The following is a 72,089-nucleotide window of genomic DNA, read 5'->3' as shown; positions in this document are numbered from 1 at the left end:
TCCAAACAGATGATGTCATCAGTTTGCATCTGACTATGGAAACACAGCTATGTTATCGAAAAGTGGGTCCCAAAAGGATGAACCCCCGAGTCCATGGCTCCATGAGGACTAACATGGAGCACACGTTGACCTTCTCTCTAGATTGAAGCCACCTTTCATTAAATTTCCCTAAAATGTTGCACAAGCATTATACAGACTTCAGACCTAAGGGAATTAACATTAGTTAATATAATCCCTTCACAATACCCTGAGAAGACACACAGAACATATAATGAGCTTTAGGAAGGGCCACACAGTTTTACCTGATATGATCTGATTTTATTCCTGGGAACATTTACTCACATCTGTTACTAAATTAGACCCCCCCCCCCCCCCCCGGGATCTCCATTGGATTTGCTAACATCCTGAGATACTTTTTGTCTACCTGGCTGGCACCCATTGTATTGACTCAAACAGAAACATTAAACCCCATTTCAACTTATCGTTTGCACCACCACATTCCTTTTCATTTGCACCCTTCTCCTGAGTGGATTAATAAACAGAAACAAGCCTTCAAAAATGCCAATGGCAATTTATTAAATTTCCCTCCAAACCGGAGACCAATCAGCACCAATGGCAGACAGCGCATCCCAGCCAATCAGCCTACAGATCCTAGCCTGGCACAAACTGGATCAGTTGACACTCAGGGCAGCAGAAGTCCTTTGTTTCAAACTGCTGTTAAGTTCTTATACAAATTTCTCTATGTTTGGATTGAGGTATGTCAGTCTTTGGAGCACAGACTCTGCTGACATCCACTTTGGCCAAGGTGAAGGAGACACAACCTCCAACCTAGCTGTGTCTCATTCAATCCTTTGGGAGCTTGACACTCTGGGTCCCGAACCTGCAGTAAATGAAATCACTCAATAGTTACACAGTTCTCAGATCCATTTCATTCTCCACTAGCAATCAAATGGCTGTTGAAGTCTTTGGACAGTGGAGAGGCTTTGGATGTTACAGAGAGAGAAATTACATTGCAATTTCTGCAATGACCAAAGAATTACACAAATGAGTGTAGAATGGACTAATGCTTGCATACGTCACTAAAAGCATGCTGGCTAAACAGAATATACCTTGGCTAAGTTGCTCCTTTTGTAACATAACTCTGCCTTTATGTTACTTTTGCCGTTATTTTTGTTTTCTTTTATTTTCTAAATTGTTGGTCTCAAAGTGCAGTGGAGCAGGAATATTGACAGGTCCAGGTACTGACCCATGTTGTGTTTGTGTTGGTTTGTTTGTTTGTCGTGTCAGGTCAACCAGCCAAATTATTTATTTATTTATTTATTTATTATTTGAACTTATATGCCGCCACTCCCCTGGGGCTCGGAGCGGCTTACAAGAATGGCTAAAATCTAACAAAATTTAAAAGCAATTTAAAACAATTTAAAAACAGCAGTATCAAACATTAAAAGCCTGTCGAAACAGGTATGTCTTACATGCCCTGCAGAAAGCTGGTAAGTCCCTCAAGGCACAGACTTCAGGTGGCAGAGTATTCCAGAGTGATGGTGCCACTGCTGTGAAGGCTCTGCGTCTGGTTGCTGTTAGATGCAAGGTCTTGACACTGGGAATTTCCAATAGATCTTGGTCCTCAGAACAGAGGGATCTCTGGGGTTGGTAGGGGGTGAGGCGGTCCCTCAGATACATCGGCCCCAGACTATGCAAAGCCTTAAAGGTGAGTACCATCACTTTGAAAGTGATCTGGTGCTCAATTGGTAACCAATGCAGCTGTAGTAAGATTGGTGTTATGTGGCATCTCATCGGAATTCCCGCAAGAAGCTGAGCAGCTGCATTTTGTACCAACTTGAGCTTCCGGATCACCGACAGAGGAAGGCCAATGTAGAGGGTGTTACAGTAGTCCAGTCTTGAGATGACCGTGGCCTGGATCACCATAGCTAGGTCGTCCCTGGATAGATAGGGGGCCAGCCGTCTAGCCTGCTGCAGATGAAACAAGGCGGTTCTGCTAATGGCGGAGACCTGGGCCTCCATCGTCAGCAGAGGGTCCAAAAGGACTCCCAGACTCTTTAGCAATGATGACGGGCGTAACGCCTCGCCATCCAGGGTAGGCAGCTGGATATCCACACTGCCCGGTCGACCCAGCCATAGGATCTCCATCTTTGCTGGATTCACCCTCAACCTGCTGGCACATCCAGTAACGGCCTCGAGGCACTGATGGAAACAATCGGGTACAGAGTCCGGTCGGCCTTCCATCTTCAGCACCAGCTGAGTGTCATCAGCGTACTGATAACACTCAAGCCCAAAACCTTGAACCAGCTGAGCAAGTGGTTGCATATAGATGTTAAACAACAGAGGGGAGAGAATGGCCCCCTGAGGAACCCCACAAGATAGAGGGGACCTCTCAGAGAACAGGCCTCCCCTTTCCACTTGCTGTCCACGGTTGTGAAGAAAGGAGGACAGCCAGTTTAAAGCTGTCCCCCTGACTCCAGCAACAGCAAGGCGGTGGGTCAAAAGATTATGGTCGACTGTGTCAAATGCTGCTGTGAGATCCAATAACACAAGCAGTGCTGACCCGCCCTGGTCAAGCTGGCATTGAAGGTGATCCGTGATGGAGACCAGCACAGTCTCTGTCCCATGCCCCACACAGAAGCTGGACTGGAAGGGATCTAGTCCGGCTGTGGCGTCTAGGAATTGCTGCAACTGCTCCGCTGCTGCCCTCTCAATCACCTTGCTCAGGAACGAGAGATTCGAAACTGGGTGGTAACTGGAGGGAACCAAACAATCTAAGTCTGGTTTCTTCAGCAGGGGAGAGACCACCCCCTCTTTTAATTATATTACATTTCTAACAGAACAAAGCAAACAAACAGACAAAATCCAAAATACAAAATTTGTTAGTTTGGTAGTTGATTAAATGACCTTTGACCAGTATCTGGCCACTTGGAGTGCTTCTGGTGTTGCTGCAATAAGGTCCTCCATTGTGCATGTGGCAGGGCTCAGGTTGCATTGCAACAGGTGGTCAGTGATTTTCTCCTCTCCACACTCACATGTCATGGATTCTATTTTGTAGCCCCATTTCTGAAGGTTGGCTCTGCATCTTGTGGTGCCAGAGTGCAGTCTGTTCAGTGCCTTCCAAGTCGCCCAGTCCTCTGTGTGCCCAGGGGGGAGTCTCACATTTGTTATCAGCCATTGGTTGAGGTTCTGGGTTTGAGCCTGCCACTTTTGAACTCTCGCTTGCTGATGTGTTCCAGCGAGTGTCTCTGTAGATCTTAGAAAACTATTTCTAGATTTAAGTTGTTGACGTGCTGGCTGATACCCAAACAGGGGATGAGGTGGAGATGTCTCTGCCTTGGTCCTTTCACTATTGGCTGCTACTTCCCGGCGGATGTCAGGTGGTGCAATACCTGCTAAGCATTGTAATTTCTCCAGTGGTGTAGGGCGCAGACACATGGTGATAATGCGGCATGTCTCATTAAGAGCCACATCCACTGTTTTAGTGTGGTGAGATGTGTTCCACACTGGGCATGCATACTCAGCAGCAGAGCAGCACAGCGTAAGGGCAGATGTCTTCGCTGTATCTGGTTGTGATCCCCAGGTTGTGCCAGTCAGCTTTCATATGATATTGTTTCTAGCACTCATTTTTGCTTGATGTTCAGGCAGTGCTTCTTGTAGGTAAGAGCACGGTCCAGAGTGACTCCCAGGTATTTGGGTGTACTGCAATGCTCCAGTGGGATTCCTTCCCAGGTGATCCTCAGCGCTCGGGGTGCTTGTCTGTTCTTGAGATGAAAGGCACATGTCTGTGTTTTGGATGGGTTGGGGATCAGCTGGTTTTCCCTGTAATAGGCAGTAAGAGCACCTAGAGCTTCGGAAAGCTTCTGTTCTACATCTCAAAGCTCCCTGCTTGAGCAGTAATGGTACGATCATCCGCATAGATGAAACTCTCTGTCCTTCTGGCAGTGGCTGGTCATTTATGTAGATGTTGAACATGGATGGAGCAAGTACGCTCCCCTGAGGCCGGCCGTTCTTCTGTTTCCACCATCTGCTTCTCTGGCCCTGGAACTCAACAAAAAAGGTCCTGTTTTGTAGCAGGTTTCCTATGAGGCGGGTGAGGTGGTAGTCCTTTGTGATATTATAAATTTTTCTCAGGAGGAGGCGGTGGTTCACAGTATCATAGGCTGCTGACAGGTCTATGAAGACAGTTCCTGTGATCTGCTGCCTTTTGTGTTGGTGTATCAGGCTGAATGGAAAAGGATTAGTAGTTAGTAGCTGACATGTCAGTGAATCTGTTCTGGGCTTTGCTCCAAACTGTAAATTGACTGTCCAAGGCACTGAACATTTTGAGGATAGAGATCAGTGCCTTGGGTAAGACCTTTAAAATTCAGGCAAAACCTGGGACTGATGTTGACAAGATGATGGGGCAAGTGGAGCATAAAAAATAGAAGTAACTAAAATAAATATTTAGTTATTTTAAAGGAAAGAACAATAAAACTAATTGTAAAAATTGAAACTATAATTGATAACCACCTCCCATGGCTTTGTAAATATCACACTTTTACTATGAGCAATTAACTATGTCTTAAAATGCAATTTATTGGGCTGCTTATAAATCAGTGGTTCAAATTATTGTTGAATATATTTGTCATTTTTGTGTGTAGAGGGGATTTTTTAAATCTATTTTTACCAATCCCATTTGCAAATTGTGAGTAATTATTTTCAAACCAAAAGAAAATTGACCCAACTGTATACAAGCCAAATTCAACAGGTACAACTCTTCTCAGGAAGGAATAGATCATGCTTTACCTTAGTATAGATATTAAAGGGGAAAAGAGGTGTCAATTTAAACTGAGAATTAAAATGATTGAATGCTAAGGACTCAGATTCAGCTTTTTAAAAGCTGTTTATTCAAAATATGCACCTCAATACATACATATTCCATTTTTAAAATATCAAGCATTCTCTGTCGCAAATAAGGAGGAAAAGTAATAAATTCTAATCAAAAACAAATTGAAACCACATTTTTATCACTATCAACATTTGGCTCAACAGCTTTCCATGGACATTTATTCCAAACACCCATTTAGAGTGTTTCCAGAGGTGGATTATACATCTATATATGTGTTTCCTCTTTAATAAGGGAACTTGCTGCATTATGTTATATCTAGCCCTTGCCTTGCCTGATTTCTATACTGAATTCTTGTCAGTATTTCAGTTGTATCTGTCAGTACACATCCCAAGTGCTTCCAGTTGCATTATCCACTTCCTTTATAGTCATCCTCTGCTCTTCTTCAAATCATCTGGTACTGTTACTTCTTGATGGGATCATATAGGTCATTTTTCATTCATTCAGCTGAAGTCCTGCTCTCCCCATTCCTTCCCGCAGTTGGTGAAACATATGTTTGATATCTCTTTCTCATTTGCCAGGGAGAGAAAATGGCTTGACGTGAGTGTTAACAAATATATTGCCAGGAAATGGAAAGTGTAGAAAATATCTTTGAGGTACCACAACATTTATTATAGTTGCTCCTGAAACGGTCATGATGGAACATATCTCATTAACATGCTTTTTTTTTGTTAACAATTGCAACAAGGTTGAAAAACATTATCTTTGGGACAACTTGACCCAAGTGAGGTTGTTTCTAAAGGGCCATTTTTATATTTGATGTTTTATTTTTCAGATCTACCTTTCTCCCCTGTCCCATCCCACCCACATTTTGTATTTTGTGTTGGCAGTTTAGAGCCATGCATATATGTAAAGCAATTTATCTTTTTCCAAAATGAACATATTATTTTGATAGTTCCAAATTTGCTTCATGCATTTATATTTCCAGGAAAGTATGATGCCCAGGATCGCTACTTGCAATTTTATCTACCCAAATCCTAGAAAATATGTCATTTCTGTGGATGTTCTAGATCATCAAAGTGATTCTGTGCTATGCTTCCACCAGAAGTTACCATAGGGTTCTAATAAAGGATCTAGCAAGCTCAAGAGAAGATAGCTCCCTAGGCATTTTCAGGTTTTCCAGAGTAACTGTATGGTAATTCCCAGAAGAAATTGTTCATTTCAGTTAGAGTTTGCTGTTATTTGCTGTTTCCAGTGGAGCCCCCAGTGAAGCAATGGGTGAAACCCTTGTGCCAGCAGGACTGAAGATCAACAGGTCAGAGGTTCAAATCTGGGGAGAGCGTGGATGAGCTGCCTATGTCAGCTCCAGCTCCCCATGCGGGGACATGACAGAAGCCTCCCACAAAGATGGTAAAAACATCAAAACATCCAGGCATCCCTTGGACTATTGCAGACAGTCAGTTCTCTCACACCAGAAGCAAGTTGCAGTTTCTCAAGTTGCTCTTGACACGAATAATAATAATAGTGTAAGTTCAGAGAATATTCCCTGTGGATATAACTTGTTATCATACCTCATATTTGCTGATGGTCCCACATCCAAGTACCAAACAAGGCTGACCTTGCTGTTTTCTTCTGTCCTAGCTTAACTTTTGACTAATGCCCAGTTAGCTCTTGGGATAAATTGGATATAGGGGATAAACTAAATGCCATATTAATTTTGTGAATGTGTAATTTTGTGAACGTGTTGAACTCTAAAAAGACAAATCAAGGCCTGAATTCTTACAAGAAACCAAGATAATAAGATGAAGCTATCATATGTGTGATGTACCATGAGATGATGGCTGGAATCCAGTTGGAGTATTATGAATGCATATTATACACTCAAACCGGCTGGATCAAACCTAAGATCAACTGTTTCATCTTCTCCCACCTGTTGTAGCAAATCTAGCTTTCATTTCCCAACAAAGGTACATTTACTAAATATTTGAGCCAGGAACAAAAGCATCACATACCTCCTATTCATCATAAATGTCAATACGAAGAAGTATATTTCAGTGGTCAATGGTGTCTCTGAGGTCAGTGGATTGGTGAACCTAATGTGAGTTTCAGTACAGATTTTAAAGGTACTATTCCAGATGCTGAATCTATTTGGGGAATGGGGTCTAGAAGTTTAGATAGCTCTTTTAAAATCCAGAATAAACTCCAGGAAGCATTTGATTGCCCTATTGCCACAGAAGCAGTATGTGGTGATCAACAGCTATGGCCATTATATTTAAAATGGTGCTTCCCTAAAAGAAAGAAACCAGATTTTTAAAAATGCTTCCTAGCTGGTCGCATTGCTGTGTGGCTTACCAACAACTGTGCTACTGTCGCAATAAGCCATAGGATTGGGCCACCTGTACTACGATATGATGTGGAAACAGCATTAAAACCTTATTCCTATTAAACCCTTGGCAAGGAGTGCTACATTCAGGGAGTCACGTACATCTTGAGAACGGATCCCTTTAATGAGTTTTAGTTACTAAACAGAATCGCCTGCTATTCCTTGCTGTAAATCTTCCTTCGAGTACAAAAGCCTGCTTGTGATGTTGGTGGGGGAGGTTGTAAGGTAACAAGACTAATCAGGACTTCACTGTGAAAGCAAATATATCCAATTAACAGCTATTAAAGAAGAATTTTATGGCACCATGCACAGTGAAGGCCATTATATCTAGTGGAAATTAATCTTAATTATTTGTACCCGTGTACATACATGCAGAGGGAAGCAACTCACATTAATCTACATTAAATGTAATACACCGTTGGTGTATTATCTATTCAGAGTCAGAATTGACTGCTGGGCCCTGCGTACGTATCGACGGTGCTAAGCCAAGTAATTGAAGTGCAGCATGTTCCAAAGACACAATTTGTTCCATGCGTAATAAATCAACGGGCAGAATCTTTTACATAATTAAAAACAAAGGCAAAAACAATAAAATACAACCCTCTCTTTTCAGAAAGCTGAGAGGAGAAACAGATGTTATAAAGGTTTGCGATGCACTTTTAAGGAGGCCCTAAGCACATATAAATCTGTGTTTCTCGGTAGTTTTTAATAGCAGCAATTAGGAAGGGGCAAACATTGCAGCACTGTACCATGTGGTTAATATTGCTCATTCATGATAGCCAGGATTATAGGATTATCAGCTCAGCAGTTCCAGGGGGTTAGTTATGTTGTCGAAAAGCTATGGCACCAGACACAATGAAGGAGGTGTTTCCTGCTTTGGATTCTCACCTAATGATCAGACACATGCACAAACAGATGTTCAAGATTTCAGGAGCTTGGATAAATAGGGGATGCAATAAGCTCCAGCTGTTTGGCTCTTCTGTTGCAATGTTCAAGGACATTCTTCTTACCAGGAAGTAATCTTGGTATTTACAGAAAACAAAAAGCTAAAATCCAATTTAATTGATTAATTCTTTGGGGGAATAGATTGTGATACCACTGATGTAATGCCACAAGATGCTTGGCTCAACAACAGTACATGTAAAAAAGATTTTAGAGTCTTTGTGGACAACAAGATGAACATGAGCCAACAGTGTGATGCAGCAGCTAGAAAGCCAATAGGATTTTGGACTGCATCAAAAGGAGTATAGTGTCTAGATCGAGGGAAGCCATGGTGTCTTTGTATTCTGCTTTGGTTAGACTTCACCTGGAATACTATGTCCAATTCTGTGGTGCTCAGAGAAATTGACAAGCTGATAAGGTGCCTAGAGGAGGGCAACTAAAATGATCAAAGGTCTGGAGATCATGTCCTATGAGGAACATCTTCAAGAACTGGGTATGTTTAGCCTGCAGAAGAGAAGGTTGAGAGGAGACATGATAGCCATATATAAGTATGTAAAAGGATGTCTTAAGGAAGAGGAAGCAGGCTTGGAAACTAGGACTTGGAGCAATGGGTTCAAATTACAGGAGAGGAGATTCTACCTGAACATTAGGAAGAACTTCCTGATTGTAAGAGCTGTTCAGCAGTGGAACTCTCTGCCTCAAAAGTGAATGGAGGCTCCTTCCTTGGATGCTTTTAAACAAAGGCTGGATGGCCATCTGTCAGGGGCACTTTGTACTTTTCCTGCATAGCATGGGGTTAGACTAGATGGCCCATGTGGTCTCTTCCAAGTCTATGATTCTATGATTCTATGTTTCCCACATTGATCAGCACACACATCATGATCATTATCATCATCATCAGAAATGCATATACATATATTTTCACACAGATGTACTTGTGTGCATGCACATACACTTTTTAACACCATGTTTAAGATAATATCTATTTTATCGATTAAATAGCTGTGTGGTGAATATCTAGTTTGTGACCAACAATTTTAAATCCTATTGAATAAATCCATGCAGTCTCCTAGGGCCCTTCCACACAGCCCTATATCTCAGAATATCAATGTAGAAAATCCCACATTATCTGAGTGTGGACTTTGATAACTCAGTTCAAAGCAGATATTGTGGGATTTTCGGCCTTGATATTCTGGGATATAGGGTTGTGTGGAAGGATCCCTATTCTATTTCCAGAAGTGATAGTCTTTGAGATTACAAGAAAATTAGGTTGCCAGCAACAGACCCTCACTCTTTGTTTTCATAGAAGGACTGTAGGCTTTGATTTTGAACATCTAATTTAACTCACAATTCCCATCCTGCAGATGTTCTCGACCAGTTTCCATAATCCACTATTATTGGCCAGGTTAGCCCCACAATCAGCTGTTGGAGAGTAGAAGTGGTTGGTAGCCCAGTGACCAGCTGCATTACTATTCCTGGATGCAAAGGAATGACATCATCATCTGTGATGTCTAGATGACCCTTGAAACATCCCAAATTATGCTTGTGGCTGTGCATCTATTTGGGAACATAGGTGGATGCAGTTATACCTCCTGATCCCCTCTTTCACCATCTAGTAAATGGTTGCATAGGGGGAGATACAACAGCTCTCCCCCTATGCAACATTTCCACAGGTGTGAGGGAAATGCAGGTTAGTTACACCTCTATGGGACTTTAATATATGATTTTGAATCCAGAATCTCAACCAATATGTATTTAAGCAACCATTTTTGAAATATATTTTTTCTTTATAAAACTCAAGACTGATTGGAAAATATTTATGTGCACATGAGAAAGTGAATTGATTAGATATAGATTAAGTAGACTGCATATTACATGTAAGAAGGGTATAAGGATTTCATGCTTGCTTACTCATATTGCTTGCGTTTATGTTCAATTGTTAGGCAGGTAGGTCTACATCATTGGTGAATGTGATGCATTACAAGTAGGAATAGAAGGATCAGTTTGTATTCAGCCCAAGTCACTGTGGCATGCGATCCTTTGTTACCCTGTTTTGTTTCTCCCATTTCTTCATTAAACTCCTTCTATAAGACGGAACATCTATGCAAAAATTCACACAGAAATGCACATTTTGAAGATATTATCCAACAACGTACTCATTTATAAACATGCTTCTCTCAAAACTTTATTTCTAAAGGTATGTGTATCCTCTTGGGGGCCCAGATAAGCACTGCAAAATGCAGAACAAATGTGAAATCCAAAAGATAACTGCATTTTGATCTTCATATTAGGTATGGATTAGGGCAGTCTGTATTGGAATTCACAAAGATCAAATTCCATGTTTTAGGAGCAGGCCTATAAAACAGTGGCAGATTAAATCCTTCCCTGTGCAGGTAATTTTAGGAAATCTTGAAGTGACAGAGCAGTCTCTGCATGGATGCTGAAGTCCCCTAGTACAACAAACCAAGGGAACTCCAACACCACCAACAAAACCAACTCAGTCGGCTCAGGAAGTGAGATTGCTCAGTGGCAGGGTAGTGAATAATTAGAAATATCACTTAATTTTAATTTTGAGTTTCAGGGACTTATGTAAAAGTAGCAAAATATGTTAAAACATACTATAAATAATGACTTAGATCTCATTGCTAGTTTCAACAAGAGCAGATCCATTAGAACAAAGTAATTAACATAGGTATTTACTTAAACTATACAACAATTGATCTGTACTGATGAACACTGGCAATTGGACTTAGGCCAATGGATTTATTAGAGTTTTGCATAAAAGAGGGTAAAACACTTCCCACTTCCCCTATGTGCTGTTTTTTTCTTAGCCAAAACATCCACTAAGCTAGTTTTTTTTTCCCAAAAGAGAAAAAATGCACCTTAATCCACCTTTTCTAGTCATGGGTTGAAAAGCAGCTTGGAGAGAGTGGTTGTAAAAGCCACGCCAGATCTCCAGTACTTTCATAGCATCATAGAGCAATAGAGTTGAAAGAGACTACGTGGGTCATCTAGTCCAAACCCCTGCAAAGAAAGAATATTTAGACTTTCCTGTGACTGTGTCCTAGACTGTGTGTCTGTCCTGAAGAAAGTCTTACTGAATTCACTGGTCTTACTCCCATGCTAAGGTGTGAATCATTAGTCTCATTGCACCAATAGGCCAAGTTGTGACTAGTGGCACCTATGAAAGCATCGAGATTAGGTTTATCCGCTGGTGAGAACAAATCTCTTCTTGCAAGAGGATTACTTTATTTTTTTTCCATTTCTTTATTACATTTATATCCCATCTTTATGCAATATTCAGTGGCTTGCATGTGATGTTTCAGGTGACTCCCCCATACAAGCACTGATGAGAACCAGACTGCTTAGCTTCTGTAAAATGGCTGCATTATATGTTTTCATTCCATGCTCTCCTTTTGATTACCCATGCACTGCTGCCTAGGGAGTTATTGCCATATAAAAATGCATTTATTTATGTAATGGTGTCATTACAGTTGCTATGTTTCTCACCAAGCATGCTGATATATTCAATCTACTCAGGAAGCAGGGACACTGAAGTTGTGTGGGATAACAATATGGATCATATTAAGTCGGTCCAGGGCTAAGATGTATTATTAAGACGACTAGGCCTCATTGAATAAAGCAAAGGGAGCATGCTGAACTCCCTGAAGTAAGTGAGGTACACATGTGTAAAATGCAATTATCTCCCATTTTTCACAAGCATATATGGTATGGCGGATATGCCTGCTCATGCAAAAAGGAGCAATAAAGCTGGGTTATTTTGCTTTTGTTGAAAAAATAACTATGGTTGTGTGAGCAAGGAAAAACAAACTACAGCTGGATTCAGCTGAAAATATCTCAATCCAGTCAGATTAGTTTCAATGGAAATATCACTGCAAACAGCTTTGTGCACTTTCAGCACACTTGTTTTGTTTTGATTTTCAGTCTGAGTTTTTGGAAAAAAATATTAAATGTATTGAATTTTAGCAAAAACTAAACAATGACATCATCATTCTTCAAGTCATAAAACTAAACTACATAGGATATACACTGAACTTGAATGGACCAGATTGGACCAGTTACTTATGTAGGTCCAGATATATCTTTATGGATGTCTATGAACCTATGAAATGAATTGGCTTTGCTCAGGAACTTTGAAAATTGAATTCACCAGGTAGCATTTTAGAGAAAGGACTTTGAGTAAGATGAAGAGCACTGATATTTTAAAAAAAAGAAATGCAACAAGTTCCTGTTTTGTAGATTCGAAATGTTGAAAAATAAGGGTTCAATTTCCTAGCCAGTGTGAAGATATGTGGAGTTCTTCGTTGTATAATTCCTACTGAAAGGTCAAATTTTCATTGTCAGAAGAGGTGACTCTGCCCATAAGGATGTCACAACAGCATAATACCAACCTTCAGTGTTCAGTAGAGCCATCATTGTTTAAAGCAGCTGTTTTAACAATTCCCTGTGACAATTGCCCCAAGTAGATCCAAATTGAAAAGTACCTGAGCAAAGTCAATTGTGCCATTACTTGGGGTGGTTGTAATAGTTTGCAGACACCACTAAATGCAGTTGAAGCAGGGACATTTGAAATCAAGATTGCTTGAGAAGTATGACTAGTGGTTGAAGCCCATAAAGCAATAGGTTGTAATCAATCATAGAAGAGGGAAGATGGAATGAATTAAAGAGGGAGAGACAATATAATTGTTCAAAGCTCAATTTATCAGCATAATCTGTCAACTTCCCACGCCTCCTTATCATCCACTTGCTCTTAGCCTGATGTAACACATGCAAATATGTACTGCTGTAAAACGTTCTCCATAAAACTGTTAATTGCTACACTACATGGTCTTGATTGAGCCTGGTGAACATATGGCCCTCAGGAAGTTGTTGGACTCAAACTCCCACAAGATTTGCCTATAGCTAGGCATGATGTGATCTGTAGTTTCATGTCTTGTTCCTCACAATACTCAAAAACCAGGCCCTTAAACTCAGAATCATAACTTTTAAACAAGCCTAAACTAAAACTGGAACATAAAAAAGAAAGAATGTTTATTCAAAAAGGAGCTTGCTGGTGACTAGATTTTTTGGACTACAGATCCCAAAGATCCCATGGCCAGTGTAATTAATGATTATGGAAATTGTGCCAAACAGCTATGGGAGTGGTTCTCATATTTTGGAGTTAGTATCCCAACCAAGCCATGTTGCTTGGCCAATAGTGAAGCATTTTGGGAGCTGGAATCTAAAATATATGAAGGGTCAAAGACTAAGAACTACTGAGTTGTTGAAGAAATGACCATGAGCAAGGACTGTGAGTGGAGAATTATCTGGTGGGTAGAACCACCAAGAAGGATCACAGACTGAGAACCACTGAGAACCACAGTATTATTGAAGATAGTCTACACACCAGTTAATTTTAAGGATGCTTCATACTTTCAGTAGCTCAATGCATTCCTGGTCCTCCATTAGAATGATATTTTCAGTAGAGTGAAATTGCATTCATGCCCTGATTGTAGACTTTCCTCAACTACCAAAGATCTACCTCTAGTTCAGCAATCTGATTCCAGCATGGCTCTTACATCTTAGAACAGTATTGTTTGCATGTAAAAGAAAAGGAGGCAATTTTGTAGGGTGATTGCATCAATTGATTCCTAGTTTTGTTTGTGATGGATGGATGGATGCTGAAACAAACAAACAAACAATATCCCCTCCAACATTTCACAGATGATAACTGCATTATATGTGCCCAATCAATATCAGATTATTGTCAAGATGGCAACAGTTTATTTATCAAGAACTTTTGACAGGTTGCAGCAGTTTGGTTTTGCCTGAGCCTACTAGAAAGGGTAGGATTTGCCTTCTCCATTCCTCTCCCCCTCCCACTGAGTTAATTGGGTGCAAAGTATTTTTGCACATAAAATTCAGTTTATAGCAACTAAAGTAAGTGGAAGACAAAGGGAAAAGTGGGAGGAGGAGAGAATAATAGGGACATTTTAAAAGCAGCTGAAAAGTGGGATGAAAGTGGGACATTTTAAAAGCAGCTGAAGAGGTGGGATTCATTTGGGACTATCTCTGCCAAATTGGAACAGTCGAAATGTATTGGACTACTGCCACTACTGAGACCCATTATATGTCTGTTGCATTTTATTTAAAGGGAATTTAACATTCTTTCTATTTTGTAATATTGTTCCATTTTGATTTTAACTAGCTGAAGGAGAGAGAACTTGACCAAAAAGAGAAGAAAAAACTCTTTCCCAGACTCTAGAAACTTGTCACTGCAAGCCAATCATCAAACCACTAAAGTTACTGACACAGAGTGTTCAAGTCTTTGTAATTCATTACATTCTACAGAGTCACTGAAAGCTGGTCAGAAAGCTCTAAAGTGCTGATAGCCAGAGTTAAAGCCTTTCATAATTCATTTTATTATACAGACAGTCTGTATTAGTGAGGCCATTTTTCATTTTAAAGTCATGTAAAACCTTGAAGAACTTCCCAAAACTAAAAAGATCTCTACAAGAGGAAGCTTATGTAGAGAGGCAGTAGGAGCAAATCTTGCTGGGGCATGCATATAGAAACATCAATCTGTGGTGACAGAAAGACCTCTCTTGAGTCTTACTCCTGGATTACTTTGGTTATCAGTTCCCTTGGATGTTAGGCCAAGCTAGACCCAAGTGCATAGGCAAAGGGCCAATACACTCCTCCCATATCCTTCTCACTTAGTTGTCATAGCAGGCATAAGCATAAAAATGGGATCATAGCTAGATGCCTTTCCTTGGCATGGGAGAGAAGCTGCAGGAAGCATGTGGGTTTCTGGCTGTTTCCTGTCATCCATCTTAAGCAAAGTTTAACTTTTGGGTGAAGATAATACTTTTTGAATCTGTAAAACCAGTGATGTGTAGAAGTCCAAAGGAGTCTCTCTAGGCCACAATATAGGACAAACATGTTAGAGTACATGCAGGAGGTATAAAAAGGTACCATGACCACATTTAATGGCATCAGGGTGTGAAGAGAGATCTATAGGTTCTTTCAAACTGATCTAATAAAACATGGATACTCATATTGTAATTTCTTGGGTTCATTTAGTTCAACCATCTTTTGTTCCATTCTTTTGGGGGATGTTTGTAGCAATTCCATGGATCTACGTAAGGTCTTCTAGAGGAAGTATGGCTGTGGTTTGCTCAGGTGGTTCCATGGTGTCAATGTTTCTCCATTCTGAATTGTTTTATTCATAGCTATAGCTCTATGGGCCCACTTTTCTCATTTCTGAAATGTTTTATTCGTATTTATAGCACTAAAGTTCTTCTTTTCAGATAAGCGCAACACAAATATTTTCCTTCATTTAAAATTACTGCTTCTGTGTTACTTTAGACATCTTCTACCTCCTTGTTAACACTTTTAGAAACATCGCTTAAACATCTCAGCCTGAGTTTTTTTCAGGAATAGCATTCTATTTCAATCCTATGGTGTGCTCTACCATATTTAATCAATCAGAATGATTGACAAGAACAATAGTTGGATCTCCCAGCAGTTGCTCTGACTCATTCTTTCTTATTCCAGTTTCATTGCTCAATCAAATCCATATGTCCAGAGTTTTGTGTTTTGTGTGTGTATGTATGTAAGTGGGGGCTGCAAAGCTTTGGCGATGTAATATAATAACACTTCAGCAGAATCAGACACCATCAAATTGCAAAGGAGACGACAATGCTGGCTTTAAGTAGAGGGAGAAATCATGCAAGGCATGCAGCAAACAATAAAGTTTTATGGACTATCCAAGATGGCCTTAAGTACAAAATAAGAACATTTGTGGTTTAGCACTGGAAACAGAGTGGGAGTAGTGAATCACAGAAGAGTGAAACTGAGCAGTTCTGAATGCCTTATGAAGAAGGAATTGTCTCGGTAGAACAACATTGTACTTTGTATAGTTGAAATCCCAGGTTCATCCCTGGTATTTGCATGAGAAGAAGTTTGAGTAAAGATACAAAAAGTAATACCCTATCTGTTCCTCCAGAAATCTGCTTCCAGCAAGGCACAAAGTATTCATACAATCAGAAAATCATAATATTGAGACAGATGGATTCAAACTGTTAGACATGATCAGCTATGAAGCCAATACAATGCACAGAGTTGTAGACAGTTCTTACTATCAGGAAGTTCTTCCGAAAGTGGAGGTGGGATCTCTTTTCCTGTAGTTTGAATCCATCTCCTAGTCTCTGAAGCAGGTCACAACTTCATTAAAACACTCTTTCAAATATTTAAACATGCACTTCCCTCAGCTTTCTACTCTCCGAGCAAAACCTACCCAACTTTCCCATAGGAATTGACTTCCAGGCCTTTGATAATTTTGTTCACCTTTCCCTGGACACATTCCTACTTTTCAATATCCTTCTTGAATTCTGGTGACCAGAACCGGACACAGTATTCCAACTAGAGTGGTACTATTTCTTCCCTTGACTTAGATTCTATACTTCCTTGATGTAGACTCTGTACTTCCCTTGGTCTAGACTCTGCTCTGGTTTGGCCGAAGATCACACTGGTTTCTTTACAAATAAACTTGTCAATGACACTGGAATTATGATGGAGGTGGCTTCTAAAGCTACAAGACTTTAAGGTTAAGTGGGCGCATTAGTTCCCCAGGAGACCTTGGGGATGCACTCTTGATGCACTCTTTTTTTTGGGGGGGGGGGATGTTTCTGTATGTTTTGTAGGTTTTATTCCTGCATTGGGCTGCTCTGTGCCTAGGAAGGACATATAACAAAAAAGTGACCCAGCCAGAAAAACTATTGATTCACTACCTGATTTTTAAACCTCTCCTAGGCCTAAAGCAGCTCAAAGGGCTCTGCAACACAGCAAAATTGTCTCTCCCCACCTCCCCACATAGGGTGTTCGGGAGGATTTTATGGCACACACAATAAATGAAATGTTTTTTAAAAATATTTTATTTTATCCCTGAAGGTCACAAAAAGCAGCCCTGATACCATTTTCAGCCCACTGCTGGCACACTGCCTACCCTTACACCCTGAGGCTAAAGCTATATCTAAGGCTCAGGGTACAAACCACTTTTTGAAAAGCCCAACTGAACTGATGGACTTCCATAACCATATGTTTGGCCACTAAGGACCAATAGACCTTGAGATTGATTCAATAGGGCTCATTTTATGACCTCAACATGAATGTAGCCATGGAAAGGATTTCACTAATGAGATGCTAAAAGGATCTATCACATCGACTCATCTAAATGTCAAAACCATGTGTTGAAGAACTGGGAAAGAGAGATGCAAGTAAGACATGACAACAATACTACATGCTTACAGCATATAGCAGAAAATTCACTATGCAAAGTATCTCATTAGTTGTGAAGGTTGTCTGCAACATGAATTGAATATGACACCTATAGGACTCCCCAAATTGGTACACACTAGATAGACTGCAATCACCATAATCCCAACCTAGCAACAGAGACTGAATACAATCATATATATAGTCCAATATATCTAGATGGCACCTGCTCAGAAAAGCATAAGATATGGTCCAAGAAGCACTACACACACACACACACACACACACATACACAATAATGGCCAGTAGCTTCATTTTAAAACCGAACAAGTTTCCTCAGCAATACCATTGCCTTGGCACCATGACTTTTTTCTTTCATTCTTTCTTTTTGGTGCCCTGGGCAGTTTTGAGGATTTTGGTTGCTATCATTATATGAGCCTTTAATAAGATAGTTTTTCTCCTGCAACTTGAGCTGATCTTTGTTCCCACAACCTCCTGGCGATTTTCACAGATGATAGATGATGCTGTAAATGAAGTGTGCAGAAAAGAGCAACCTTCCTGTTGCAGACAAATTACTTTCTCGCTTCCATAGGTTGTATGCTTGTTATTCTCCCCTCCCTGCACCGCTTCCAACCTCCCTTTGCAATCTGTATTGGGGCAAAATGTTACATAATAAGTGATTAAAGATCAATGATGACTAAGAAGGTAAGTGATCAAATATTTCACTGGATAGACACGTTCACATCATTTATCTCACTTTTCTCAGGGAAGAATTTATTCCAAATTTCTCAGCTATTAGTCTAAAGTAAATACAGTCTCAGATTCAATTACTGATTTCCCTTTTTTTAGGGACTTATCTGAGGTCAGATTAACCTGAGATTTGCAAAGCCTCAGAGCATATGTCTAATGTTAAGATTGCTTCAACAGATCCAATATCTTAGAGAGCATCATCACACATATGTAGTCTCCTTTCTTGCTCTGTTTAATATCCACTATGTGTCTCCACCTGTTTAAGATTATGTAACAAAGATTTGGGTGTAAACAGCAAAGCACTTGTCTCTTCTATCTAAATTAGATGTAATATGGCCTTCATATCTGTAGGGGATACATTCCCAGACTTTGTGTGGATACATGAAACTATGGATAATAGTGAACCTTCTTGAAATGAAGAACATATTTTGTCAGATATGAATAGGTGAACTGTAGATACCAGTCAAATACACATGGAATTATGATGTATTAGCTCTTATTTGGAGGAGAAGCTGAATTAAACCAGATTACAAGTGCACAGGAAATCGTAATACTATATACATCTACTGGTAGATCTCTAAGGAGAAGTTTCTACGTGTTTTATTGTTCTTGTGTATCTTCATCTCCGGTGGACATGTAGGGAAGCCCAGAAATATTGGAAAGGGGTCCATGAAGAATGTCAACTAATTTTCAAAAATACGTTTTTAAGAAAACCGGAATATTACTTATTAGGAATTACCAATGGGGATTTAAAACTGGACAAGAATTTTATTTTATTCATATACATGACAACTGCCATTAGAATAAGCTATGCAAAATATTGGAAGCAGAAGGAAGAACCGGAGAAGGACCAATGGATAAAAAAGTTAAATGAAATGAAAGACATGGACACATTAACTTTTTTTATTAAAGAGAAATACAGGAAATCCGGTTAACCAAACAAACTGGTTACAAGTGGATGAATATATAGAAAAGAGACATAAAGAACTGTAACTGGGAATATTACATAACTATGAATTATAAAAGTGGTTAATTAGATATTAGGAAGATTATATAGACAATACAGAAGAAACCCATGCAGAATTAGAAGGAAGTCACAGGACTTTTTTTCCCTCAGCTATAACAATTTTTTGGACATGTACATCTTTTTTCTACATATTGGGTTATTTTCTCTTCTTCTCCTTTTTTAGATAAACATTTCTATCTCTCTATTTTCCTACTTTTCTTGAAAACACAATGTTCCCCCTCTTTACTTGGTTACTATATTATTTACTCTATACTAATAAAAATATTTTTTTTAAAGTTGTTTTACCATTTAATGGTGATCTTATGCCGTGTGGTTTTCTTGGCAAAGTTTATTCAGTGGGGTTGCCCTTACTTTCTTGGGAAAACAGGAAGAATATGACTTGCCCAAGGTCATCTAGTGGTTTCAGGGCTTGAGCAGAGATTTAACCCCTGGTCTCCAGAGTCATAGTCCATTGCTCAAACTACTACACCACATTACTTTCACATCTCCTCATTTTGTTAAGTTTAAATATATGCCAGTAAATTATACTGGACCCCACAGATATGCAAGTGATTGGGCCACAGTCACCACAGCCATGAGCTCATCCGTTGTGCAAAGGTTGATAAACTTCTCACTAGATAAGTCAAAAGTGTGAGAGGGGGCTGTTGAGATGACTTCAATCTCAGGAAAAGCATCACCACCTCTGCAACTCTTTTTACAGTTTGTGCTCCCTCTTCTACTAATCAGTTTCTGACTCACAGGATTTGCACAATTTATTTCTATTGTTAATCAATAGTAGTCACAGCAAAAACCACCATGTTTTTATTAATTAGGAGCTTTAAAAAGCAAGCTGAATTTGGAAGTGAACCTTGTAGTCTTTATTTATTTATTATTATTATTATTATTATTATTATTATTTCGGTTTCTTCTACCCCGCCCTTCTCACCCCGAAGGGGACTCAGGGCGGCTTACAAAGGCACAATTCGATGCCAACATCACATAACAGTAGTAACACAAAATAATATCAATTAAACAGTTGAAACAGTTAAACAACAATTCCTGCATTACAGCCCTAAAACCAATAAAACCAATAAAACAATACAAACCTAATTACTCCTCATAGACGGTCAGCATTCGCTATCTCATAGTCCAAATCCCAATTCCATATTGTCAGTCCTGTCAGTTCTAGTCGTTTGATTGTCCTTATCTAGTTGTCAGATTGCCCAAAGGCCTGGTCCCAAAACCACGTCTTTACTTTCCTCCTGAAGGAGAGGAGGGATGTTGATGCCCTAATCTCTCCCGGGAGTGAGTTCCACAGGTGAGGGGCCACCACCGAGAAGGCCCTGTTTCTCGTCCCCTCCAACCTCACTTGTGATAGTGGTGGGGTCGAGAGCAGGGCCTCCCCAGATGATCTCAGACTCCGGGGTGGGATATTGAGAGTCTTCATACCACTAAACTAAGTAACATTGCAAGAAGTTGGGAGACTGAACTCCTGTGCTTTGAAGAAGGAGAAAGAGAAGGAGGAGAAGAGGAGGAGGAAGGAATTTTATTTGTTGCCCGTCTCTCTTCGTGGCTCAAGGCAGATTACAACACTGCTAAAAACACAAAATCATGTAAAATATTCTACAAAATAATATATTCAAACGTATTTCTACAAAACACATATTTAAATACATAGAACAAAAATTAAGCATGAGAACCAAGTTTAAAATTTGTGATTAAAACTGTCTGGTTAATCATTATGTGGTGGTGGGAATTTTAGTATGTCTGCTTCCTCTTTTTCTTTACAGTACTCTGGGCTAGCAGAACTTCTCTCAAAGACATATTTTCCAGCCTCCCTCCAGAATGACCTTGTTTCCATTGTTGAAAAGCACTCTTCTTCCTCTGTCTCAGTTTTGAAATATAATAGTTAATAAAAGGCTACCTTAGGCAAGGGAGACTTCACAGGCTGTTTCTCAGCATGAGCAGGCATTTCACAACACTGTACAAAAATACTGGAGTGTGAAAGGACTGTGCTTTCCCTCAGGCTCACGGGATATTACAACACCTACTGACCATCAGATTCAAGACTACCATATGCCCCCACCCTTTGCCATGAACTTATTAGAAAGGGCTGCTCTCTACACCTGAAAGAGCCATTTTTGGGTTATAATGCAATATCTGGTGTTATAGTGTAAGCTCAGTAGTGTATTGTGGCATGCAGGCCAGCTTAAATTTGCTCTTCCTTTCTTTTTGAGGTTTATGACCCACTGTTAGCATTTTCTGTGACAGATAGAGAAACTTAGCACTTAGATGAAGTTGGTCATTACACTTGATACTTCGTGACTAAGAAACTGTGGATTGTGGCACTGAATCCAGTGTCAATATTAAGATAAGTGTAAAATAAAATACAACCTCCATATCCATGGAATCGATATACTCTGTTTCATTTATCCATTGTTTTACATATTCACTGAGGACCTCCTGAGCATGCTACACTCTGTCATTGTTTGCTGTATTGAAAATAATAGTGTTTGTCATTATCCATGGTTTCATGTATCCATGTGAAGTCTTGGAGCATGTCCCCCATGGACATGAACGTCATACTGTAAAGTATCTCAACTTCCTCCAAAAATCAGACAGCCTGGGGGAAGGGAAAAGCTGGACAAACTACAATACGTTTGTACATTCTCTCACTCTCTGCAATTTTCATAGTTAGAACAGCAGAGTTGAACAGCTGAAAGAAAACAATTCTATACTCCTTGTACCCCTTGTCCCATGCCTAGAGCTCAATGACCCATTCCTGCTTGCATAGGCTGGGAACTAAGGATATAGAACTGAGCTTTGTTTCATTAAGAGAACACACTTAGGATAGAGACTTTAGCTCCATGGTAGAGCATGGAGACCATTGTAGTCTGGGTCCTTGACATTTCTAGCTAAATAACAAGTAGCTGGAAATGGAAAGGATTTTATTGGAGAAATGTACCCAGTTGGAATAGACAATTGTTGTTGTGTGCCTTTACGTCATTTCCAACATATGGTGATACTATAATGGAGTTTTCTAGGGTGAGAGTGTGTGACTTGCCTAAAGTCACCCCAATGGGTTTCCATGACAGCATTTTGAATAAGGAATACTCAACTTGTATTTCAATAGTCCTGTTGCTCTCACATTCGCAAATGCCTTGTTCCACTAACTAGGGTTGATGGGACATGTGCATGCACATATACGGTGCTGCATCTACAGAAGTATAAAAGAAATCAATATCAATTTCTCATGTTTTTATAGTCAAAACCAATGAATGAATCAAGATAAAATACATAAAACCACAATAGCATTGAAAAGTCAACTTCCTTATTAAGCATTTCAATCCTTAGTCACTTTGTTAATGTAAACAGTTTGGTTACTATTTCAGCTTAGGAACTAAATGTGGTATAACACCTTATTTAAGACAGTTTCCAAGAGAAGTCATAAAGCTTTTTGTCACATACATTTGTACAAGAAATATGTAGATACACTGTACTATCTGGCTGAGATCATTTCTAATTGTAATGTTGTTAAACATCTCAAGCAAAGATGGGGAATGTCCAGTTCTCCACGATTTCCTTCTCACTTTTGGCTGTGTGGGTTGGGCTGATGGTCATTGCAGTTCAGGCTCACCTGGAATGCCATGTGCTCCCTTTGCCTGATTTAAAGTTTGTTTTGAATGAGAACAATGTTTAACATAGGATCATAAGAAAATACCTTGTCAATTTGACCAAAACCACAATGGACAGTCAATGGGAAACCTGTACACAAAACAGTTTAACTGCACCCTCTATCTTTAGAGTTAATTCATCACTATCATCATTATCATCACAGTAATTTTGCTATAGATCTTTGCAACTCTATAAATATTGATATCTGTGGTAGGTGAACAATGTGAAAGAGAAGTTGCGTTTATATCCAAGTCAAATTTATATTGCATGTTTGCATCACAAGCAGGGTTCACCACAGATCAATTAAACAATGTACAGTAGAGTCTCACTTATCCAGCCTCCATTCGTCCAATGTTCTGTATTACCCAACACAGCATTTTCTATTGATTTGTTGTAAAACATGATGTTTTTGGTGCTTAATTTGTAGAATCATAGCATAATCATAATGTAATTTGACGTTTAATAGGCTTTTCCCGAATCCCTCCTTATTATCCAACATTTTTGTTTATCCAATTTTCTGCTGGCCTGCTTATATCGGATAAGCAAGACTCTACTGTATCTGAAACTGCCTGAAGGTGAGCACTGATTTATAATTTGCTTGTTCTCTGCTGGTGTTAACAATACATAATGCCCAAATAAGTGCATTCATTCAACTTCTGATTCAACCTTGTTACTAGAAAAGTTTATGATGTGACATTATTAGAAAAGGGCCATTGTAAATAGAAAAGGGGGTTAATCTTTTTCTTTGTCATTTTCTGCTTCTAGTCACCCCTAAGCAGCCCCCACCCCACCCTACAGCACATTAAATTTGAAAGAAGGCAAGGGCATCATTGTGTGCTGTTATCTAGTAACTTTTTTTAGCATCTTTGAGAATTAAGACTGAACAAAAATGGGATCTCCATTTTTTGTTTTGTAGAATTTTGTCTCCTAACCAATTGTTCCTAATCAATATATCTGGAATTCTACTAGTCAATCCATCTAGAGTTCTACCTCCTAATATTTGTTTGCACTGAGAAAGTACAAAGAGGGGAAAGGAGGAAGCAAATTATTCAGACTTCTGTCAAGATTATTGTCCATTTCTGACAATTTGTGAGGTGGGGAAAATAAAGGGAACATAAAACAGGTGGATCCTCCCATTTTCAGAATGCAGGCTATAACAGATCACTCTTTGAGGGAGTGTGGCCCTAGATACAGGGCTGGGAGAGGGAAAGGGCACCATTCATAAACCAGTGGCAGATTTGCACTTTCCCATTCATTTTACATTCCCGCTGGATGGTGTTTCTTCTGCCTGAAGGCAGCAGAAGTCCTCATGCAATAAAAACAGGATATTCCAAAAACGTATATCTATATATATAAAAATGAAAGTGGCGTCGAACGGAGACGCAAAACTCAAAAAAACCCCAACGAAACTTAACCAAAATTTCCATGCCCATAACACAACCCACTAGGTACAAACAATCCGAATCAAAATGAAAAACAACAAAACAACACACTCACAAAATGGCAAAATGACTGAGCATGCGCAATGGCACCCAGCCACAAGTTCCCCCGCGTGCGCACATGGCCTGCTGGCCAACGTTCCCTCCGTGGAAGCCACGCCCACTCCAAGCCCCGCCGCGCCCTTTCCCGCCCTGTCAAAACCATCCCTCCTCCCCCTCCTTCATCTTACCCTGGTCACGCCACCTCCACACATACACACACAACGCACCTTCACTCCTCCCCCCGCCGCCCACACACACCTTCCGGCACACACACACACACTCACACCGGTAAGACACGCCCCCTTCCTTCCGGCACACACGCACACACACACACACGCCCCCTGACCCCCCGTGCGGCACACACACACACACGCCCCCTCACACACCCCCCTCTTGGCACACACACACACACACACACACACACATGGCCCCTCACTCCCTGTTGGGAAAGCAGCAGCAATGGCAGCAGCAACGGAGCATCCACGCAAGGAAGAAGGGGAGGAGGAGGGGGGAGGGGGAGGAGGAAGGTCCACGGTGCTTGAATGAAGGACCTTCCTTCTCTCCCTCCCTTCCCTTCTTTCCTCCCTTTCCTTCCTTCCTTCCTTTCCTTTTCTTCCTTCCTTCTCCTTCCTTTCCTTCTTTTCCTCCCTCCCTCCCTTTCCTCCTTCTTTCCCTTGCTTCATTTCCTTCCCTCCCTCCTTTCTTCCCCTCCTTCCTTCTTCCATCCTTCCTTCTCCTCCCTCCCTCCCCTTTTCCTTCCTTCCTGTCCCTCCTTCCTTCTTCCTTTCCTTCTTTTCCTCCCTCCTTTTCCTCCTTTCCCTTTCTTCATTTCCTTCCCCTTCATTTCCTTCCCTCCCTCCTTTCTTCATCCCCCTCTTTTCTTTCCCTCCTTCCTTCCTCCCTTCCTGTCCCTCCTTTTTTTTCTTCCTTCCCTTCTTTCCCTCCCTTCCTTTTTCCTTCCTTCCTGTCCCTCCTTCCTTCTTCATTTCCTTCTTTTCCTCCCTCCCTTTCCTCCTTCTTTCCCTTTCATTTCCTTCCCTCCCTCCTTTCTTCATCCCCCTCTTTACTTTCCCTCCTTCCTTCCTCCCTTCCTGTCCCTCCTTTTTTCTTCCTTCCCTTCTTTCCCTCCCTTCCTTTTTCCTCCCTTCCTGTCCCTCCTTCCTTTCCTCCTTCTTTCCCATTCTACATTTCCTTCCCCTTCATTTCCTTCCCTCCCTCCTTTCTGTCTATGCATTCTGCCTCTCCTTTCTTTTCCTTCCTTCCTGTCCCTCCTTCCTTCCTCCTTCCTTTCCTTCTTTCTAAGAGATAAATACAATATTAAATGGAAGGGACAGTCAAGAAGTAACGAGAGGAGGAAAAAAGGGAAGGAAGGAAGGAAGGAGAGAAGCAGGGAGGGAAAGAAGGAAAGAAAGAAAGAAAGAAAGAAAGAAAGAGAAGCAAGAAAGGAGAGAGAAAAAATAAAAATGGAAAGGAAAAAGAGAGGGAAGGGAGAGAAGGAACAAAAGATAGGGAAGGAAGGAAGGAAGGATGTAACCAAAGAGCAAAGAAAGGGAGGAAAGAAACAGGTAGAGATGGAAGAAAGATGAGAGATAGGGAAAGAAAAAGAAGAAAGGAAGGAAAGAGGGAAAGAAGGAGAGAAAGAGGGAGGGAAGGTTGGCCACAGCAACGCGTGGCAGGGCACAGCTAGTAGCTTATAATTCTGGATGTATTTACTTATTTTGCAGCATGTTTTGAATAAATGTACACACCTTTTACAAGATTAAAGATCCTAGTAGTGGAGAAGTGTTGTGAAATTACATAAGAAACTTTGGAGGCCTTTCCACACAGCCATATAACCCAGAATATCAAGGCAGAAAATCCCACAATATCTGCTTTGAACTGGGTTCACACTGCCAGATATTCCAGATCAAAGATGAAAATGTGGGAATTTTTTTTCAGCAGTGTGGAAGGGGCCTAGGTGAAGTTGGCAACTACTCTGTGCTTCAAAAATACAAGGAGCACATTGCTGCACCTTGCATAAACTGTAATTTAAGATGGAAGTCATAAATCATTATTGCAACATGTATTCTTCAATCTAAATCAGAGGTTCTCAATCTGTGGGTCCCCAGGTGTTTTGGCCTATGATTCCCAAAAATCCCAGCCAATTTACCAGCTGTTAGGATTTCTGGGAGATGAAGGCCAAAACATCTGGGGACCCACATCCTGAGAATCACTGATCTAAATGTATTTACTTAGGCTTCAAATAATCACTATAGCACTATCAGCTGTTAAAGGGTAACACACCCTGTACGGATTTGGCAAAAGTCTCCTTTACAGCAAAGAAAGTGCCTAGAAGCAGACTGGGGACCACTACTAGTTTGTTGGCCAATATGTGTAACTTACCCACATCCTAAACATTTCTCTGAACCCTTAGATTTTACTAAAGCAGATGCCATCAGTATCCATAGATTCTGCATATCTGGATTCCACCATCCACGACTTGAAAATTTCTCCTCTCTAAAAAATTTCAAAAGGCAAACCTTGAGTTTGCCATTTTACATAAGGGACACAATTTGACTACACTATTGTATACAATGGGACTTGAGCATCCATGGATTTTGGTATCCATGGGATTCCTGGAACCAAACCCTAGCAGTTACCAAGAACACATTGAATAACAAGAAAATGGCATTTGATCTCTACTTTTGCAGCTCTGAAAAATCCTAGAATTTATTCCTTTCACATATGCATCCCTACTTTCATCCAACAAATCTGCAGATTTAACCCAGAGATCTTGGTTGTGAAGGTACAGCAATTGCTTAAAGGAGCTATCAGTGTACTGTCTATGCTACTATTGCCAATGTGCAAATATTTTGCCAGAATAATGCACAACATTTAGAACCTTCTGGGTGCATGTCAGCAATAAAATTAAAATCTGCACAAACAAGCAGTAGCAGACTATTTTCCAGATGCTTCACATACTTGACTATTGCCTGCAATTATTGCAACAGTTCAAATAATCGCTAAGATTTGGTCTGGAGGATTTGGTAGCAGAGGGTCGGGGGAATGGAAAAGAAGAAAAGTACATGTTGATTTAAAGCATTGCAAATAAACATTCTGATATAGTGTTTTCCATATTATTTTCCCCGAAGCCCTCTTCATATGAAAAATTAATAACTCTTTCATGTTATTATAGCACCTGAAATTTCATTATTATAAGTGACACAACAGCAGGTGTTAACAGCTGGAAAGAACAAGAGCTAGGGGGTCTGAAAGGAACCAGATGTGGTGCTCACTTGGGTTTTGATATTTATTTGAATATGCCTTCAATGCATGTATTCAATATTAATGGCTCTCATATCAACTTTTGTTGGCTCCCTAATGCAGGGCATCAAATTATATCCTTCCCAGCTAACTCTTTTTATTGGATTTCCTCTCGTAAAAATAAAGCATATTTGTTAACTTCTTGGGAAATAGCATATCGTAGATAGTCAAAGCATGGTGACTTTGGAAACAAGAAATACTACATGATCTGATACAACAGAGACTGGTACAATATGAGAAACTGTGAACCACAACCACATTTTCCCTTCCATTAAAATGTGGGTAACCCACTTGGGAGAGGAGAAACCATGATGTTGTCATCTGTAGAAACTGTAAAAACTCATACAAGTTTATATATGAAGAAGAAATTGTTGATGCATGTGAAACATCCTCCCAGACTTGGAAAGCAAACATAAAAAGCAAATGACATAGTAGTTTGTGCATATGTATTTGTAGTGCTCCCGTCATGTCAGTATATTTTCATGCTGTGTATGTTTCAAGGTACACAATTCTAGTGACCTTATCACACAGGGGAGCCTCCACCCACACTCATTCCATGCCGTTTTACCAGCAAGTGTGGCAACTCTATAGTCCTGCAAGCCACTCCAGTGTAGTGATGCTTCCCTCATTAAACCAGTGGGGGAGATGTATTGCCAAAACAGGAAAGAAGTATGCTGGATCAATTGGAGTCAGCACAACATGGGAAGGCTCCCGTGTTTGGGTGGAAGCGTCCAAGGATGCTTTCACCCCAGATGGGGGTGAGGCCTCTGCTGGAATAAGCTTCATGACATTGTGTGATAGCTGGCATGGGGCTCAGTCCCCAAAGAAGGTTCAAAGCATCCCAGGACACTTGTTTTGGTAAGTATGATGAGGTTGTTAGTGATCTTGGCATCTGTGATCAATAACATGAGGAATGTACTAAATGCCTGTTAACTTCTTCAGGGCTGTTTGTATAGAGTATGTACTTTCCAAGCTTGTATCACATGCTATGTCCATGCTTTGGCATTTCTAGTAAATAAGTCTCAGCAAGCCTGAAAATGCCATGCTACTTAGGGACCTCATCCTATTGAGGCTGAGACATAAGCCATTTGGTGGGGACACTTAACAAATTTTCTGATTCAGAAAAGGTGAGACACAGAGTATCCCAGAGATAAATAGTGGCATGGACTCAAGCAATACTAGATAGATATGATAACAGCAGAGTGTGAGTATGAACAATATATGATGACATGAATTATGGTTTCTCAAATTTAAACATGCTAAAATTTAGGAAAGAGGACACTTCTTATATGCAATGATGTAGTAAGGTTTTTGTCCCTTATATATAATATATAAGGGACTGTATATAACCAGTTTGGGAGATTAAGATAGGTTATATGGCACACAGAGATGTGCCCAGAAGCTAAGGAAGAACAGTTGGACAATTTTTGCTCCCCAGCTTCTGTTGTAGTAGACAATCTTAGACAGTCAAGGCATGCTGCCTCATTCAAGCGCCTCATTCTGTCCAATACTATAGTCAGTCCTGGATATTGTAGTCCTTAAAGCTTACCTTTTACTACCTTATCACATACAAAGCAGGAAATGCCCTGCCAGTAGGCAACCTGTGGCTTTTGAAGACAGGATACATAGTGCATACATACCAACCAGATCACACTTGTGGATCTCTCCCTCCCATAGCTTATAAAATAAGTTGTTATGACTGATTGCACAGCTGATGGATTACTCCTCCCAATCTGTCTGTTTTTCTCCTGCATCACAGTTTATGGTTGGTCAGGGATTCTGGTTAGTTTCTGCTTTCTTTGTCTTCTGCTCTGTTGCTTCATAAGCTATGTGCCAACAACAAGTTCTCTCTGGTCATTTTCAGGTGATTGTGCTTAAGTTTAATTTTTGAAATTCTAGTTACATAGTCCTCATCTTCCTATGCCCTTTAGAAGCACAGTTAGTCAAGCACACAAAGATGTACGAACTCTAATTTAAAGCCATTTTGTGTACCTTTCAGTTGTACACTGACTCAATGGAAGCTCTTATTTGGCCATGTCCAGATTGAGACAAAGACCCACCCCACATTCTCCTTTTTCCACAGACTTGAATAAAGATAGGTAAATTTGATTTATTGGCTTCCATTCCTCTCAAAAACAAGCCAGCTAGCAGATGGTGTGCAGTCATGCCACATGTGACTAAATTCCAGTTATTTGGCTTTCTAGGTTTTTAAATTAGTTCAAAATTCACAGAAGGTCTCAAAACTTTGTGTGCACGTGACCCTAAACCCAAATTTATGATGGGTTTACGATGAATATATTTGAGCATGATATTAATACTGCAGGTCCTTTAGAAAAGAAAGCGGTGAGGCACAATATGTAGGGTTTCTGTTGTTCGGTTAATTTCCATGTGAAAGTCTTGCTCATAAAGGGAAGATTTTCTCCAGGACAGATGGTGCTTGCTTCTCGATATTACTGCTCAAGAGTGCAATTATCTTTGGTAGTGCCGCAATAAAAATGGTTTCTTTATAGTTAGCAGAGTAACTAAAATTCTTATTTACAAAATCAATCAAGGCTTATTAAGGTTAAAGACAGCCCCTGAACCTCGGTGTTGTGAACGTGGCAGCTATTTCACTGATGATTCATCTTGCCAATTATATATTGCAGCTTGAGCAGGTCCCACTCTAACTGCATTCCGCCTTCACCAAATGGGTCTGAAGTGACTTCTCCTAAATTAAGAGACATAATAGAAGCTTGGGGATCCTGTGTCTTCTGTAATGTATTTCATATTTGTTTTCTTAAATGACAGAGTCACCAACTTCCTTGCAGACTCTGCTTCCACATGCTGAAATTAAACTGCTGGTGCATTTCCAAGCATCAATTCGTCAGTATCAAGAAATACAGCTTTTCAACTATCTGATAACACCTTCTATCCATATCTATAGCACTTGCTATGTTTGAGTGCAGAACTAATTTTAAAGTAAGAGCATCCTCAGAGAATACATTACCAGACTTCACGTGGATGATGCATGAAACTACAGTTAATAGTGAATCCTATTGAAGGACTAGCAGCCCAAGAATACTATAAAGTCACACTGAAGGACCTAGAAAATGCCTACCGAGGGCATGTTTTGTTAGACATGAATAACTTAACCTGTGGATACCAGTCCTGCAGATATGGGAGTCAAAATGTTTATAATATCTATAATATCAACCATTATATCAAGTTGTTGATGGCTAAGATGAACATAATAATTATAACATTACCAAGAAAATAAAGGTATATTCAATCAAATTGTTTATGATTCAATTTTCTGGAACTATAAACAAAGTTTGAGAACAAAAGCTTAAGTTGGTTCGTCTAGAATACAATGGAATTAATCCTGAGTGCTAGTGCCTGGCATCTGGTACCACCTACTTGAGCTCTTGAATGTAGTAGATAGCAAAGAAATATTTCCTCCTCCTCTTCCTCTTTTTTCTCTCCTCCTTCTCCTCTTCCTTCTTATTTTCCATTCTCTCTCTTGTTTTGTTTATTACAGAGGGTATTCTAGCTATGGCTTAAATGAAAAACATGTCACACTGCTATGCTACAGATTAAAAGTGCCATGTTCTGTCAACTGCTTATTTACCAAAAATAGTTTTGAAAAATAACAATAAAAATTCTTTAAAAAAACAAACAAACACTGTAGACAAAAAAAATCTTTGTCAAGCATGGAATTTTCTTTCTCTGCATTATGGATAGAGACAATGCAAACAAACTTGTTTTCAAGTAAATGTTGGCTGTAATAGTACATTTTAAGAGAAGCCAAAAATGTAAAACACTAATGGGGTTGGCATGTTGGCAGGATGGTCTTGAAACTTCTTTGGGGTTTATTGTACAAAGCAAAGTAAATAGCATGCTTTTCTCTCAGCTATCATGTGTCACCTTTAGAAAAATGTTGAACATGTGGGCCTCCAGATGTTGTTGGACTACAGATCCCATCGTGTTTTGACCTTGGCTATACTGAGGCCACTTCCAGACCCCTGAATAAAATCCCACATTATCTGCTATGGCAGTGTGGACTCAGATAACCCAGTTCAAAGGAGATATTGTGGGATTTTCTGCCTTGATATTCTGGGTTATGTGGCTGTGTGGAAGGGCCCCTGGAAGGGCTGCAAAACTTTGCAATTGAACAATGTCCAGAAGAGTGAAACATCCCCAGACTGCTTTTATTTGTTCAGTCACTTCCGACTATTCATGATCTCATAGACCAGCCCACGCTAGAGCTCCCTGTCGGCCGTGGCCACACCCAGCTCCTTCAAGGTCAAGCCAGTCCCTTCAAGGATAGCATCCATCCATCTTACCCTTCATCTGCCCCTCTTCCTTTTTCCTTCCATCCCCAGACTAGGTTTCAATAATTTTTGATTTAAACCACAGCAGCATCAGATTTAGCATTTTTATTAAGCCAAGGTGAATCCCAGTTCCATATAGCCTTACTTGGAGATCAAATAAATCCCATGGAGTTCAGTAAGAATTACTCCAGAGTAACTGCACACTGACATACAGCCATCAATCTTTTAGGTCAGAGCAAAATTTAGAAGTAAGTTGGTGAAAATGAAGGAAGAAAGCTCAAGTGTTTTACTAATGCAAATTGTTTTTAATACTTTTAACATCAATGATATTAAGGGTAGTATTTCTATGATGAGTACATTTATTTGGGAGATTTAGCAAAAATAATGTTAATGATTGTGGTATCCATGCTGTATAGTTATCTGTAGAGCACTATAATCTCACTTTAACAGTCATGGCTCTATCCCACAGCATTCGGGGATTTGTGGTTAGGGGAGGAGCATAGGACATCTATGAATTCCCTGGCAGAGAGTCCTGGCAAAGAATAATATTTATTGTGTTGTTGAAGGCTTTCATCACTTGGTTGCTGTGAATTTTCTGGGCTGTATGGCCATGTTCCAGAAGCATTATCTCCTGATGTTTCACCCTTACTTACTTACTTACTTACTTACTTACTTGGCAGGCATCCTCAGAGGTTGTGAAGACTTTTGGAAACTAGACTGTATGTATGTATGTATGTATGTATGTATGTTTATATTATTTATTTATCACCTTTTAATACCCATGGGCTCCCTGAGGTGACGTACAATAAGTAATATTTTAAAGAGGTTAAATAAATAACTAAAAAACATTTTAAAAGGCCTCTCTTCAAAAATAGCTCTAAAACCAGTTTTAGAAACAACTTCTTAAAGCCCTATAAGTTCATATTAGGCAACTACATTTTAAGCCCCTATTAATGTATAAGCACTGATATTAAATATTAATGCTAAACAGTAATTACTCTGTTCCTACCACAAAAATACTTAAAAGCTGACTTCCCACCATCCCATCCAAAGAACTAAAATCTAAGTTTCTTAGACTTCACTGTAAAGTTAAACTAAACTATATTTATTTGGACTAAATTATTTTTTGTTTGCTCCTCTCCTACAAAAAAATAAAAAAAATGTTTCTGTTTTTCTTCATTTGAGAAAAAAAAAACAGCCAAAGAAATGCAATTTTGAGCCACTAAAAGAGACGAAGGCAGAGTTTAAGAATTCCTCTGCCTCCAACTCAATTAAATGAATTATAATTCATTTAATTATAATTATTTTATGGTTGGGAAGGATAACTACAAAACTAATACATAGAATTCGATGTACACACCTATACAGTTCCAAAAAGAAAGCAATGCTTCAATTTGTCTCAAGGCATATAGCAAGTATCTTTTTATTGTATATTTAAAGCCTATATTTTCCCCCTAGAACATTGTTTCTCACCCTGGGGGTCAGGACCCCTGGGCGGGGGTTGCATGGAGAGTGTCAGAGGGGTCACCAAAGACTATAAGAAAACACAGTATTTTCTGTTGGTTATGGGAGTTCTGTGTGAGAAGTTTGGCCCAGTTCTATTGTTGGTGGGGTTCAGAATGCTCTTTGATTGTAGATGAACTATAAATCCCAATAACTGTGATTCCAAAATGTCAAGATCTATTTTCCCTAAACTCCACCAGTGATAATATTTGGGTATATTAAGTATTCATGCCAAATTTGGTCCGGATCCATCTTTGTTTGAGTCCACAGTGTTACAGCTCCAAAACTCAAAGCCAATGCCAAACAAACCCTTCCAGTATTTTCTGTTGGTCGTGGGAGTTCTGTGTGCCAAGTTTGGTTCAATTCCATCATTGGTGGAGTTCAGAATGCTCTTTGATTGTAGGTTAACTATACGTCCCAGCAACTACAACTCCCAAATGACAAATTAATTCCCCCATCCAACCCAACCAGTATTGAAATTTGGGCATATTGGATATTTGTGCCAAATTTGGTCCAGTGAATGAAAATACATCCTGCATATCAGATATTTACATTACAATTAATTACACTGGCAAAATTGCCGTTATGAAGTAGCAACAAAAATAATTTTATAGGTGGGAGTCACGACAACATGAGGAACATATGAAGCTGGCACTTGGCACCTGTGAATTGTTGTTTTAAAATTGTATTGATTTTATGCTAACATGTCTTGATGGGGGGGGGGGGGTTGTTATAATTTTATGTGACTTGTTTCATACTTCTGTACCATTTTTACCAATTGTATTTTATATGTGCACCCTGGAATGCTTTGTAAGCCACCCAGAGTCCCTTCGAGGAGATGGTGGCAGGATATAAATAAAGATAATGATGATGATTATTAGAATTGCATTAAGGGGTCACGGCACTAGGAAGGTTGAGAACCACTGCCCTGGCCTAGAGGGTCTCTTTCAATCTTTAAATCACAAGACTGCAGGCCTGGATAAATGATAGTCAATCTCACTTTCTGCTTATTTATGAACTTGCCATATTCAACTTTGTTCAAAAGTTTGCAGCAAAGTTTAAACAAGTATGGTCAGTTCCATAAAAGACGTTTCTTCATAAATTCTGTAATAACTCCTCATGCTGCCCGAACAACGGAGCTATAACACAGCTAAATTATTACTCTTTATTTTTAGACAGCTGTCCTTAAGCTTTTCTTTCTTTTCTTTTTTTTCTGGTAACAGTCAGCATGAAAAGTGCCACCGAAATAAAATGTGCCTCAGAGCAAAGTAACGCAAAGAAATATTTCCTTGCCAAAGATACATGCCAGCTTCTTGTATCCCGAGAGAATTTTCTCTTTCTTGGCTGTAATTTATTACACACTCTGACTCTCGGGAAGTTTCATGAGGAAAACTTTTTACCATGAACAGCTCCTACCCCTGAGAATTCACTGACTTTATGGCAGCATTAGGTATCCCTGTCACCAGAATATATGGCTGTAGAGGAATTCTTTTTAAAGATGGCAATATGCCATTCACTGCCTATTTAATTCTTTTGGATTCTTAATGCTTCTATTCCCTAGATCCCATTCTGCCAGAGTCCTCCTTATAGTTATTGTACTTCGGGGAAGTGAATGGGTAAGGACATCTTCACAAGTAATGTTCAGATTTTTTTTAAACAGTGGTATATTGACTATAGGGGAAATAACAAAGGAGTTGTGGGTTGAAAATCCAGATATACAAACTCAATTCAATATGCAAAATGCCTCACGTGGAAATTAAAGAAATCATTTAAGCAGCATTTGTGAGAACAGCCTGAATCTTTGACTGAAATCACACTGCCTGGTTAAACAGGAGCTTCCCTTTCCCAGGGAGAATTCACTTCTAGTAAGATATTGTGCAAACACTCACCAATATGTGATGACAGCAGATGAAGCAATAGCTTCCACTTGGGCAATCACAACCTTATTAAAAGAAAGGGCAATCGCACCTGCTCCTAACAACTTGGCACCACTATATTCTTCTTACTAAAAAGAAAGAAAAAGATGGGCCATGCAAATTACTGGGGGGGGGGGGGGGGGGTTGAGAACCAGACCCTCGGCCTCCGTTTTTTAAAGAGGGCAAAAAACAATTAAGTTCATTCCATTTATCTTGATTTGGCTCCTTCGTCTACTTCGTTAAATGCAATAATGTTTCAGATCCTTTAAAGAAAGAATGGAAACAGTCAGAGTTATAAATTGTCCTCTTCCAGCCTATTGCAAAAAGAGACGGAGGCATTTTCTCATATACTACAGCATGAGCTTCATAAATAGCTCCTGGAGAAACACAAAGGAAAATGAAAACAAAACAGAACAACAGATAACAAATAAAAGAAAAATCTCCTGTAGTAATGTGTAGTATTACTTCATGTGCTGCTCTATGTATGTTTACCATCTTGTTATAAGTATACCACTTATATATCTATCTTGACAGTCATTATTACAGTAGAGTCTCGCTTATCCAACATAACAAGAGAGCTGTTTCAAGCTATGGAAATGAAATATATTCCATCCCTAACAAAATCTGACAACATATATGGAAAACGAAACAATGGCCCAGAAAGGCAATGCTCAATATACATTCCAGTCTCCAAGAACAGGGTCACCAGAGAATGTAGGGACCCTCAAACTATTTCACGAATCCCTGATTGAAGTAAAGAGAATTTTACAAGAAATCTTTTACCATATATGGAGGGAGAAATTCTAGTCATCCAAGCTGAGTTCAGAAAAAGGAAAAGCAATATGGATCATATTGCAAACATACCTTGAATAATGAAATTAATCAAAGAATTTCATGGGAAAATCAACCTGTGCTTTATAGCCTTTGTATATATCGTGAGAAATTATGGTTTACCCTAAAAGAAATGGGTGTGTTGTAACATTTGATTCTCTTGATGCTTTCTCTCCATTGGAAATGAAGATATTATTCAGGCCAACTTTTCAGTTTCAAATTAGATGGCAATAATTGTCTGTGAAATGGTGTACTGGATTTTATTTATTTTTAATATGTTCTCATTAATTATTACTTGTTTTAACAGTGGTTTTGACAATACTCTTATTGATTGATTGATATGTTTGTAAAAAAAGATTTTAATTTAATCTTGTTTTAAACTTTTTTGATCTTATCTTGTGAAAAGGGGAAGTTATAATGTCAATAAGTAAAACAAAATAACATATTTAGGAACAAAGGCCACTATAAAGACACACTATGGAGAAACAAGATGGTTTCCTATGGGCAAAAAGGACTACACAAGGCTGCATTTTATTGCCTTGTTTATTTAACCTATATGCAGATTATATCATATGGAAAAAAGGATTAAACTCAGAGGAAGGAGGCAAGAAAATTCGAGGAAGGAACAGCAACAACTTAAGATAAGCAGATGACACTATATTCCTTACTAGGATATCACAACCTCAGAGTGATGTAAGTCCAGGAAGAAAGCACAAAAGAAGGAAAGGGGGGGGGGGGGGAGTAAGAACTAAAAAGTAAGACGATTTACATGACCTCAAATTAGATAACAAGGACATTGATATACTGTGATTTTCTATACCTTGTCTCATCCATTAATTAAAATGGAGACTGCAGTCAAGAAATTAGAAGGCTTAAGATATGGAAGGAAAGTTATGAAACGGCTGGATAAGATCCTCACTTGTAAAGATATATTATTAAAGACCACTAGGGGTGGACTTATTAAATCAAGAAAGGCATAGTCCTCAGCTTGAAAGACTTGAACAGGTCAGCTGATGACCACTGCCCTTCCAGGTCTTCCATTCATAGCTGAGTGGGAATCATCTTGATGGGAAATAACAAAAAAATATTCGACAGGGATTAATTTCAAGTCTGCTTCTCCTTTGCTAGAAATTCCACAGCAGTTCCTATTCCTTAATTTCATTATAATGGCCGGGTTATCAGCATCTACTTCTGCTAGCATTCACTTCTGGCAGCACAACTGCAGTCCTATCAGTATGGTGACCCTCATGTCATATTTTGAATTCTGGCCCAATTATTTCCACATGTATTCCTTATGACAATAATTTTTGACAAATATTCTCCTGTTGGTATCCCATTGGCCTTTCGAGATACATTGTCATCATTATGCCTGATGGCAAATCACCAATGTCTGATTGTAAAGGGACTTCAGGGACTTCATAGAGCAAGTAGAATGGAAATGTGTGCATCATTTTGCCCTGCTAGTGGGCAAAGCCAGTTAGGAGTATTTATCCCCAGCCAAATGATGACCTGAGATAGGTAGCACTTTAACGTAGCAAAGCTAACCAGTTGGCGATCCTTGACTTTCCAACTGGAAAATGAGCCGCAAGGCTGTAGCCTACAATAATGAAGTCCTATGGAAAAGCTGCATCTATTTGTAGGGAGACTTATGGACAAAGCTCCACTACCTCTATTATGTCACCCATTAAGTAAGCAATGGCATGAACCTAATCCCAGTCCCATTTCATGTAGGCCTACAGAATCAATGAGAGTTGCTTAAGTGCTTGGTTACCATTCAGAAATTGGATCTATCCTAGATTACACTTATTAGCAATTCTATTAAGGCAAAAGAAGAAATCTTATTTCTTAGAGGACACTCTAACTTGCAAAATCCCTATCCCTTATTTTTCAAAAGGAAAAGAAAGTAAATATATTATTCCTTGTGTTAACTTTGTTTTATTTTATAGGCATTTCCTCCCCTCCGGTGTCATCACTGCACTTGGAAGATTCAGATCTTAAAAGACCGAGTTAGGCAAAAATCATGTTGAGTCACTGCTGATTTATAGGTATTAATGGGCTTGTTTTCTTTTTAGCATTTTTATAGGTGTTCCCTAAGCATTATGCTGGCTCCACCGCCAACATTTTAATTTCATCTTTGAAATAAGATCACTGTGATACCATGATGAATTGTTACTCCTTGGAAAATGAAGAAAACCAGTCCAACAAAGTTGTAATTATATTTAATACATATTTTGCTTTTAATAGCAATTTGAAGAAGTAAACATCATCAACCTTTACAATTCACAGCTAGTGAAGAGTTTATAGTGCTTATAAAGTTGTATCTAAAATATACCTTATTCATCCTCTATAGAACATTTTGAAAACAGTCTAATATTATAATTACACATTATACAGTAGCAGCCTCTTTCCACCACTGTAATTAAGGCATTCCCATTACAAGACTCACCTCTCAAAATTCCAGTACTGTCTGATAGGTACATAAAAGCAACGTAAGCTTTGTTAAGTACAAACTACTTAACGGAAAACAAGAGTAAGATGGGGATGATATGCAGAAGGATATTGCATCACTGACTCTGCAATTGGACATGTCACTCAGAACATTCCAAGCAGCAATTTCAAAGTGACCATTCGCTATGCCAGGTGCACAGCTAAGCATGGCCCCAATGATGCCTGGTGAGTATCTTGATAAACAAGGATCTCTATCTTCATGCTAATATGAAATGGTTAAGAGCTATGCCTTCATGTGTTTAAGGTTTATCATCCCATTGAAACTGCTCTGCAGGGCAGCTATAAGCTCTTTACAGTTGGGTTCAAAGACTATGTGATACAAGAACATGAATTAAAAGTATCCGAAAAGTTTGCCCAGTCTGGTGTCATTCACAAGGTTAATTACACAACCATGGGGAGCCATCACTGCGGCTAACACATGCCACACTGTAAATTGAGGTATTACTCAAGAGTCTCTCATACCTTCATAATTCCATTCATATTCCAACTAGATTCAGTTAACTGTGGCAAACCAGGATCCTCCTCCATGCCACAGAAATGTTGCAGTACAATTTCTGCCCTGGATTATTAAAACACAGCAAAATGTGGTATTTCTTCTTCTTTTTTTAACTACACACAGCAGTTCTTTCGTTATTAATGACAAGAAAGCCCTCCATCCAAGCAGAGGACAGAAAACATTACATTAGAAATCCCTGATGCAACTCCCTGAAAAACCTTTCCTCTCACATCCACATTAGTTTTCAGTGGTACAATGAATAAATATTTAATCAATATATTCTTTTAAATCATAAGATGTATTCCTCCAAAATATTCTCATAACACAATTTCAAGACACTCAGCTAAACACTTTAAACAGCTTTGCCCAAAAGTATCAGTTATTAGAATGATTGATTTAGTTATGAGTGATGCTACACCAGGACAAGAATACTTAGTTTAATTTTTAAGCATTCCTGTTATTTAAATTTTAAATTTATTAACATTTCAATTTCTTGTTTAATCATCTCATCAATCCCAAATGACATCCACTCTGTTACAAGAGGCATTATAAAATAAAATAATTGAGCTACACATATCAATGTGAGGAGAGGATAAGGAGATGCACTAATACTGAAGTGCTTCCTAATATGAAGCCCAACAATAGAGGCAATTCAGTGCAATGGTGAAAGTTACAACAGCTAGTAGGAAGCTGTTGCTACTCATATTTTGCATATTAGAGGCTTTAATCCTTCTGTTATTTCAAACTAGAGTACACTCACTGAATCAATGGTAACTTGATAAATCAACAGTTATGTATTCAATGAGTCTACTCAAAGCTAACAGGGTTGGTGCCCATATGTTTTTCCTTTTCTTTTACTGATTGCACATTGTCCTTCTGGAAGCATTTTTGTTCAAAGCTGCCACCGTATATTCTCTACGTATTACTATTACTATTAAAGACGCTGCTTCACTTGCCTCTTCCACATTGTTCCCAAAATTTACAAATTATGAAACAAAAATGAAACATCTAAAAATACTTTGGACCAACGTCAGCCTTTCTGAGTAAATATAGCACATCAAATAAAATATTTCATAAATATTTCCTTTAAAAGGAATTTTTTTTAAAACAGCAGCTTAAATTAACAAAATGATGGAAGCAATGAAACTGGCCATTTTAGGACAGATTCAAGTTATGCTTCTCTTTTTGTCAACAAAAACTGGACTTCTCCATTAAGGTATTATTTCACCTTAATATTCCTCAACTGTTACCATAATCTGATCTTCTGACCGAACACACACCATTGGGATCCTCTCACTATAAAATACAGCAATTCTACAACTTCCCCATTAGTTCAATGCAATGGGGCCTATGCATGAGGAATTCCTAGCAGACTGTTATCAATTGCCAACAATACATGCAAGATTCCAGGCAACATGTACAGGTTAAGAGAGTAAAATTTGCAACAAGCACAGTGAGGCTTCTTTTACAAAATTTGCAGAAGTCTGTTTTTTTTTTCCTATTTTTGAAATGAAGCCATTTTATTTACCAATGACTCACTTCTGAATAACTGCAGCATTAGCACTTGATTTAGATCATGTCTTCACTCACAGGATGTTCCTGCTGGTATGAGATGAAGCATCCTGTCATGGCCAGCTCAGACAGCAAAGAGGAAGAGCAGGTGAAGTGTCAGTGGCAGAGCTTGAAGCTTGCAGCTCCCTCCCTTGGAGCCTCTAGAAGTCCCAGTGACTTAATCTAGTCTGATAGCTCCCAGTAAGTTCAAAAAGAAAGCTTAGGGATACCTACATTGTTAGATGTAGGAAATGATGACAGATGTAGGATGGAGCAACGGAAGATGTACGAAAGTATGATACAGGTAGGATGGATCACATTGATAGATGTAGGATGGAGCAGCGAGCAGTCAGTTTGAGTCAAAGAGGAAGAGGCTGACCACTTCTTCCCAGGCTCAGACGGTTCTTCTGGGTGCCTTGGAACCTCTGCTGCACAAAGCCACAGCCCCCAGTGGCCTCAAGGAGAACCGGGGGGGGGGGGGGGGCATCCAGCACTTCAGGTACCAGATCAACACAGATGCCAATGGCCCCTCCACTACCCATTCCCTGGAGGAGGCTAAAGTAGCCATCCTAGAGATGTGCATCAACAACTATGATGAGATCTTCCACCACAACATGGGCAAGTTATGCTTTTTGAGAATCTGATCAAAGTCCTTTCCCCCACGTATCTGGGCTTGCGGTTTAAGGAGCAAGTCAAGTACTGCATCATCGAGATCTTGTTAGTTGGATCAGGTATTTTCCTCAGGGAATGAACATCTGGGATGCTTATCAGATGCTAAAGAAACAAGGAATTGTAAAACAAGACCCCATAATTGCCAGAGGACATAATCTCACGTTCTCCTTCCCTGAGGCCAGTGGGCCCATTTTGTATTCTCATACTGAGAAACCTCAGCTTTTTAGCCAGGTTCTTTAAAATAAAAAAATCCTGAAGACATGCAGGCTGCCAACAGACTGATCAAAGAGGAGCAGGAGAAGTCCTGCAGGTGTCCAATCACATGAAAGACTGGATACAATTAGGAAGTGCACAGTTTCGCCGTGACTCTGAAGGAGATGCTGAAAATATATAAGGTGAGGAAGGGAAGCATTGCTACTGTACCAACCTTGGGGGCTCTGCAGGAAATGTGTGCCAAATATGAGAAGCTGAAGCCCTGATGTTCTTTGTGGCCAGTGAAATAAGCTCTGGCTGAGTCTCAAAGCAAGCTCCTATGATCAGGGGCCTGGCCATAGGGATTCTGATATGCCAAGACTGTCACTGTGCTTCTGGATGGCACAGAGCCTCCCATTAATTGACCTCTTGGAACAGGGTCTGGAAGAGATCCCATTCATCCCTTCAGCCCATTCACTGGATGAGGAGCTGATGCCAACAGACTTTGCCAACAGCCTAGAGTCCTGCAGGGTCGATATATCTTACAATACGTTGGTTATATCTAGTTGCAATGGGACACCATGGTGACTGCAGTGGCAATCTTGCCTATGTGCAGTACAGATGGCACAGGTTGATTTTTGCATTCAATCAACCCATGAAAAAGGACAGACAGTTGAACTTGGCCATGTATACATCCACTTAGTGAGCAACTGCCTTGTCAATTTATTCAGCTATTACAATCACAACACTGGGGGGGGGGGGGGGTTGACTGAACCTGGGTGCATTTTTAAGCCACTCCTCATAATTCATTATTGTACATGAGAAATAATGAAAGTGATATTCAAACAACACCAAATCTATCAAACTGTCCTAAAGTAAATTAAATGAATTTAGTGTGGAAATAGAAAGAGACAAAAAATATAGCACTTTGGTTTGGCACAGGAATATTATGCAAAAATGATGGGGCATAGTAAGCCAAGCTTAGTTCAGAAAATAGAAGCTCCAAGGTATAAACCAACATCTCATCCATCATGTTACTTTCTTGTGCAACTTCATGCTGACAATATCCCAAGATGCTTGGATTTTCAAGTGACACTCAGATGAAGCAATCACAGATTGCAGTAAATAGTACTATTCGCAGACAGATCAGGTCAGGGGTGCAGAGACAAAGAAGAAGCAAGAGTAGGGAGACTGCAGTTTGGCAATTTCATAGTGAAGTACTCTTCCCAGTCTGTCACATAGTCTCCTGTGCTCTTCTCAGTCTTCATGAGACTTTTCTGCAGTAACTTTGCATTCATACTACAAAATAAACACAAAAAATAGGTGTAAACATCTTTGAGGATGGTTTGAATACATAAAGAGAAAACTAAAAACAGCAGAATAACAATACAAATGGGTGGGGCTCAGCTGCGCATATTCCCCTCATGGGACCAGCTCTCTGTAGTATTCCTACCACCTGCATATCTTTTGGTAAAACACATCAGGGAGCCTGTACGTACCTGATATAGACATAAGCAATGAAGGAGCGAGTAGCCACTGCTTCTCAGGAGAGAAGCAGGAATTCTCTATGAACAAAGGCAAGTACTGATAAGCACGTCTGGAAGGGATACTCTTGCCTTTACACATAAAATGAAGGTGGGAACATTTTCCAGGCTAAAACTGCATTCTGTGACTAATTATTTATGGGCTGCATGCTGGGGGTTGAAAAACAAAAGCAGGTAAGAGTTTCCCTATAACCTTTCATCCACACATACAGATTCTCAACATCCTGCTCCGCAACAATAGCAATTATGACTAAAGAATGCCTCCAATTTGGAACTGCCAACATTCTGAAATGGTCCCGACACAGAAAAGGTTAAATATTTTCTCCCATCTCAAACTCTTGTCTCACTACATCTCTCCTCTGTTTTATTTTTCTGAATGCTTTTATTGGCATGAATGGACGCCTTAAAAAAAAGGAAACAGCCTTTATTGTTGCATCAAAACATAGGGGAAGGTTGGGGAGAGGCTAGGCAGGAACATCACAGTATGGGTCAAAGACACAACTGGCATTCACGTTTTGACTGCTCTTCACCCTTCTTAGAGATCAGCCAGAATATTATATAATATTTGGGATGTATCCAATAATTGCCCAAAAATTGTTAGTGTGTCCTAAAGCAATGTTTTGAAATCATTGGCTGAAAGGTCAAAAGGCTACTCAAAAACTCAATGTTTGTCTTCTGTTATGGGGCTTTTTATTGCAAACTGTCACTGCCCCATAAATTGCATAAAAAGTATAGTAAGAGAAAACTCTGTTGAGTATTTATTGCATAGTTTGCAGTGTTTCTACATCTGGTTATCTGGTTATCAACTCCAAAGAAATACCTGTGGACCTCAAAGCAGAGGAACTTACAACTAGCTTACCATTGCCAACTGCCTGCCAATGTTTCCCATCGTTATTCCGCCAGCAAAAAATATACAGGGTAACCAGGACCGTACATACAGAAAGTCAGGAGATGTATACCTAGAAAAAGATAAAGAGCATACATTAAATATGCATCTTGCTACAGAAAACCCTCGCTTTTTGTACATTTCGAATGCATATTTTTTATTGGTATCCCCCTAACAACCTGGCTAAATAACCCATTTTGTTCTATGAAAGGAAGCAAGAAACTATGAGACACCCAGAAATAAGAATACTCTGGATGAAAGTATGAGGCCTCTACTTTTCCAATCTTTAGGAATGCATTCATAAGATTCAGCCAGTTCTCTTGGCAGTTTGCCCTGGGAGTCTTGCCCCCATAAAACTACAGATTTATACAAAACTTTATACATTTTTCAAAAAGAGGGTGATTTTTACATCACCCTCCTTTTGAAAAAGGTCAATTTAAACATTTGATTAAAATTTTGGAACAATCATAAATAATTCCCACCCCAAGATGGATCCATTTATAGTGCCACCTGCTCCATGACATTTTTGCTTTATGCATTTCCACTTAACTATTTGCCAGAAGCAAGGTTTGCACTACTCAATCAGGTAGCTTCAAATCTGTTAAACAATCTGCAACTTCTCTTTACGTTTTTTTAAAAGTTTGCAAACATGTAGTCTTTTTGTTCTGTGCTGTTCTGATGCCAATCCCAAAGCTACAAAGGCTTTCTCTATACTGCAGAATTAATGCACTTCAACACCATTTCAATTGCCCTGGATCAATGTAATGGAATCCTAAGGCTTGTAGTTTGGTTAGTCACCAGCACTTTTTCGCAGAGAAGACTAAAGACCTTGCAAAACTACAGCTCCTTTGATTACATAGCTTTGAACCACTGAGTTAAATTGATGTTAAACTACATTCATTCTACAATGGAGACCCGATCAAGGCATATCCCATAAGAGATTAAAATAAGACTCCCTGCTCCTATCTGTATGTTCAAATTTGGGTTTGGAAAGGTGGTGGGGCCTTGATGTTTTGGTCACATGATGCTAAGATTCTCTGAATAGATGGACAATGCAGCTCTAATCAGTATGCAATTGTAAAGTAACTCCACCCGTCTTCCAGTCTGTTTCCTGCAAAACTAAGAAGCCGAGAATGAAAGTGAGTGGTTCTGCTTATTCCATCTTGTTTGGACTTCTCTCTCTTTGCTCCATGTCAAACACAATCGGAGAGCTTAAAACAATGCAGCTTCAAAGGCAACTATAAGCCAATACAGTTTCTTCTCTCTTCTTATACAAGAATCAGATTTCACTACAGTGTAATTTATTTCATCCTGGTTGGGATGATGTTAAGTGTGCTGCAGGGTTTAACCTATAAAGATGTCAGGTAATGCCTTTACTCTCCTAATTAAAGTAATATACTTTCACAATGCTGGAAATGCTTACTGATAAACTCCATTGTAGACTAGCAGTTGGGTCACCACTGTGGCTAAAAATGCAATTCCTATGCCCAGGCCAAAGCCACTTCGAGATCTGTCAAATGTCCACCACAGCCCAATGGAAAGTGCAGCAAGTGTGAGAGACAACTGGATGTTGTTGGCAAAATCCACTTTCTGTGAATGATGTTAAGGATCCATTTTGGGAGATCAGTCAAACACTGATTAATATGAGGTTGGTCCCCCTCTCCCAACCTAACAAAGATGGCCAACACATATCGTGCAGCTTTGACTTGCCTGATACTTTTAACTCTCTGAAACATAGGGCCAAGTAATGATCTGATGTAAGCAACTAATCACATTATTTTCAGGACTAGACTTGTGTTGTGAAATGGCAAGCGCTTTTTAAAAGCTAGGCATGCAATTAGGTTGCTTTGTAAAATTGCTTTCTTAGAGCCACCCACCTCGCAAATTCCTGTTTCACAGGCATTCTAAATCTTAATACTTTATTGCTCTTGCTGTTGATTTATGGCCCAACATACCTTGTGCTATGTCACATTTTTATGACATTTTATTTATCAGGATAGAGAAGTACATTGCCAAACAGTAGATATTTAAAACTATGGAAACCATCACTACACCAAATGGGAGGGTACTCTCATATTGCTCAAGTCCTGCTCATGGCTTTCCCACTTCTTTAGTCACTGTAGGTACAGAATACTGAAGTAGATACGCATTCAATATAATACAGCACAAATCTCCATGCTCTTTTATTAAATACACATCTCCCTAAGTTAGCAATGGAAAGAGGACTAATGAACTGACTGCTACATACTACCAGCCAAGTGAGCGAGGCAGCTCTTACCCATCTTTTGGACACCTAGTAAGCTGAGATAATACTATTACTAATTTCATGACTTTAGAAAAGGATACAGCACTGGCATGATTTATGCCAACAAAGACTGCTACGCAGCGCATCACACTTGACCATTCCCTCTTAAATTTATGTGGTTCTCCCAGGTGTTTATCCATGCAAGGGTACAGTAAGCCTATCACAGCTATAAAAAAGAAACAAAAGACAAAAGAAATTATTAGAGATCTAGAATGTGTGTCATTCATTATCACTTTTTGCTTAAACATTTTTTTTACTGAATTTGCTATTGTCTGATGTGGAAGCATCTGAAACTCCTCTCTCTGGAGTGTTACAATAAGGAACACTTTAAATATCACTTTTAAATGTAGGTTTTCTTAAAGCAAAATCCTAAATGTTTCTACTTAGAAGCAAGTTCCACTGACTTCAGTAACACTTGCCAATCTTTCAAATATCTTCTCTCTTCCCTCACTCCCAGTTTTAATTTTGTTCTTTTATCATATATCATACCTTTGCCTTTTCTAGCACGACTTTGGGTCAACTCCCCTCTAATCACACAGAAGGATCTAGAAATTGCTAGAGATTGCATTTTAATGAAATCTATGGATAATCAAATCTGCAGATGTAGAGGGCTGATTGTAATTGTCAAATGAAGTCAGGCAGAATACTCAATAATTTCAGTCTGGCTATGGAAAAGAAGAAACTATGGTGGACATGAAGTTTAGATGTAAAACAGAATCTATAGTTGTAATCAGACTTTTCCAAGTGCACCTTCTAAGAAGGAAAAAACTAGCAAATTATTATTATTATTATTATTATTATTATTATATTTATTTACGCTGTTTCTGTGACAATAAGACATCTCCTGAAAATAAGACCTAGTAGAGGTTTTGCTGAATTGCTAAATATAAGCCACTGCCCCCCCCCCCACTGCCCAAAAGTAAGACCTAGCAAAGTTTTTGAACTCCCTCTGGTGGTCAGAAGCTGCAATACTGTCCCTGCTGTACAAGTGGTCCAGGAACTGCTGTGAGAGACCGTTATAGTCTCCAGACAGTGTGTGGGAGCCAAGTACTTTACAGCCCTTATTTTTTGTGGCCTTGTGTGTGAGTCAGGCAAGCAGTCTATTACTTTGATTCTTTAGGGGTGTCTGCTTTTATGGTTTGTGATGACAACTACTGTAGGGTATATAATAAATGTTCATTTTTTGGTTCAACAATAAATGAGAATTCATCTTCATGGAAAAATAAGACATCCTTGGAGTCCCCCTCAGGGTTGAGAAGAGCGATGTACAAATTTGGTAATAAATAAATAAATTAAAAAACCTAATGGCCAAATTGTCTTATTTTTGGCATTTACTTGAGAATTCTCTCTCAGTGTTGGCTCTTGACTTCCCTACTTAGGGTTTCTGCTGATAGTATAAAGTATCAATTTTATTTATCAAGGAATTCCCTGAAACAAAAGGAAACGAGAAATACATACACTACCTTACCAAGAAAATCCAAAAGCCATAAGTTCATAGCTGCTCAAGGAAATGCATTCACTAGCTCATGTTTTTCACTTGTCTCTGTATTAGAAGTGTGCGAAGCAACAGAAATCTGTTTTGAATTTTGTTTCAAAATTCAGATGGCCCATTTCATTTTGAAAATATTTCAAAAAATGGGGAGGGAGGTAGTTTCAAATCTGAATTTTTAAAGTTTTGTTTCATTTCATTACTGTTTTGTTCCATTGGTGGCAATGGGGGAACTTTAGAGGTTTCTCTGCCATTTATGTGGAACACTTGAAGGACAATTTTATAACTTTAAGCCTCACAAGTTTCAGAACATTTCGCTCATGTACTGATTTTTTGGAATTTTAAAAGTTTTTAAAAATAACATTTAAAAAAAAACGACAGAAGGGATCCCCTTGAATTTCTGAACAATGACACAACATATGCAGGACATAATTTTTCCCAAATTTCAGAACGTTTCACTCACCACTGATTTTTAGGGGAAATAAAAGTAAATTTTCTCTCTCCTAATCGAGAGGAGGAGACAGCTTGCAGAAAAAAAAAACCAGGTGCAGTTGCTATTCAGCAGGGATTTCTGGGACTTGGAAGTCCAAAACAACTTCACAACAGGAGAGGAGAATGGAGAAGAAAACAAGCCCAGTGACTGGCTGAGGAAGAGCATGTGATGCAGCAAGTATGGCAGCACTCAGCCCCATCTGTCTCATGGAGAGATTGCTCGCTTGGAAAAAAATGGCCAGGTAATTACCATTATTGATATCTTTCTTCTTCAGCTGTCAAGGAAAAAAAAGTGTGCAGCTGCCCTTGTCAATCACGTCAGCCCCCGCCCCTCTCCCCTCCCAGGACAACGGATTATGTTAAACTGGGAAAAAAGGTCAGAATCAACAAATCTTTTCCGAATTTCACAGAAAGTTTCAGAGCCTTATGTTTTGATTTGTTAATACTTTGGCGGGGTCCTTCCTGCGTTTCATTTTGGCAGTTCATGTCTCCAAAATGCCAAAATTTTCTGAAATTCAAAACGTCCAGAATTTTGCACACTCCTAATATATATCACTCCACTGATTGACTTGCTCTTTAAGTTTACATTATATATTTTTTTAAAATAAAGCTTTTGGTTAAACTATTCCTCTCAAAACTAGAGAGAAAAAGAGACAGAAGGTGCATCTACACTGATTAAAGCACCACTTTAACTGCAATGGCTCAATGCTATGGATACTTGGGCACTGTAGGTTGGTGTGACACCAGAACTCTTTGGCAGAGGTTAAAGACCTTGTCAATCTACACTGAGCCATGGAGGTTAAAGTGGTGCCTAACTCCTTTAATTCTAAAATGTAGATGCACTTAGAGAAAGGTTTTGCTATTGACAACTAAAATTACAAATACTGAGGCACTATTGAAGGCAATGGGAAGGGATTCTGGGCACACACTCCTTGTGTGGACTGGACTGATTTCATATCATTTTCCCAAGTGGTTCCCTAGTATATCTGCTCAGTTCTGCCATACCTGAAGCTGTTCCACAGCAAAGTGGGACCCACCAAGCTGATGAGAAGATACTTGTAATTACATCGGGGGGAAACAAGGTGACATTTCTCTGAATCTGTAGCAGGTTTAATACTAATGCAAGAAAGACACCGATTAAAAATAGGACCACCCCACGAAGCATCAAGTTGAGGCTGCGGCTGGTGACTGAAGAAATGTATGGGCCACACTTCCTTCGTATGGATGGCTGGGCAGCAGCATCTGCCATGGCCTTATGAACTCCCAGCAACATTCAGCACAAAATGTTTGAAGCCTGAAAAGAAGGAGAACCAAGGCTGGAGCAATCCTTTTTTTCCTTGATTCAGGACATCCTCCAATTCCTATTCAAAGAAGGAAAAGGAGAATTAAAGTACATACACATATCTAAATGTTCTTTAGAAATCACATATACACATAAAACATAGAGGTTCTTAACTTGAAAGAAATGCTATGGTTCAAATTCCTCTTTCTTTTTGTCCTATTATTTCCAAATAGATTGTATGAAACTCATAATTTGGATTGACTGAACCTTGTCATACTAATAGTGCACATTATATAAAAATACTTTTTATAACAACTGTATTAAATTTATTAGATTAAATTCAGCTATTTTGCTATATAGGCCATACATCATAATCTTTGTATCTTGTCTTTGCTGGAAATGTTGACAAGTGCAGTTAATTCTGCTTCTGCCTCTATTAGCTTTTTTACAAGACAAAATTATATGTTATTCATATTTAATATTGTTATTAATATTACGTATAATAACAATATGCTAAGTGCAATATAATGTGGTAAGATTGCACAATAATGTATACTGCTTTGTTTGATCTTGCTTGTTTATAATGTTTTATATTTGTGTGTTTGATTTTGTACTGTATTTTTAACATGTTGAAAGCCCCTTTGGGTCCCTTTGTGAGAGAAAAGATGCATATAAAAAAAGATTTTTTTCAAAAAATAAAACATCCTAATCCTTTATTACAGCAGTTGCATTGGAGAGGAAGCATTCCAGACTTCAGGTTTCAAACCCTAGTGTCCATTTAGAGCGAGTCCCATTTTCACCTAAAAAAGATGTCGGCTGAGCGTGGAGAGAATGGCAGGGCATTGATCGGGGCAACCCCTTCAAGAGTCTTTGGGGTTCCCAGTGTCCAGAGCCATGCTGGGAAGACAGGTCAATCTAGTCTCATGGTGGTTAGACAAGCCAGGCGGTCATCTCCAGAAGGGAGGCGGTCAAACTAGATGGAAGATAACAAAAGGTACCATCGGGATGAGAGTATGGCCCTTTTACCTCGGTCAGGAAAACTCCAAAAGGTAATCTCTAGGTCCTCCAGCATGACTGGGCAAAAAGGTTCCAAGAGCTGCCCAAAATAGTCACTTGTCGGCTACGATTTGCCCATCCTGGTATTGCAAAGTCAGGCAAAAGAGGGAACAGAAGTCTGAGTCCAAAATACCTGACAAAACTACTATTGCACCAGCCTATAAGTGATGTACCGGCCGGCTGTCTCGCTGGGACGGATGATCTTCACCACTTGTCCTCGCTTGATCCCAAAGTAGCGCGCCACAGGGTCCCCTGCTTGTATCCGAGGAAGCTGGTTCTCTCTCAGCTTGTATCGTGCCAAAAGCTCTGTCACCTCTTCTTTGGTCATGACTACGTGCTCGGGAACAAGCTCATGCTCAGTGATGTTGATCAAAAGTTCCTGCTGAAGGAATTGTTCAAGGATGTACTTGGGCGCCATGTCTACCAGGGACTGTTTGGCGGATGGCGTCATGCCCTGCTGGACCACAATGAGCGCCCGGGTGATGTTCTCCTCTTGCATGCGCTGGCAGTACATCTTGATGGTCTTGATCCCAACCTTCGGCTCCTCAGGGAAAAAGACAAACATCTGGTCAGTAGGATCGTCATTGTGGGCGACCAGCACGGTGAGGTCGGTGCGCCGGGGCCGCCCTTCGCTGGGCTTGTCGCCAAACTGGGCCTTGAACTCCTCCAGCGTCTGGTCCAGCTCATCTTGGGTCACCAGGTAGCCACGGTCATGGCAGAGCTGCATGATGGTCTTGCGGATCTTCCACAGCCGGTAGGTCTCTTCCTCGTCGTCCATGGAGGCAAAGGAAGCACGAAAACCTAAAGATTTATTATTATTATATTACCTTCAAGCCAATGAAGCACTACTGCAATAGGCAATGTGCATATTGTTTGAGTAATTCCACTCATTCTTAACCAAATCCCAAGACAGTATATATGATTCAACTACTCTGAGTTCTTGATATAAGGCAGAATATACACACTGAAATACAGAAATACAATGTCACCACACAGGTGTCAAGATTAATGGATGTGCAATATCAACAGAAAGGAGAGGCTACAGTTCTTAATTAATGACCATCATCAACTTGCATTTTGTCTGTCTTCCGGAACTTGGGAAAATGCTAAGGCATCTGAGCAAATTACAAAGTTAACTTACTGATTTTAGTAGGTTGCCTCTAACTATGATTATGTCTTGATCCAACACTCTGCTATTATCCATGGGGTTAAGGAGAAATCTAGTTATATTCTTGCTCACACTGGAGTAAGTACACAAACACAGTTTTAAAAGTGGGCCCTGGTTTGTTTTTTAAACTTCTTGACTCAGAACCTATTACTAAAACCATCATAATCTATGTTCACATTTGTTTCTCTCCAATTCTGGCTTATCATCAGACATTGTGATGTAGGAGTGTCCACTGCCTTGAGAGCGAAGACTTACATCTGCATCACTTTGAAATGCTAGGAGACAAGAGAAGACCTGGTTCCTGGTTTCCATAGCAGTCAACAAAATTGTTCTTATACACATAGTATTGGAATAATGATCGTTCTTTGATCTACTAATAACCCCAGCTAAAAGTGCAATGCGCCAGCAAAAGAGTAAGAATGATGGCCAAATTTCACAGGGCGATTTTCCAATAAAGCACATCAAGAGATGTGAAGGACTGACAGAAATAAAATTAAAAGGTGTGTATGTGAATTGGCATCCACCCTTAGATTTTCCATCCGTTTTTCCTACACAGAAACGCTTTACATTTGGAACTACAATGGAAAAACGTCCTATAAAATGAACCACTCCTAAGGAAACACTTTCAAGATGATGTTTTAATATATTAAAATGCAAAGCACAAAAGTGTTTACGCCAAGTATTCCAAAGTATTAAAGAATGAAAAGGTTTTATTAGGTTACAGAGTTCAATAAGAGACCCAAACATCCTGCCTTTCATTAATTAGTATATGGCTATTCATCTATACTATCCATTTGCTTCCATTTTTAAATGCTTTCCCAATCTATATTTCAGGTGACAAAAAACAACAACACATACTTAGATTTCAAAGAGAGCAAGTTTGTGATTGGGATGGAAAGAAATTGAATTTTACATGCAATTTGTGTTTATTTGAGAGCTACTATTAAAAACAGGCCTAAGACTCTAGTCATAATATACCATACCATAAACTCTGTACTGAGTTGATATTAATTCTGAAATGCAGTAATTAAAAGCAAATAAAGGCTAATAAACTTAATTTAATGTAATACAGTTTTACTCTATTATTAAAACTAATTTTACTGTATTGTAAAAAAGATTTTATTTTTTATTTAAAGTTTTCTCTTTCTTTCTTTCTTTCTTTCTTTCTTTCTTTTTTGCCAGTTGCTTGTGAGTTCTGATTGCTTGAGTTCGGCTAACTGTACTTCTCTGCAAAGAACCATCAACTTGTTTGGGATTATCTAGACTAGCATTTCCCAAACCATGCTCCATGGAACCCTAGGGTTCCACGACAGTATCACAAGGATTCCACAAAAATAAATAAATAAATAAATAAACTTTTTAAAAAAGTTTTTCTAAGTCCATGCCAGAGTATGAAGATCTTGTTGAAGTTCAAAGTTCCTTTGCTTTATTTCCAAATCTAGATTATACAAAACACTCAGGCGATAGGAATACATGGAAGTGGAACTTTGTGGATTCACAATGCTTAAGGACAGAGTTAGGGTTTTATGGGAAAATCAGGGACAGAACTGGGGTTCTGTGTGGAAAGGGTCTTCTGAAGGGTTCCATACCCAAAAAAAGTGTATCTAGACAGATACACAGTGTGACAACTGCATGCTGACCAAAGCTGCAAGGGATGGAGAACTAGTATGGGAAGCATTGGGCACATCTACACTGTAGAATGAATGCAGTCTGAAACCGCTTTAACTGTCATGGCTCAATGTTATGGAATCATGGATATAGTTTTATAATGTCTTGGATACTTCTCTGCCAAAAAGTGCTGGTGCCTCACCAAACTACAACTCCCATGATTCCATAAAACTCAGCCATTGCAGTTAAAGTGGTATCAAACTCCATTCATTCTACAGAAGGCATGGGTAAGCTTTGCCCTTCCAGGTTTTTTGGACTTGTAACTCCCAGAAATCCCAGCCTGCTTACTGGCTGTTAGGAATTGTGGGAGTTGAAGTCAAAACATCTGGAGGGTTGAAGTTTGTCCTTGCCTGTTCTAAAGCATAGATGCACTCTTAGACAAAAAGGCAATTACTAAAATCAAGCCTGATGGTCATTGCCTCAGTATAGCAAGATTAGTCTAGCCTAAATCTACATCCTACAAACAACAAAACTCAATTCAAGCCACATGATTTGACAGAATACTAAAAAAAACCCCAGCAATCTCTAGTACAATCCCTCTGAGTATGAATGGCAGAATCCTCTTCCCAAACACCTGCTTTTCCAAACTGCCAATCAAAATCCTTGTTCTACATGGATTCAGTGTCACAGTCGTGTACAACAAGTACTTTGATTGACAGCTTAGTCACTTGGAACGTTAAAGGAAGGGAAACCCTAAGCATTGTTTTGTATGGTTTGAAGCTGCCAATTGTTTGCATCTTTTTTTTTTCCCCTCCCCTTTTCTCTTTTTTTTTTTTTTTTTGTTTGCATCTTTTGATGGCTCTTATTCATGAGCAAGCCGAGGGGATGTAGCAGCAAGAGTCTGTTTGTTTCCCTTATACCATCTCTTATTCAGCAGGTGCTCAATGCAGGTCGAACTATCTGCAGCTGGGAGGTACGAATGCTAGCCAGTGCTACAGCACCCAACAGAAATGCCACATCGGAAGGAGAAAAATAGGAACACATTAGCAGTCACTATCGCCACAAGTTTCTGAAGCCTTTTGCAGGCTGCATTAACACCTCCAGAGATTAGATCCATCTATGGTATGACCACATCTCCATGTCAAGTGAAGTCTAGTACCATTAAATTCTACAGTGTAGATCAGGCACGGGCAAACTTTGGTCCTCCAGGTGTTTTGGACTTTAACTCCCACAAATCCTAACAGTCAAAAGTCCAAAACACCCGGAGGGCTGAAATTTGCCCGGTATAGATGCACCCCTTGAGTATCTGGGGTGCAGGTTGTAAAGGAATGTCTCAGCTCTCTTTAACTTCAACTGCATCCTTCATTAGGTCAGTTTTGACAGTATTAGGGCTATTGAGTTGATAGTCACTTGGACAGACACAAATAGGAATGTGGAGGAAGGGGAGTTGACCACAGAATTGCACTGGAAGCTCTAGCAGGCACGTCGCCAAACAAAAAATTAGAGAGGGGCAGCGGGGGGGGGGGGGGGGGGGGTTGACTCATTCTATATTGTAGGTAAGACTTAATTAAATCAAATTTCTATTTTAGCTACAAAGTTTCAAGTCTTTAAAAAAACCCCGAAAATGACTCTTAATTGGTCATTAGTGGTTACAAAAAATACCACAAGGCCTGTTGGAAGTACTTGAAAATATGTCAATTGACTCTGACAGAAATCAGGTTCCATTGATAAACTTTGGGGGACACTCAAGAGTGCAAGTCCAGTTAGTCTTTCTTGCCCCACTGAGCTTGTTATGTATGTTTTCAAATGTTTAAGAATTGAAAACAACCATTCATTTGTAGCTGTTGACACTGGCAGTGTTGCAGAAATCTGAAGAAGTTTCTTCACATTTGGAAAAAACTGAAGATATGCTTACAGTGCATATGATTTTTTTCTGCAGGCGTAGTCTTTTTCCATTTTCTACACCACAGGTCAAAGTCTTGCATCAGTGGGTCAGTATCTTGAAGGCATTCATTGTAAAGTCCTGTGCACTTGTTCAAGTTGGATTTTCAATGTGAGGAATCCTAACTTCTCCAGCCATAGACTCCACGACTGATCTTGATTTGTGAAAGATCTCCTGAAATTCTTTCACAGCATCTCCGGGGCTTTTTCTAAGAGACTGTCAACATGTTGCAGACTACAGAAAATGTCAATATTTACTCTTTTAGTTCTTTAAGTATTCTCACCACCACACTGTACAAGTCAACAACACGTAAAACTGCATCATGTCGCTCAACCCAACTGGTTTCACAAAGCAAAAAGAGGTTGCTTGCTCTTGATTCGGGGAAACAGATTTTTATATTTTTCTTCAACAGTTGCAATCTGATACTCTGAAAAAATTGCACACAGATGATATTGTTCCTTGGCAGTTTCTGACAGGTGGAATGTTTTAAGTTTTTGCTAAGGCTAGATTTAGTGAGTGTGCACTGCAGTGGACACAGACAGCCACTGGATACTTCTGCAATATAATTGCCTATGTACCACTAATATGACCACTCATATTAGCAACTCTATCCTAATCCTGTCTACACAAGGATTGCACGTTTAGACCAATTTTTCCCAGTGCTTTCAAAATAATGCCTGCACATCCTCTACCTGTCATACCACTTATCTTCACAAAGCCTATAAAGACTTTTCATATTCCTGCAATTTTGACATCAACATACCTTACCAAGAGTACCAAGAGGTACTCACATCCAAAGTTACATCTGCCAAAGTTTCATCTGCCAGAACTGCATTCATTTTACAGTGTAGATGAACTTCTAGAGTCCTAAGAACTTATCCCACAAGTGGCAAGAAAGTGGGGAAAAGAGAACCAGCTTACCACGTTCCCTTCTATCTTCTGGAATCGCAAGCTATTCCATGCCCTTTCCACACTTTCTCCATGGCTTCTACAATTCGAAGTTGGGTAGAACCCATCTTCTGAAAGCAGTCTTCCCTCTGTTTCCCTGTACTGCCATCAGAGTCCCATGGGCAAACACTGGAAGTGGCCTAGCGTCATGTGATGGTCTCTGAAGAACTTCGTTTAAGCAGCATAAAGAAAGAGAGAGAAGACTGTCTCAGGCTAACTTGGGATGAAGTCTCTAGCCCTACACTCCAACCACTATATCTCATATCCTTTCAATGTGCATTTACACAATAATAGCCAGGAGGAAAACAACCCAATATTAAAAAGTTCTGCTTTTAGATACCCGGCACACAACATGGTATAGTCACTGAATACTAGGACTCTTTCACTTACTTTAAACTAGAAAATGGTCTTTGGCTTTTTTGAAAATGACAAACCCCAATGCCATTAAAATACTTGGGAACTTTAGAGGAGATCAAAAACGTGAAGTACTGAATAGCAACAAGTTCCTGATGTTTTTGTTCAGGAACATTTCTTCCTCAAAATAGGCTGTAAATCCAAACCTGTCTAAAAGGCAAGCCTTGAGATGAGGTCATAATAATAAGTTGCAGTTGCATTTGTTTCAGCTTCTGCTCCTCAGCTAGAAATAAAAGGGGAGGGAGAGAAGAAGCCTTCAAAATGATACATGTCTATCTCTGTTGCCTACTCTAACAAGATTAATTTGGAAAAAACACAGAAATTAGGAGTAGGTTGGATCCCACTATAAGGTATGTGTCACTGACAATAAGAGAAACTAACTACTGTAATTAAAATCAATTAAGCTATGAATTAAGTTGAAAACTTGTCAAGAAAACAGAGACACTTGATTAAATTTATTTTTAACTGACCTGATTCACCATTAAATTATCTAGAATTTAGGCATTAATTAAATTATTAATTAATTCAACAGGAGAGAATGACTCAACCAGATTTATATTACCCACCTACAAAAAGTCTAACTTTTTTGGATTTTTCCCAAGATACTTCTTGCTTTTTTAATTCCTCAGGGTTGGAAAATTAAATGGCTGAGATCACAAGGATCCATCCACTGAAAGGTGCAATGAATTGTGTTATGGGGTTTTTGAGATTTGCAGTGACAGACAGTAAGTAATTTCTAACAAATGATAAAAGATCTATATTACTAACACCAAACATATCACTATGTCTATAAAATCTGGTTGAAGACCAAAAACAAAACAAAATTATTACGATAATTTAAAGAACTTTATCCTATACTTTACAAAACACCTTTTTGTCTGCTAAGTCACAAGCACTCAATTTACAAATGCAATAATGTATTATGTAAAAGCTGTTTTTGTGCTAAAATCTACTTAATTTCTGTATCCTGCAAAACTGTATTTAAAGAGAAAGTCACTCATTGTTATTTTACATTAAATCAATGGATTTCAAAATCATATATATAACCATTAGTCTTAGATTTAATGGACAATGTTAAGAGTATTGGAAAGAGACTTGAGCTATTCAAATCCCTTTAGGTGATGAAACTCAGAATGCATATTAGGATAATCTGCTAACTCTCAATGTGAACCACCTCACAACGTTGTTGTGATGATAAAATGGAGATGACGGAAAACGCACATGCCACCTTGAGCTTGTCGGAGAGAGGGATGGTATCACTATAAATATATATTGAATATTTCACCCTGAAATCTTTTTGACTTGCACAGAAATGTAAAGAATCGAGTGTAAAAGTAGTAATAATGGTAAATAAGAAATATTTCGCAGATGCAGTTGGTGGGGACAAGAAACAGTGCCTTCTCAGTGGTGACCCTTCGGCTTTGGAACTCTCTCCCCAGTGAAATTAGATCAGCACCCTCCCTCCTGGCTTTCAGAAAGAAAGCAAAGACATGGCTGTGGGACCAAGCCTTTGGTTAGCGAGACCTGCAAGCAATGAATAGGGAATATGTGCCATTGTCAATTGGAATGGCTTTGTATAATTATTGTGTATTATGTGGTTTTAATGTTTATACAAATGTGTTTAATTCTATGTTTTAATTTCCAAATGTTGCCTACATTTTATATGTTTTCAATTGTTTTAATTTACAGTTACATGTTATTGTTTGATTTTTTTTGTTCTGGTTTTCCACATGTATGTTCAGCATTGAATTTTACCATGCTTATGTTTGAGTCCCCCCCCCCCCCCGAGGGCGAGAAAGGCGGTTTATAAATACAGTAAAATAAATAAATAATAAGATCTAAATAAGAATATGAAAACAGTCAAGGTCTAATTAAAATCACTCATGCATGATTTCACACCAGATACTTTATTAAATGTAAAAAAAAAACCTTTAAAGAAATCTGTTCTTTTTAGTACATAATGGCAGCACAATAGTTTTGTTAAATCATTGTAGTAAGAGCTTGGAGGTGGGAATGGTTTTCCTGGTTTCTAGATGGTCATCCTATGTTCAGAAACAACACTGAATCTTTAGGTTAGGGGAATAATACTTATTTCATATGAACTTTTGTGTTACATTTAAAAAGAAACATTTCTGCATTTTTGGCAATGGCTAAAAATTATTTTATAGCACAGGTTTTCATGCTATTGATATCTAAACAGGGTTCTCTTAATTCAGACCTTGTTGATATTCTTATAAATATTTATTGTGTCAGAAGGGAGTTGAGGGTACAGTTAAAATGCATTTAAAAACAAAGTTTTTTTTTTTTTAAAAAAACTTGGCATTATGATAAATGTCCTTTGACGAGAAGCTGGCCATTTGGAGTGCCTCTAGTGTCGCTGTGAGAAGATCCTGTATTGTGCTCTTCTGTGTGCCCAGGAGGGAGTTTCTCATCTGGTCTCAGCCATTGATTAAGGTGCTGGGTTTTAACCTGCCACTTTTGAATTCTCACTTGCTGAAGTGTTCCTGCGAGTATCTCTCTCAATCTTAGGAAGCTGTTTCTTGACTTAAGCTGTTGACATGCTGGCTGATATCCGAACAGAGGATGGGCCAGAGATGTCACAGGGAGGACATTAAAAAGCCTCTCTGCAGGATTGCAACACATCCAGGAGTCCCCTGGGCAACTTCTTTGTAGATGGTTGATTCTCTCACACCAGAAGCAACTTGCAGTATGCAGCCAACCATTCTTATAAGTGAAAACCATCAAAAACAGAATAAAGGACCTATCTCTTCCAGCAGGCCTAGCTAGTCAATTTTAAACTATTAATTTTACATTTTATTACTATGCATGATTTTAATGTGTTCTAATCTCTGTGTCTTTTAATATATTTTTCCAATGGTCTTCTGTTTTATCTATGTACTTTACCCATGTGAGGAGGAGTAGGTAACAGATGACTATGATGATGAATTCTACCTGAAAACAGGTAGGATACTAGTTGGCCTGTTTTAACAAGGATGTTGTATGCTCCCTGAAATTAATTTGAGTTAACAGTCTGACTACAACTCTTTGGGCCATGAGAAAATGTCTGGACTTTACTACACAAGAAAGCTTCCAGCTTTTCTACAAAATATAGAAATCCATAAAGTATGGACAAACTTTATGCGAGTCAAGCTCACCTAACCTGATTCAGATTCACTAGTTAGATTCTCCTTCCCAACTCCAGCCCACAAGAATGTAGTGACACAAAAAATGCTTGTGAGCCATTTCCTTGGCTGCATATTACTGTCTGGTAACCAGGAAATCCGTGTAATTAAAATTCATACTGCCACCGTGACAGCATGTTCCTTAGAAATTTATTCTTGGCCCGGTTCCAAAAGTTCATTAGCAAATAAATATCCATAGGCTATTAATTATTCTTGCCCAATACACCAGTTATCACACATCTTATGGCTGAGTGACACAGCAAGAGATGTGAGAGGGAATGACTAGAGGTTTAGGTTTACTCTCTTGTGAAAATAGTATTCATTCAATGGTCTTGAGAAAGTTAGTGGAGTTTCAGGGAAACACATTCCATCTGGAATGCGGAACATTTTACTAATTACTGAAGTATTTTAAAACACTGAGCTTTAACTTCAACATGTCTGCAGCGATGAGGAACAAATTTCCCAGACGAATGAAAATAAATCTGAATTAGAATAAAAAGAGTAGTGATGAAAATAATTAGCCTACATGGGGTGTTAACATGTTACAGCAGTTTCAGAATTGGACAAAACTCCGTGGAGATCCGGGGTTCGAATCCTTACTCGCCCATGGAAATGCACTAGGTTAACTTGGGAGAGTCACACACTTTCAGAGGAAGGCAATTACACAACTCTTCAGGACAAATCTTATCAAGAAAAAAGTTTTGAAGGTGCACAACAACACAATGGCAGAATCCTATCTGAAACTACTAGATCTCATATGAGCACCTTTCTCATTTTTACAGCACTGTACAAAAAGAGGGCTCACACATTTTAAGGTATTTCATTCATCATGCAATCTTTGCGACAACTATGAATTCCTGCATACAAGGAGTGCTGCTTCCCTCCACCAGACTTCTTGCAGTGTCCTGCAAAAAGCCCACTGTGATATAAATTTTTGTATTAAATAGATATTAGAGGGCAGTGGTATAATAAACAGGAATTTGGAACATTATTCAAACACTCACAGTCATATTAGAACCTAATTTCAAACTGTACATTGGACGATCTAAAACAGGGGCCCTCAAACTTTTTAAACAGAAGGCCAGGTCACAGTCCCTCCAACTGTTGAAGGGCTGGATTATAATTTGAAAAAAAATGAATGAATTCCTATGCACACTGCACATATCTTATTTGTTGTGCAAAAAACACTTAAAAAACAATACAATAATTAAAATGAAGAATAATGTTAACAAATATAAACTTATTAGTATTTCAATGAGAAGTGTGGGCCTGCTTTTGCTTAATGAGATAGGATTGTTGTTGTCGCGTCCTTTCATTTCAGACTTAGGTTGACCCTGAGCGAGGGCTGGGTAAATGACCTTGGAGGGCCGTATTCGGTCCCCGGGCCATAGTTTGAGGACCCCTGATCTAATATCTGTAGCAAAGTTATCGTATTTTGTTGCATGCCTTCAAATTGTTTCCGACTTACGAAAAACATATAATGGCATATTCTTGGTAAGAATTGTTCAGAAGCGGTTTGCCTTTTTCTTCCTCTGAGATGGAGAAAATGTGACTTGTTCATGGTTACCCAGCTGGTTTCCATGGTTGAATGAAGGTTCAAACCTGGAGTCAAATCACTACAGCACATTGGACTTCAAAACTCATCACGGAATCAAAGCGTTGGAAGAGACCACAAGGGCCTTTCAATCCAACCCCCGATCATACAGAGAAACACAATCAAAGCACCCCTGACAGACAGCCACCAGTCTCTGCTTAAAAACCTCGAGAAGGAGATTCCATTATACTCCAAAGCAGCATATTTCACTGCCGAACAGCTTTTACCATGAGAAAGTTCTTCTTAATGTTTAGCTAGAATTTTTCCTGCAATTTGAACCCACTGCTCCGTGTCCTAGTCTACAGAGCAGGAAAAAACAAACTTGCCTCTTCTTCAATGTGGCATCCTTTCAGATATTTAAACATGGCTTTTCTGCAAGCTAAATATCCCCAGCTCCCTCAGCCGCTCCTCATAGGACTTGGTTTCCAAACTTTTGATCATTTTAGTTGCCCTTCTCTGGATATGTCAACATCCTACTTGAATTGTGGTGCCCAGAACTGGACACAGTATTCCATATTACCATGACCATATTGGTAGTCTAAGACCCAGCATAGTGAAGCAGTTTGAACACTGGACTAGGACTCTGGGAGACCTTGATTTGGTCATAAATATCATAGTAGCAAAAGGGACCAAAGATGGGAGGCATGCTTTGCATCCAGGCCAAGATGAGCTGGTCAACTTATGCATTAATTGAGGAAGTTCATGCCATGTACATAATGCTGTAAGCTTTCAGAGACGTTTAGAGTCATAACCTGGAACATGTCGATACATTCTACTCATAAAAGATATCAGCAAGAAGATCCTTATGAGATTCAAAGAACTATGACATGCAGAGTTTGAAAACAGTGCTTGCTACCTATTGGAGAAGTTTTAGAACTTTCATAGCTTTTGGAGTCAGCCTAGTATAGTGGTTCGAGTGTGAGACTAAGACTCTGGGAGCCCAGATTCAAATCCATGCTTGACCATGGAAGCTCACTGGATGACCTTGGGCAAGTCACACTCTCTTAGCCTTGGAGGAAGGTAATAAAAACATAATCTGAACAAGTATAGCCAAGAAAACCCTGTGATGGACTTGTCTTAGGACTTCCAAGCACACAACAACAAATTTGAGCTTTGAGATGGTAGAACAGAAGCTCTCCGAAGCTCTAGGTGCCCTTACCGCCTACTACAGGGAAAACCAGCTGATCCCTAATCCATCTAAAACACAGACATGTGCCTTTCACCTTAAGAACAGACAAACATCCCAAGCTCTGAGGATTACCTGGGAAGGAATCCCATTGGAGCATTGCAGCACACCCAAATATCTGGGAGTCACTCTGGACCGTGCCCTGACCTACAAGAAGCACTGCCTGAATATCAAGCAAAAAGTGGGTGCTAGAAACAATATAATATGAAAGCTGACTGGCACAACCTGGGGATCACAACCAGACACAGTGAAGACATCTGCCCTTGCGCTATGCTACTCTGCTGCTGAGTATGCATGCCCAGTGTGGAACACATCTCACCACGCTAAAACAGTAGATGTGGCTCTTAATGAGACATGCCGCATTATCACGGGGTGTCTGCGCCCTACAGCACTGGAGAAATTACACTGTTTAGCCGGTATTGCACCACCTGACATCCGCGGGGAAGTAGCAGCCAATAGTGAAAGGACCAAGGCAGAGACATCCCCAGCTCATCCCTTGTTTGGGTATCAGCCAGCACGTCAACAACTTAAATCAAGAAATAGTTTTCTAAGATCTACAAAGACACTCGCTGGAACACCTCAGCAAGCGAGAGTCCAAAAGTGGCAGGCTGAAACCCAGCACCTCAGCCAATGGCTGATACCAAATGAGAGACCCCCCCCCCCCCCGGCACACAGAAGACTGGGCAACTTGGAAGGCGATGAACAGATTGCGCTCTGGCACCACGAGATGCAGAGCCAACCTTCAGAAATGGGGCTACAAAGTGGAATCCATGACATGTGAGTGTGGAGAAGAGCAAACCACTGACCACCTGCTGCAATGCAACTTGAGCCCTGCCACATGCACAATGGAGGACCTTCTTGCAGCAACACCAGAGGCACACCAAGTGGCCAGATGCTGGTCAAAGGACATTTAATCAACTACCAAACTTGCAAATTTTGTTTTGTGTCTGTTTGTTTGTTTTTGTTGTTAGAAATGTAATACAATCATCTGGTTGCCCCTGGCACGATAAATAAATAAAATAAATAAATAAACAGCAAATTAGTAATGTAGTGAAGCACACTGGTGATAATATCATTCGGTTCAGTGGCCATGTTCACACAGTTTGTGAGTTAAGCTTTAGTCATGAATTATACTGCATTATACTAAAGAAAGCAGTTTGTTTTCCATATTTTAGGCCTCTTATGGGGGCGAACGATAGTTACAAGCTGAGCTGTAATTACAATATGAAGCTTGTGACTAAGAATAGACCTTGGCTTGTTGCAGTTTGCAGTTGGCCAATGAAACTATAATTGTAGGGGAAATGCATAAGCAACAAGTCAGGTTAGCCCCCACTCTCCAAACTTTTCTGTCTAGCCTAAAAACATGGCTTTTTAAATGGGCCTTTGACCCTGAGTAGTCCACTACGGCTACATGTGCGGACTATTTGCTACTCTGGCACTTTAGTTGTTATTGAAGATACCCGGTTCATTCACAGGTATTACTGCGCTTTAAATCTCAAATTTTATCATTGATTATGTTGTCAGTTCACTTGTATTTGGTTAATTTATGTTGTACTTTTTATGCTGATGTATTGCTATTTTATGTGTGGCACCATAGAGTGCTTTTGTGAGTCGCCCCGAGTCCCTTTGGGGAGATGGTGGCAGGGTATAAACAAAGGTGATGATGATGATGATGATGATGATGATGACTTGGCAAAATATTTGTGTAAACCTGATTAGAGAGTTGTTCCTTAGATACTTAAAACTTTAGACAGCAAATCCTAGTAAAGGAAAACGAAAACTGCCTCATACTGTAGGACGACATAGAAATTAACACACAGTCAGGACATCAGGGAATTGTTGCTATTACTAAATTATTATTATTATTATTATTATTAAACTTTATTTGTACTCCACTAGCATCTCCCGAAGGACTCGATGAGGCTTTTGCAATTCCTAAGTGAAACAAATACTACCTTGTGAATTTCTAAAGGTAGCATTGGGAGATGTGGCTAAGTGATAGACCCAAGCTTCCCAATATAGGATTTTGGACCGAATTTCCATGAGTGTGGTGTCATAGTCTTCCCTGGATAGTCTAGATAGCCCCTTATTCACTGTCTTCTGGCAAAAACTGGCACTGTGGAACGATTGCTATGCACAGAACACAAGGGCCCAAGCTTGTCCATGCCTAGTGTAGATGCCCCCTGTGTCTTGATCCAACACTCTTGTTGTTGGGTTGCTGTGAGTTTTCTGGGCTGTATGGCCATGTCCCAGAGGCATTCTCTGAATTCCTCTTGAGGTAAATAAGCAAGAATCCGAAATGAACTGGGTATTTATATTTCTTCTTGACATGGAACATTAGAATGAAGAATGTGCTTGGCTTTTCCCCTTTCTTTTTATTCTTTTCTCATTTTAATATAATGAAAAATTCCTTTAAAAAAAAAAGAACCAAGTGTGCAAGAAAATAGGGACTGGTATTTTTTAAAAGGCTTAGGGCGATTTACTAACTTTCAGGATGTATGGTATGACAGATTAAGTCAGGGGGCACCACCAGTTTTAGCATGAATATACACACTAACTCATAACATAAAGACATCCGTTTGCTGCCAGGTGCCACGTGAGACTTTGTTCTTGCATTCTCTGCCACAGGGGGGTTGTTGGGACAAAATGTAAGGGAAGGGGGACAACATGTCATGTGATGTTAACTTATTAGAGTAAAGGTCAGGCATGAAATTTAAAAACATGCAAATCAGTTTGGCTCCACGTGGAGACGCTGGGGGCTATGTACCTTGCAGGAAAGCACAGTGCATACTTCTGGATCTAGTAGACCTTGAGCGTCCCTTAACTGGAAATCCCAAAATGCTCCAAAATCTAAATGGCTGGCTGAAACATTTAGACTAGAATGATGCAGTCTGACACAGGTTTCAATGCCATGGCTCAGTGCAATGGAAGGATGGGAGATATAGCTTTGTAAGATCGTTAGCCTTCTCTGCCAAGGAGTGCTGATGCCTCACCAAAATACAACTCCTTGGATTCCACAGCACCGAGCCTTAGATGTTCAAGTGATATTAACTTGCATTAATCCTACAGTGAACACAGATCCAGGGGCTCTTTCGCTTTAATGTTTACAAACTTTGTTGCATGCACATTTAAAAAATACTGTGTACAAAGGGTTGGTGTGAGTTTTCCAGGCTGCATGGCCATGTCCCAGAAGCATTCTCTCCTGATGTTTCACCCACATCTATGGCAGGTATCCTTAGAGGTTGTGAATAGATGTGGGTGAAATATCAGGAGAGAATGCTTCTAGAACATGGCCATACATAGCAACCCAATGATTCTGGTCATGAAAGCCTTCAACAACACTGTTTACAAAATTGCTATGTGTAGATGGGTTTCTATGGCACGTAAAGTTCTTTGGTGTTTAGACTTCATCCAAGATCTCTCATGATGCAGATGCAAATATTCCAAAATCCAAAACATTGCTGGTTCCATGCAATCTAGAGAAGGGACACTCCACCTGAACTGTCTAGACAGAGGTATGTTAATTATACCCAAGCAGAGCAGCTTGCCTGACTCTGGGCCTGACACATGGGCAAAAAAGCAAATAGGTCATGGGGAGCATTTCCTGATTTGGCACTATTTTCATTGCCAGCGCTCAGTGCTGTGGAAACATGGGATTTGTAGTTTGGTGCACTCTTGGGCAAAGAACAACATGAGCCAACAATGTCAAGCGGTGGCAAAAAAAGCCAATGGGATTTTGGTGTGCATAAATAGGGGCATAGTGTCTAGATCCAGGGAAGTCATGCTACCCCTCTATTCTGCCTTGGTCAGACCACACCTGGAATACTGTGTCCAGTTCTGGGCACTGCAATTGAAGGGAGATGTTGACAAGCTCAAATGTGATGAGAGGAGGGTGACTAAAATGATCAAGGGTCTGGAGAACAAGCCCTACGAGGAGCGGCTTAAAGTCCTAGGCATGTTTAGGCTGCAGAAGAGAAGGCGGAAAGGAGACTTGATGAGGGCCATGTATAAATATGTCAGGGGAAGTCATAGGGAGGAGGGAGCAAGTTTGTTTTCTGCTGCCCTGGGATGCAGTGGAACAAACTACAGGAAAGGAGATTCCACATGAACATGAGGAAGAATTTCCTAATGGTGAGAGCTGTTCAGAAGTGGAACTCTCTGTCACGGAGTGTGGTGGAAGCTCCTTCTTTGGAGGCTTTTAAACAGAGGCTGGATGGCCATCTATCAGGGATGCTTTGAATGTGTTTTTCCTGCTTCTTGGCAGGGGGTTGGACTGGGTGGCCCACTAGGTCTCTTCCAACTCTAGGATTCTATGATACTAAGAAGGCCAGAGACCTTAGAAAAACTACAGCTCCCATGATTACTTGGCAGTTAAAGCCCTGTCAAACCGCATCCATTCTACAGTGTAGACCAGGTATGGGCAAACTCTGGCCTTCCCTCCAGGGAAGTTTATTGCTATCGTTTAATGTTTATTGCTTTGTTTTATGAGTTTATTTATTGTTGTATTTGTTATGTTGTTGTTTTGATGATGTATTTGCCGTTGGCCTCTTGTAAGCTACACTGAGTCCTTCGGGAGATGTTAGCAGGGTATAAATAAAGGTTTATTATTGTTATTGTGGGAGTTGAAGTCCAAAACACCTGGAGGGAAGGCTGAAGTTTGCCCATGCCTGGTGTAAATGCCCCTTGTGTCTTGATCCAACACTCCTGTTGTTGGGATGCTGTGAGTTTTCCAGGCTGTATGACCATGTTCCAGAGGCATTCTCTCCTAACGTTTCACCCACATCTGTGGAAGGCATCCTCAGAGGTGGTGAGGCCTGTTGGAAACTAGGGAAATGGGGTTTATGTATCAGCTAACACCTCCCAACAAAAGATTCCCCCAGACAGGAAGCAGCCAAGCTAATCAAGGTGGCCTCAGAGGTTGTGAAGTCTACTCTTGTTGTTGCTATTCATGGAGCTCTAGTTATGTTCTTGCTCTGTTGAAAAAAAAGTGGGCCCTGGTTTGTTTCCTGTTTGAACTGGCTGACGTGGAATCCAGGATATGACCAGAGCTACCACAATCGATGGCTGGACACTGAGGCAGAGGAGCCTGACACTACAACTCCCAGGATTCCATAGCTCTGCGCCATGACAGTTGAAGCGGTCTCAAACTGCGTTAATTTTACAATGTAGATGCACCCGTGTGGGTGTGCAGCAACCCGCATCTGCGGGATGACACGGGTGTTGCCTGCCGTAACGCATTCCCACGGTCTCCCCCCTCATACCTCCCCTTTCTACCTTGTACGTGCTTGGACAACTCTGGGCCTAAACCCTCCTCCTCTTCCTCCTCCTCCATGACTCCCCTCTTTGCAGGCTGTTTCCCCCTTCTCTTCCCCTTCCCAGGCCGGCTACTTACTCACTCACTCTTCCTCCGCCATCTTCGCCTCCTCCCTCCTTCCGAAGCAGAGGCCAGGCGCGAGGGACGAATCGCCTTCGCGGCTGAAGCTGTCTCCTCCTCCTCCTCCTCCAGCGATTCCCAAGCGTCAGCCCTCCTGTTTGCTCGGACTTCAACTCCCAGAAGCCTCAGCCGCCGTGCGCAACGTTCTGGAATTCTGGGAGATGAAGTCCAAAACACTTCATTCCCTTAAAGGCGCCGCATCCCACCTGACCTTGGTCAGCCCTGGGGAGTCGCACTTGGTTGGCAACCCACCCACTCATCCATTCCCTGTTTATTGATTTTGTTTATTTCAAAGGAAGGAAGTAGCACTCCATCTTGAATCATAGAATCATAGAGTTGGAAGAGACCTCATGGGTCATCCAGTCCAACCCCCTGCTGAGAAGCAGGAATATTGCATTCAAAGCATCCCTGATAGATGGCCATCCAGCCTCAGTTTAAAAGCTTCCAAAGAAGGAGCCTCCACCACACTCCGGGGCAGAGAGTTCCACTGCTGAACGGCTCTCACAGTCAGGAAGTTCTTCCTCATGTTCAGGTGGAATCTCCTTTCCTGTAGTTTGAAGTAGTAAGAAACAGCCCCACAAGCCTTGAAGCCAGGTGCCATTGTGTAAGCAGCACACAGGAGAGTGGGTTGGAGGTTGCAAAGTGTTTTCTTGCTTTCCACTCTTGTTTTCTTACAAATGGAAGCACATTACAGTGGATAATAAATACAATTTTGGGAATGGATACCTCTTCTTGGTGATTTGCTTGCTGCCCCTTGGACAGCCTATGTATAATTTTTATAGATGTTTTATCCATGGGGCTATTTGTTCATTTTGTATTGTTTTATGGCACTGAATCGTTGCCATCCTTTGTTGGAAACCGCCCTGAGTCCTCTGGGACAGATAGGACGAGTTATAAAGTTGTTATTGTTGTTGTTTGTTTATGTTTATAGTATTCTTCTATATCATTTTATTAATTGATATGTGAATGTTGTTTGTATTATATTATTTATTAAATACAATATAATACAAACAATATTCACATATCAATTAATAAAATGATATAGAAGAATATTATAAACATAAACAGAAAACAACAATAATTTGTTTTTCTTTAAGTCACCCCGAGTCCCTCTGGGAGAGGGGACAGGATATAAGTAAAGCTGCTGTTTTCTCCTCCTCCTCCACTTCTTAATCTCCTCCTTTACCTTCTTCTGTTTGCTGAGTTAAAAGCTAAAGAAATACCCCAGTGTTGTGTTATTGTTATTGTTGTTGTTGTTACAGACTGAGGCTGGATCTACAGTGCCGTGCAATGCAGTTTGAGAAGTCAATTCAACTACATTGAACTGGATTATATGGCAGTGTAGTTTCACATAAGGGTCCCCTGATGGCACAGCAGGTTAAACCGCTGAGCTGCTGAACTTGCTGACTGAAAGGTTGGCGGTTCAAATCTGGGGAGCGGGGGTGAGCTCCTGCTGTTAGCCCCAGCTTCTGCCAACCTAGCAGTTTGAAAACATGCAAATGTGAGTTGATCAATAGTTACTGCCTTGGCGGGAAGGTAACCACACCATGCAGTCATGCTGGCCACATGATCTTGGAGTTTACGGACAACGCTGACTCTTTGACTTAGAAATAAACATGAGCACCACCCCGAGTTGGACACGACTAGACTTAATGTCAGGGAAAACCTTTACCTTTACTTTAGACACTAATGATGCAGTTCAATGCAATTGAACTGAATTCTGAAACTGCATTATTTGGCAGTGTAGATCTGGCCTGCTCTTATCCAAAATGCTTAGTATCAGAAGTGTTTTGGATTTTTGTACTCCCCCTACTCCGATTTTGAAATAGCTGTTTGTGGATATATGTATATATAATGCGTTATCTGCTTCTATTGCAGAAACTTGCAGTTTCTTAAGTCACTCCTGACAGGAGATGAGACCCAAATCCAAACAAAATTTCATATAAACTATATACTAATAGCCTGAATATAATTTTATACACAAACGTTTGTGCCTTAATATTTGTGTGCATTGAACCATCAGAAAGCAAAGGGGTCTATTTCCGCCATCCACGTTCTCATTATGCATCGCTGGTATATTTTAAGCCAATCAAAATAAACAGTAACCACAAGTTTTGGAATTAATATTCATGTAGGTTGTTTTTCAAATGCAGAAAGCTTTGCCTTCTTTTCTTAATATTTCCCAATTCCAGAGCCTCAATATTTTCACTGTATAATTATAGCAGAAATTATTAATGTTGCTCTAGCTTTAATTGGTTTAATTAATAGAATGATCAAATAAAATATATGGGCTATTTTTAAAATGTGTGCTTCTTACAGGTACTTGCAGTCATCATGATTACCTATGTCTTATTCCATTTCCTATTTTGAACTGCAGTTTGTAGATTTATTGCAGGATAAGAAAGTCTTTCTCCTAAGGGGATCTGACCTTTTCCTGTTAAAGATAAGCATTCTTGGACATTAGTCCTCCCTGAGGCTAGGCACTGACACGCATAAGGGTAAGTGCATTTCAGAAACTTGTACACAAATCTTGTGGACTAAATTGCCAGATATGCTATGGTTCGGTCACTAAGCTCAGTGGAATCATGGCAGATTAAAATCAGTTCATATGTAACCACAGATACACTGGAGTCAGAATCCTATTAATATATAAAACTTGAGTACAAAGGGTTATTCAAACATTTGCTCTTTCTCACAGGTTATGTAAGTGTCTTACTACAGCCAGTCATACCATCAAATGCAAGTACAACCTTCTCTTTCTCTTTTGACTTCTTTCTATCCTCTTACAGCACTTCATCCTAGCCATGCCACAAGGCAAAAGTCCTCCCAGAGAGTCTCCTGACCCCCAGGAAAAAACTGGGGTACACACTGGTATTGCTCCAGAGAGAAGAACTCTTGCTTGTGTGAACACACCCTTGCATACAAACTTTAATGAAAGAATTACAAAGTTGTCAGAGCAAGCTGCCGGTACCTGACCCTCCAGATATTCTTAGCCCCCCATATACACTGCATAATGTTTAACTGCATTATATGGTCTTGATCTACAATCCCATTTATATCTTACCATTGGCCATGCTAGCTATGAAGCCATCTATACTGACCATTTAATGCAGTATCAAACCAGTATTGGAGAAAGGCATTTTGGGTTGTTGGAGGTTTTTTCGGGCTATATGGCCATGTTCTAGAGGCATTTTCTCCTGACGTTTTGCCTGCATTTATCGCAAGCATCCTCAGAGGTAGTGAGAAAGGCATTTTGTTGTGCAGATGATTACATAGGAAATCCTGAAACGGATTTGAGGCCCGGAGGGTGATTGCACAACCACAAAACACTGGTGGTGCACCAAGAGATTTCTCGTCTGTGCTTTTGTGGGAGTTTGTTGCCTAGCTGCCAGAGTCCAAAGCTAGCTTTGAACTGCATTAAATAGTCAGTGTAGATGGGAGTTGTGTGGAGCTATTGGGTGTCGGGTCACTTTAAGTAGGTTACATCTAATAATGATTAAATTCTGGTTGCCCCTTTCCTCCTCCTTACACATAACACACAGACCGCCAATTAAACAGCATGGGGGACTTGGCATGTATTTCACAGCGTAGTACATACTCTCTCTTTATACAGGCTACAAAATAAATAGAAATATAGATTTGCCTTGATCTAGTCCTGAGAAATGTTGCATAACCCTGTGGAAAGTAAACAAGATAACACTAAGTTGTTCTACTTTTTTTTAAGTGGTTTCATAACCTGTACCCGCAAGAACATTTGAGGCCCCTTCTACACTGATCCCAGATTACTTGCTTTGAACTGGATTATATGAGTCTTCACTGCCATATAATCTCGGATGAACAGATAATCTGGGATCAGATCCTGGTATATAAGGACAGTGTAAAAGGGGCCTGAAAGAGTCATCTTGAAGGTCCCCAGAAAAGACCAATGGTGTTTTG

The 72,089-nt window shown here is 39.8% G+C and overlaps 2 protein-coding genes across 4 annotated transcripts; both read right to left on the bottom strand.

Annotated features, from left to right (window-relative positions):
• Positions 1–38,406: 38,406 nt before the first annotated feature.
• INSIG2 (insulin induced gene 2) lies at positions 38,407–49,612 on the bottom strand. The gene is made up of 5 exons (XM_067473112.1): positions 49,345–49,612; positions 46,400–46,524; positions 45,477–45,643; positions 44,027–44,126; positions 38,407–42,922 (listed from the first exon to the last, which is right to left on the bottom strand). Exons 1-5 carry the CDS (start codon positions 49,610–49,612, stop codon positions 42,881–42,883), a joined length of 702 nt encoding a protein of 233 aa, XP_067329213.1. The 3' UTR covers positions 38,407–42,880.
• Positions 49,613–50,822: 1,210 nt separating this feature from the next.
• On the bottom strand, positions 50,823–68,201 carry LOC132774998 (DNA-directed RNA polymerases I, II, and III subunit RPABC1). 3 transcript variants are annotated; one of them, XM_060775650.2, is made up of 2 exons: positions 68,112–68,201; positions 50,823–51,478 (listed from the first exon to the last, which is right to left on the bottom strand). In XM_060775650.2, the coding sequence occupies exon 2, from the start codon at positions 51,453–51,455 to the stop codon at positions 50,823–50,825; it is 633 nt and encodes a 210-aa protein (XP_060631633.2). In that variant the 5' UTR covers positions 51,456–51,478; positions 68,112–68,201. The 3 variants fall into 3 exon arrangements, with proteins under 3 accessions (XP_060631633.2, XP_060631617.2, XP_067329232.1); XM_060775634.2 differs by having other exon boundaries at positions 68,108–68,197; XM_067473131.1 differs by having other exon boundaries at positions 68,120–68,191.
• Positions 68,202–72,089: the final 3,888 nt, after the last annotated feature.

Source organism: Anolis sagrei, chromosome 1, assembly GCF_037176765.1.
Source record: "Anolis sagrei isolate rAnoSag1 chromosome 1, rAnoSag1.mat, whole genome shotgun sequence".
NCBI lineage: Eukaryota > Metazoa > Chordata > Lepidosauria > Squamata > Dactyloidae > Anolis > Anolis sagrei.
The sequence above is the reverse complement of the archived record's forward strand: the minus strand, read 5'-3'. Positions and strand labels throughout refer to the sequence as shown.

Coding starts and splice junctions, on each gene's coding strand:
- INSIG2 (XM_067473112.1), bottom strand. CDS start 49,612: ATGTTGCTGGGAGTTCATAAGGCCATGGCAGATGCTGCTGCCCAGCCA. Junction 45,644..46,399: donor GCATAAATCATGCCAGTGCT/GTATCCTTTTCT, acceptor CATCATTCACAG/AAAGTGGATTTTGCCAACAA. Junction 44,127..45,476: donor GTCTACAATGGAGTTTATCA/GTAAGCATTTCC, acceptor ATCTTTTTCTAG/GTATACATCTCCTGACTTTC.
- LOC132774998 (XM_060775650.2), bottom strand. CDS start 51,455: ATGGACGACGAGGAAGAGACCTACCGGCTGTGGAAGATCCGCAAGACC.